Below are 72,089 nucleotides of genomic sequence, written 5' to 3'. Positions count from 1 at the left end.
TTTTTTCTGAACAGCAGCTGAAATAATGTGTTGTTCAGTTGTTAGCCATTATGTTTTGCCGAATAGGAGTCGAAGATTATTTACTATTAAAGCACGGGAAGTTCATGTTTTAATTTTAGTGCAACAAATCATTATCTCTAGGATGACGCAGATAGGAATTTCTATCTGCGTCATCCTAGAGCTAATGAATTGAAGCACTAAAATCAAAACATGAACTTCCCGTGCTTTCATAATAACCAAACTCGACGCCTTAAGGCATGCTGCTTCCTGCATAAATTCTCTTTGACGTATTTTAAGAATTTTCTCCAAACATTCATTGAGAAAATTCCTAAAAATTCTTCTTTTTCTGAAATCTTCCAAACATTCCTCCGAAAATTTCTCCAAGGGATTCTTTCAGAAAATTCCCATAAAGAATTTCCTTCAGCATTTACCCAGAGTTTTTTAATCCAACGTTGCTTTTGGAAGTTCTCCAAGAATTTTCCTAGTGATTCATTTGGAGAATCCCACAGGGATTCCCTCAAGAGTTCTTCAGAGGAATTTTCAGAAATCCTTATAAAAAATTCTTTCTCAAATTCATCCAATTTATTCTTTGGAAATTTCGCCAACCATTTTTTTCAAAACTTCCAGGACTTTATGGATTTTTTCCAAAAAAAAAACATCATCAAGGATTTATTTGGGCTTTTTTCTATCGACTGATAGAAATTCATTCGAAAATGTCACTAGGGATTCTTTCAGAAAATAAAAAAAAAGTTCTCTTAGAAAATCTTGAAATTCGGCCAGGGTTTCCTTCAGACATTCTTGTGGATATTTATTTAGTGAGAATCCTTTAAAATGTTCTTCAGAGATTTCTGCAGAAATTCTTCCAAGTTTTTGAGGGAAATGTTTAAAAAACATCCGCTGAAAATGCCTGCTTGGTCTCTTTTGGATTATTTTTCAAAAAATCCACCAGAGATGTCGAGAATAATTTCTTCACGGGTTATTTCAAAACATCCTTCAACAATTGGTTCAAAAATTGTCTTCATTCATTCATTCATTTTATGGAAAAAATTTAGAGCCTTTCTCATTCTCTAAGGATTCCACCAAAAATTCACAAAATCTTTCATGCATTTCTTTAGGAGCTCCTCTATATTTTTCAGAATTTCTCCAGTGATTTCTTCGTTAGCTTAACTTTTTTCAGGTATTCTCTCAGAAAATCCTTTATGGATAAGTTCAGAAATTCCTCCAGGTGTGTTAAATAAATAAACCCAAAAAATATTTAGAAATTCATGCACTAATTCTTATATAAAATATTCGGAAAACTTCTTTTAAAGTGAATTAAGAAATTCCTCCAAAGATTTACTTTGAAGATTGTCCAAGCATTCCTTTTCAATGAATTCTTTTAGGAATATTTCCACAGATTGCTTCGGAAGTTACACTAAGAAGCCTTTTTTTTTTTTCAATGTATGAACTGTATCAGTAAATCTTTCATGAATTTGTTCACCATTTCTTTGAGAAATTCACAAGTTCTTTGAGAAATTGTTTTTTTTTGCAAAAAAAAAATCCTCCAGGACTCTCCTAGCATTACTCTACGGATGGTTTCAAAAAATGATGCAAGAATATATTTTTCTTAGAAATTCCTCAAGTGTTTCTTTAAGAAATTTTACAAGTGATTTCTCTAGAATTTTCCCTACAGTTTTACAAAAAAAAAATCAAATATTCAGAATATTCACCATGGAGCAATTTATTCTAAGAGGCTACATCTCGTCAGAAGTATGGATTCCTTAAGAACTCTTCCCAGGGATTTTTACCTCTGGAATGTTTTTCAAAAAAAAAGAACTCCTTCGGAAAATATTCGAGCTATTGTTTTGGAAATTCCTCCAATTATTTCTCTTAAAGATCCTACATCAATTCATTCAAGGGTTTCCTCGCTCAGCTATTCATAGATTTCCTCTGTAATTTCTCCATGAATTCGTTCTGAAATCTCTCCTGTGATTCATTTGAAAAATCTTCAACGGATTCCTCAAAAACAACCTATAGGAATTCTTATAGAACTTTCCCCAGGGACTGCTTCATACATTTCTCTTTGATTTCCTTCAACAAAAATTCTTAGGAAATCCATCCGGAGATTATTATACAAAATCGTTTGAGAATTCCTTTGCAAGTTCATCCAGGGATAACTCCAGTAGTCCAGAATCTAGAGTTTTCTCTTATATCTCCAAGAATTCCTCCAGAAAATTTTCCATGGATTGCTTCTGAAATTATTGCATGGTTAACTTGCAGGTAATTTCCACTGTTCCTTCAAAAATGCAGCCAAGAATTCTTTAAGTAAATCTTGTATGTATTGCTCCAGATATATAAATTTCTCAAAAGATATCTCAGATGCCTTAAAAACATCCTATAGAGATTCAGCCAGTTTTTTTTTCAAGTATTTTTCTAAAAAAAAACTTTGTATGAACTGCAGGGATTCTTGCAGAAGATCAGAAATCCCTAATTCCTTTCAATAATATCTTCAAGATTTTTTTTCAGAAATTCGTCCAAGGGTTTGAAGGGTAATTTCACTAATTTCTCTAGAAAGTCTTTCAAAAACTTCTTCAAAAATCCACTTAGAATACCGATAATTAGTTTTTGTAAAACAAAATACTGGATTTCTTAACAGATTCCTTCTGGAATTCTTTCCGGAAATCATTCATGGATTCCTTCAGAAGTTACTCACGGAATTCCTTCCGAAATTCAAATATTCCCCAAGCGATATCTTCAGAAACTCTCCATCTTGGAAATTTCTCAAGGGATTCCTTCAAGATAATCTCTAGAGATTCCTACGGAGATCAAAGAGATTTTTCGAGTATTCCGTTGGATATTCCTGTATGTTTTTTACAACATTACATCAGAATGCAAATGCACGAATCTAAAGAAGTGAATTTCTAACAAAAGTTTAATTTTTATTTTGTTCTTGCTCCCTTGTAATATGGGACCGTCCATAAATGACTTAGCTTTCAGGGGAGAGGAGGGAGAGTCTGGTAATACTGCGAACCATGTGTTGAGTAAATGGGAAAATCGGCTACGATGGGAGAGGGGTGTTAAAAATTGGTCAAAAAAGCTACATCATTTGTGGATACTCCCTAAGCCTAAAATAAGAACATCCCATGTGCTGCTTTAGTTCGTTTTGAGATTTGTAAGCTGCGAAACTGGAAGCATTTCTTAATTTATTTGGTTTTTGATTTTTTATTAAATAACGAAGCAATATTTTCAAAATCGGTTTTCGTACACAAGTAGAGTATGGATCAAGGTATCTTCTGATTTTTTTTGTGGTGGAAAATGTTTTCCATTTTTTCAGAAACCATTTTTTTGTGAAATTTTATTCAAAAATGGTTTCCGCAAAAATGAAAAACATTTTCCACCACAAAAAAAATCAGAAGATACCATGATCCATACTCTACCTGTATACGAAAACCGATTTTGAAAATATTTCTTCGTTATTTACTAAAAAATCAAAAACCAAAAAGTGAGCTTCCCTTGAAGTTTCTTCTGGTATTCCTTCAGGAATTTGCTCAAAAAATCCTCCTTTGTCTTGATTTGTCTTTATTATAGAGACTTTTAGCCCTTGGCTGGTTCGTCTACCAAAAATCCTCCTTTGAGTTCATCAGAAATTTTGCTTGTATTTCTTCAAATATTCTTGCGGGAATTCTTTCAGAGATTTCAAAAGTAACTTGATAAAATATTTCTTCAAAAACTCTTTCGGAATTCGTTTATAAATTGCTTTATAAATGAAATTTTTATAGTAATTCCGCTAGCGATTTGTTCAGAAATCTAAGCTGGAATTTCTTAAAAAATGTGTCATGGTCGTAGATGAAGCAGCCCTGGCTGAAAATCTCGATAAAAAAGATAATAATAATAATGTTTCATGGATACTCTCCTCCAGGAAGTTTTCTCATGTTGCTTGCTGTCACCGATGTTTAAGTACTAGGGGAAGGACACGCTAGGGGAATGTCACTAATCATTATTCACACACAACACATTTAATTTTGGACTCGCGATACGAAGACTCTCCGTAATGTGTCGAATTTCTTGTAGAACATTCCTGTTTCTTGAATACGACATGATTGTTCCAATGCCTCGTACCCCGTTTCTTCCAGATGCAATTTTATATCCTGTAAGAGGCGATTCTGCTGCTTTCGCTTCTAATAAAATTGTTCCACGTTCTGCTGCATTCCACGTGCAGCACCAACACATGTGGTTTTCCTAAATAGGCCTCATAAATGGAAACCTACAGGGGGTGGTCAAAACGTTTGGGATAGGCAACTTTTTTTCTCTCACAAAAATATTCAACATGTTGTAACTTTTCATAGAGTGCATCAAATAATCGCAAATTTTGACTGTTTGTCAACCTATTACATGTGCATCATTGGTACGAATTTGGACTCGATTGATTAATTTTTCGCGAAGTTAGAACCGTTTGGGTAAAACACTATTATTTAGGCAACTAGTTTTTGAACTGTCATATCTCTGAAACCTGTGAACCGAATTAAATGAATGTTTTAACGTTTATCAACAATATATTAATATTTAATACGACGTTATAAAATGTGGAATTTTCTCACGGGTTGAATTTTTTAGCCATATAGAAGAAAATAAGTAAAATTTACAATACCACACAAAAATTACTAAATGTGTTCTTCCTTTAAACTCAAAAGGCTTCAATATATATGATTAGAAATATCTTAAGAACAGAAGTGGAAAATCTTTGAATATAAACACTAAAACTTATTTACATTGATGTAAAAATTCAGATTTTTTAGAGAAAAATCCAAAAAGTGTCAATCCATGATAACTTTTTTCGACGTTTAAAAAATACATGAGTGCAAACTTTTTAAGGGGTGATAGAGGACCATAAATGATGATAAAAATTGTTATACGCATATGGTCAAATCTCAACCGTTATGCAGTCATTGAACTTCCCATGTTTTCGACTGTTATTGCCTTAACTGGCTATAACTTGAAAATGGCTTCCTTATCCTTTTCTTACCCTTATTCGAAAGATTATTGAATTTTCTATCAAATGACATCGTTGAATCGATTGGTTTAGTTAATTAACTAAGTTTTCTAGAGCAAATATCTCAAAATAGAGTGTTTTAATTTGTTTTTGCCAATTATCGTTGGAAAATGTGTAATAAATTAAAATTCTTTCTTAGGCAAAGTTGTAACCCCTGTTTTACTCTACAATTCGTTCTTTGACATCAAACTTCTATCTCTTATCGTTTTCTTGTGATTTAGATTTAAATATCGCATTTCAGATCATAAATTTATAGCTGTCAAGGTAGGCACTTTTTTGCGCACTGTGCTGCACATTTAAACCGAAATTGCAAGAAAACGATAAGAGGCAGAAGTTTGGTATCATAGAACAAATTGTAGAGTGAAACAGGGGCCACAACTTTGCTAAAGAAATAATTTTAATTTATTACGCATGTTTCAGAGATAATTGACAAAAATAAATTAAAACACACAATTTTGAGATATTTTCTCTAGAAAACTTAGTTATTTAACCAAACCAATCAATTCATAGATGCCATTTGATAGAAAATTTGATAATCTTTCGAATAAGGGTAAAAAAACTGCGAATAGTTTGACCAGTTTAAAGTTATAGCCAGTTAAGGCAATAATAATCAAAAACATGGAAAGTTCAATAACTACGTAACGGTTGAGATTTGACCATATGCGTAAAACAATTTTTTTCACCATTTATGGTCCTCTATCATCCTTTAAAAAGTTTGCACTCAGCAACCTAACACCCTGTATATTGTTAATGTATGTTCAAAGTTTTATTCAATTCGGTTCACTGGTCTCCGAGATATGACAGCTCAAAAACTAGTTGTCTCAGAAATATATCAATTGAGCCCAAATTTGTACCAATGTTATAGCATGTTGAACTTTTTTGTGAGAGAAAAAAAAGTTGCCTATGCCAAACATTTCGGCCACCCCCTGTATATAGCATCACTTCTTTCGCGTGCCTGCTACACTTACGGTCAACTATCGAATGGAGTGCACAAGAAGCACAAATAATTTCCTTTCTTTCGCAATCCATTCAACAGGAGAAGAATACTATCCCGGTCAACATGATTCTAACGATGGATATTGTCCCCCCTTCTTTTGTGGTGGACCATCGCCGCCGTATCGCACTGCAAGCCACCACCAGTAGTTCGGTTATGCGGGGTCAGGTCGAAGGCGCTCCATTTTTTCTCTCATTCGATTGGAACCAGGATATCAGCACGTTCCATTCTGCCGGCTGGCCACCCACAAAGCCCTCTGCCTCCGTCGAATGTCTGTGACAAATCTTTTCGCTTTGGCACATTTTTCGATCCGGAATGTTCAACTGGTCGCTCACTTCTTCCGAGCAGCGACTACGGCGGCAACGGCACGGCAGCAATGACGACGATTGTGAATTTGTGCGGTTTCGGCAGTTATGATGATTTTGCTGTACCAGACACTTCTGCCTGGGAGCTGTTGGATATTGCAAAATTACGAGAAGAGCGGAAACAGCGCGTGAAACAGGAGGTAGGGGAAGACGGGGTAAGACGGCCACCCTAAGCCATAAAAATCATAACCTAACACTGACAATGAATTACACTAGTTTCAACACAGCATATCATTTTTCTAAATGTTGGGCATGCAAGAAAATTATTTTTCGATTTGTTCTGTTGAAACTTTTATAATTTTGAGCTATTTGAAAATTTGATTAAAAAGCACTTTATTTTTTGACGACGGGGTAAGACGGCCCACCAGCGGGGTAAGAAGGACCATCACTATTTTTTAAAATAATAGTGATTAGAAATGTTTGAACTCCATACGTTGAAATACGATATGACTCCTTCAAGTCCCTCACATGGAAAATTGGTTAACATAATTGCCCGGGGGTTACCATTTATTATTTTTATTGGGGTATCGTAAATATGGATACTCAAACACCCATTTACATCACAAAAATGATGTTTCTGGTTACGTCCAGCGCAAACAACGCAAATATGAGTTTATGTATGTGAAATGGCATATTTTCAACAAACAATTTTCGATAAATTGGGTGCAGCCATATTATTCTATGATCTGGGGGGCGGCCGTCTTACCCCGTTCGAGGTGGTCGCTTTTACCCCGCTTGGGCAGATTTTACTCATGAGGCTAGTTTATAAGGATTTTTGTTTTCAATCTCAATCCCGTTCCTCTTATGTTTTGTTAACATTCCTGGTTAGTTATGAACGGGTTACTTTTTTGGTTTGAAAACGTTATTCCGAATCAAAATCCTTAAGGTTATATGCGACAAAATTAGATCAAATACATCATCATGGAGCAAAATCTTTGTTTTGTTTATTTGTTTTGAAAATTTCAATATAAACATTGCGCAAAATGGCTCAAAATGACAAATATTTCTTACTTGAACAGAGTACTAGGTGAAAGTTTATAGAAAACGGCATTTTCATGGTGAACTGTAGGTGGTCCGTCTTACCCCGGCGGGCCTTCTTACCCCGTCTTCCCCTACCTTAGGTATAAGTGAAGTGGAACAACGGATGAGCGGGAGCGGGAGGAAGCAGTGAACACGCTTTTATTAATCTTCTAATGTAATTCCACCGCTTTGTGGTGCCTCTGGGAATTTGAACAAACGATTATGATAAAAGCTTATTGTTCGCTTGTTCGGGCGAACTGCTCGGCGTTTGGTATAAGTGCTGCTGCTGCTGCTGCTGGTCAAAGTGCCCAAATGGACCGAAGTAAAAGCGTGCTGTGCACCAATTGACGCTTGCAGTGGTTGGAGGCTATGAGATGGAGATGGAGAACTCATATTTGCAGTTGTGAAATAGCATTAAGAAAAAAAATCGATTGGGTCAGAATAAACATTTCAGCTGGGATTAATTCCGGTGTTCAAGGTTTGTGTGCTGTTCCCCTGTCTGTAACTTCTGGGGATGAGTTGTTTCCTTCTATGTATCGTTTTTGGTGCTGCAATTCAGAAGGTTTCAAATGGTGGTTCAGTACTTCAGTATTGCAGTTGAAAAGCATTATCTCTGTCTTTCTCAATCCATGACAGATAATGGAGTAAAATCTATCAGTTTCTTTTCGATAACAGAATAGTAGTAGTTGTGATGAAATGGCAGTTCAAAAAATGACAGTTCTGCCGGCTTTTCGGGCCCGTATGAAGTTGATCACCAATATTAACTTTTTTTTCTGTATTAACGAGATTTTTAGCCCTAGGCTAGTTCATCTCGGGACCCACGCTTTTCTTCCCTTCCGAAGGAAGAACTCACATTTTTGCGAGTTTGTCGGGAGACCAATATTAACTTCTTTTCCCGATCAGCCTAGATAGCTGTGTAGTGTCGGTAGCGGTTAGTTCAACTGGCTAAGAATAGCACTACGGACCGCCTGTTCCAGTGGTAGGAACCCACTAATCAGGTGACCCCTAATTCATGGTGTTATGCGGCTTTACGCTTACCGTGCCTAGGAATGAATGGTTAGGAAAGTCTTATAAAAACCTAATCGCAAACGGAGCCTGTGGAGTACCAGGGCAACCTCCACAGTATTTGCCCTTACTGTGCTAACCGGAGCAATAGCACGGTGGACCTTGTGTTTCTCCGAGACAATCAGCTGCCCTTCTTCAATCTCATAATTGAGGCTGAATAAGGGCGGGTTTATGAAGATGTTATTAATTAGTTTAAATTTTCACCTATATGGTTTCGCATTATGCGTTTTACACAGTGTATTCTGTGCATCCTCGCCTTTGGCGCACTCAAATCGATACCGATCTGGCTTCATTGTTGCTGTTCTTTTTTGTGCTGTTATTGTTAAGAGTTTAATCTTGCCTAGTTTGGGTAGTGGCTACGGTTAGGAGAGCTCAGTTCAATCTTCAGCACAAAAGAACAGCAACGATCAATCTTTGTAGACTTATGCAAAATAGTACAGCCCAAGTGGCGTTAGTCCAAGAACCTTACTTTCGTAAGGGGAATTTCTATCTAGGAAACCTTGTGAATTCGGTGTTTGCTACTTGCAGTGAAAATGAAATGGCAAACTCACGTGTCATGCCTCGAGCATGTGTGCTTGTCAATAACGTAATCGTTGCTACACTCATCTCTGAACTAAAGGGCGATCACGATGAAATTGCCACACAGTAAATATTGTATAACTTTTGATTGCGTTCGCCAAAATAGCTAATTTTTTTACCATGAATAGTATATTATGTGTAGCTAATACCATAAAATTTTCATTAAAATCGGTTGAGTATTGGCGGAGATATCGTTGAAACAAGGAAATTGCCACTTGAGAATCTTGTGCAACCAAACATTTTGGAAAATATCACTTTTTTGCCGTTTCAACGCTGGCGCCAAAAATACTGAACCGATTTCAATGAAAATTTTTATGTTCGTAAAGTATGTATGTAGAAGTAGTTTGTCAAAATTTCATTCAATTTGATCATACCGTTAAAAAGTTATAGCCATATATGTCGCACTATGTCACAATAAGCAGATGTAGTTTTGGTATAGGGGCCGTCCATATACCACGTGGACAGAAAATTCATGGTTTTTGATCCCCTCCCCCCTCCCTGTGGACAAGCGTGGACTTTTCATTGACTCCCCTATTGACCACGTGGACATAAGAAAAAAAGTTTTTTTTTTCATTTTTCTAAATTAAATGAAAAAAGTGATTTTGAAAAGTTTTTTTTTTTGTGAACCGTGTCTTAAATATAATTGAAAACTTTACACAATACAAATACTCTATAGCTTTACATAGAATACACACAAGTAGCACATTAGGCGCTGTCCATAAACTACGTAGACTCATTTTTGGCCATTCTAGAACCCCCCCTCCCCCCACGTAGACTTTCGTTCATACAAAAAATTTGAAATTTGTATGGAGCGTAGACTTTGGCCAGACCCCCCGTCCGCCCTTAGAGTCTACGTAGTTTATGGACAGGCCCTTATAGGTACCTAAAAGTTTTCAAGATTGTATTTAATTTAGCTAAATGTTTGTGGGAGTGTGGGTTCGATTCTTGCTCCAGTTGGTGAACAAAATTCGTCAAACGGAAATTCTTCATTGGGTGTTTTTCATGCAATGTCTATCGCCTAATGTTAGTGATTGTTCAATGTTTAGTCTGTACAGCCTCTGGTTGAAGACGGTGTTTTTTAGAATGTTCGTTCAATCTATGGATTGAATAATTGTTTTGTTGAGAAAAGGTAATTTTAAATCTTAGATTTTTGTTGAGATATGATTATATTTCTTAGATTCTTACAAAAAAACAAGATTTACAGCAACTAAATTGTATTGGTGAGGTTTAGACTTTAATATCCATTAGAAACATCTTAAATTTTAAAGGAACCTACAAAAAAAAGTTTTTGAGATATTGCAGGCTTATCTCAAAAACTACATGTACATCCCTACATGTATTTTGAAACTTTTAAGTAGTTTAACAATTTGATATGAAACTTAGAAAAAATCATACGAAACTTCAATGAAAATGTTCTGACTGAAACACCAACATTTGCATGGTCCACATTCCATTTTAAATCTCCAGAATATTCCTCGATGAAGAAAACTAAGTATGTAATTAGAAATTCTGATAATTTAAAACAAATTAGCCTGTGAATCAATACCATGATTTTTTTCCTTGAAGAAGTAACTTACAACTAAAAGACAATGTATAATAAAATAAAATGTATGAAAGAACTGTTGAAGAGAATCTCATCAATAATGCGACATAATTTGTTTCGTTTGTAGATTCTTGTTTCCTAATTTATATATCAATATTGTCCACGTGGACAATTGACGAACCCCCACCCCCCTCTCCGTGGACAAGCGTGGAGTTTTCGCTAACCCCCTCCCCCCTCCAAGCTGTCCACGTGGTATATGGACGGCCCCATAGTGAAATTCAAAGTGCTCTTACTTTGAAAGTACTCAACAAAAATGGCTGAAATTTTCACTGTAGACAGTTTAACACAACAATTTAACACTGTCAAAGTTTTATAAAAATAGGGACAGTGTCACCAGTTCTACAGTCAAAATAGTGCACGCGGATCTAAAAATGGTCAAAAAGTACCTAAAATTTACCTTGAAGCGATTTGAGCTTTGAATATTTACTAGAAAAAGTACTGAACCGATTTCGATCAAATTTTTACCACTTAATTGATACTATGTTAAGAATGTCGAGTGAAATTTTCAAACGTTTTGATTAGGTAACAAAAAAGTTATAGCCTAAGTAATTTTTTAAAATGGGTGCACAAATTTTCTTAAATCTCATTTTATGATATCGACAATATATGCGCCAATACTCAACCGATTTTAATGAAAATTTTATGGTATTAGCTACACATAGTATACTATTCATGGCCAAAAAATGAGCTATTTTGACGAACGCAATCAAAAGTTATACAATATTTTCTGTGTGGCAATTTCATCGTGTTCGCCCTTTAACCACCAGAGATGTATGTGCTATCACAATCGATGTATCTGTTGGAAACCTCAACAGCCCAAGTAACACACTTGTCACCGAAGATTCACGGCGGCGCAGGTTTATGTTGCGCAAAAGTCACTATGACTTACTTCTAGCAAGTGAGTGTTTATTTGTTAGAAGTAAGTCACAGTGACTTCTGCGCAACAAAAACCTGCGCCGCCGTGACTCTTCGGTGACAAGTGTGTTACTTGGGAGGAAATACGTCTATTGTTCGGTTAATTTACCGCATGATGAACCATCCCCTACGGATGCTTTCAAACAAGTCATCGCATACTGTACTTCAAAAGGCCTTCCGCTAATTGTTGGCAGTGATGCTAATGCTCACCATATCATCTGGAGCAGTTCAGACATTCAGGCTTATTCTGCGCGGCGTGTGAGGTGAGACGGACGGTTTCGTCTCACGTGACGTGAGACGACTAATGTAAATCAAATGGGGCGAGTCGACTTTTGTTATCTCATTCGACTCGTGTCACCTCACACGCCGCGCAGAATAAGCCTGATTAACTTGAAAGGCTCCAGTTTGATGGAATACTTAAGTAGTACAGATCTTGGATTACTTAACATAGGCAACCGGCCAACCTTCATGGTATCTAGAGAGAAAGTGTTAGACATAACGCTTTGCTCTAGTAGAATTAGTCACGAGCTGACCAATTGGCATGTGTCAGATGAAGAATCTTTATCTGACCATCGCTACATCTTTTTTGAACATTTAAATATTACTTCGCAAACATTGCGTTTTATGAATCCCCGGTCAACAAACTGGGATCTTTTTACTGATTTGGTTGCGGCCAAATTTCATGTATACTCACCATCCATTGACACTCCAAGTGATTTAGATGATGCCGTTGATACTACAATGACCTTCATCATGGAAGCTTTTGAAGAAGCATGCCCTCTACGGTCTGTGAAGATCACGAGAGAAACCCCTTGGTGGAACTCTGATCTGGTGAAACTCAGGAAACAATGTAGAAAGAGTTGGAACAGACGACGTTGGGCTGGTTCGGTGGCTTTCAGGTCTGCTCACAAGGCCTACAGGAAAGCTCTCCGGTCTGCTGAACGATCCTGCTGGAAAAATCTCTGTACAAATGTTTCCAGTTTGAGTGAAGTCAGTCGGTTAAACAAAATCTTTGCAAAATTTAAGGATTTCTGAGTGAACGAACATCGTTGGCCTAATGACTTCCTCTGATGAGGAAGTTCTGGAATGTTTATTTAGCACCTATTTCCCTGGGTGTGTGGATATTACATTTTCGGATGAATCTGATGTCTTTTCTTATAGTAATGATTCCCTGGCCTCGGCTCGGAGTATTGTAACTAACTATAGAATCGATTGAGTGGGCACTTAATTTGCTCCTTCAAAATCTCCTGGACAGATGGGATTTATCCTATTTTGATTCAGAAGGGATTTGATTATTTCAAACATGTTTAAAAAAAAACTACTTGTTTGCAGTTTTGCTACAGGGTATATTCCCAAATCCTGGAGGGATATTACTGTAAAGTTTATTCCGAAAGTGGGTCGTGCGTCGTATGAAGAAGCAAAGAGTTTCAGACCTATCAGTTTGACCTCTTTCCTTCTGAAACCCGCTTAGAACGCATTGTGGATTATCACATCCGTGATGTTCATCTGGCCAGCGTGCCTCTTCATGTGAACCAACATGCCTACCAATCTGGTAAGTCCACTGTGACTCTTCTACACAAGGTTGTTTACGATATCGAGAAAGCATTCTCTCAAAAGCAGGCTTGTCTGGGTGTTTTCTTAGATATCGGGGGTGCCTTTGACAACGTGCCATTCGATGCCATATTGAAAGCCGCACGGAGTCATGGTATATCTCCAATGATTTCCAATTGGATTCATCAAATGCTCAAAAACCGATATCTCTTCTCGACATTGCGTCTAGCAGGGATTGGGAAATTGAGTGTTTGTGAATGCTTCCAAGGGGGAGTCTTGTCCCCGCTTTTGTGGAATCTCGTAGGGGCCTGTCCATAAACTACGTAGACTCTTAGGGGGGGACGGGGCGTCTGACCAATGTCTACGCTCCATACAAATTTCGAAAATTTTGTATGAACAAAAGTCTACGAGGGGGAGGGGGGGGGGGGTCTGAGATGGCCGAAAAAAAGTCTACGTAGTTTATGGACAGGCCCTAGTAGATACGCTATTGAGACAACTCAATAATAGCGGTTTTCCTACTTATGATTTTGCCGACGATTACCTAGCATCGTTAGTTGGTATGTGTATCACTACCCTTTTCGACCTGATGCAAAACGCCCTACAGGTAGTTGAGGGTTGGTGTCGCCAATTAGGCCTATCGGTTAATCCGAGTAAAACATCTATTGTTCTTTTCACGGAAAGGCGAAACCGTAATGGCGTTCGACCTTTGCGTCTCTTTGATTCTGAAATCGATGTGACTGAACAGGTGAAGTACGTTGGAGTTATTCTTGATTCCAAGCTTGATTCCAAGAGTTCAGAATCAAGAAAGCTTGTATGCCCTTCGGGCAATGCCGGCGAACCTTTGGTACAACTTGGGGTCTAAACCCAAGTATATCAAATGGATTTACACAACTGTTGTTCGGCCAATATTGGCCTATGGATGTCTTGTGTGGTGGCAAAAGGGCGAAATGAGAACGATCCAATCAAAGTTTGGCCATATCCAAAGGATGTGCTTAATGCCGATGTCAGGAGCGTTCTCTTCAACTCCTACGGCAGCGCTCGAAGTTCTTTTCTACGTTGCTCCACTACACATTCATCTCAAATAAGAAGCACTTTCTTGCACTTACCGTCTACGGGTACTCGATCTACTAGAGGAAACTCCTGTGAACCGCACATCAACACACACCTCGTTGTTTCCACTTTTGGTGAATTGGGACAAAATTGTCCTTGCTCCAAGTGATCTTACAATTGCTTGTAATTTCCCATATAGGACATTTTCCACGAAATTCCCTTCCTGGGAAGAGTGGACATCTGGATATCTGGAAATAAGTATTTCAGACGGCATCGTATGTTACACTGATGGCTCCCTTCTCGAAAGTCGAGCAGGTGTTGGTGTTTATTCTCGTGAGCTAAGGCTATATCAGTCTTACTCACTTGGTAGACACTGCACCGTTTTTCAGGCCGAAATCTTTGCTCTTTTGTGCGGAGTGCAATCAGCACTACAGCAGCACGTAATGGGCAAAGTAATATACTTCTGTTCAGATAGCCAGGCTACTATTAAAGCACTTGCTTCGGCCAACTCCAGGTCGAAGATAGTTATCGCTTGTCGAACTCAAATCGAGGAGCTGAATTCAGCAAACGCTGTTCACCTTGTATGGGTACCTGGCCATTCTTCCATCGCTGGAAATAAATTGACTGATGAGTTAGCTCGCACTGGAGCATCACATGACTTCATTGGCCCTGAGCTAGCTATTCCGATATCGAAGTGTTGGGTAATGCTTCAGATTCACACCTGGGCTGCCTCTCAACACAGACAATACTGGAATTGTTTGGAGTCATACCGTTAAACCAAATTGTATTGTACTGAGCCATCTCCAAGGGTGGCGAAGTATCTTACAAATCTGTCAAAGCAGAGTTGCAGCATTCTGGTCAAAGCTTTGACTGGCCACTGCCAACTCAGCTATCACATGGCGAATATTCAGCAAGGTGATTCATTTGCATGTGATAGCTGTGAATCCGATTATGGAACTTCGTATCATTTGATATGTAACTCAGGGGCGTTTCATGGGTTCTCACGGTATTTTATGGTGGTTTCAGGGGCTTTCAAGGGATCTCAAGGGCGTCTCAGCAGGTCTCAGACGTATTTTGGGCATAAGGGGACGGTTGTAAAAAGTACGTCACAGTATCTTCTATACAACAAAAAATTGCGCTGCCGCTAGACTGACATGGGTGTTGCTTGGGTCGGAGGTTTCATAACATTCAGAGGAGTTTCAATTTAATTCTTGAGTGACTTGCGGTTCACGGTTTTTTTTTAAAGATCAATTTCGGACTGCAATGATAGTTAGGATAAGAATCACTGCTGTGCTTAGAAAAAGTAAAAACAATCCTGTTACTTATGCCTTTGTCCAATTTAATTACCACGAAATGCTTCAAAGTTCTCAATCAGTATTAATTAACTTTAAATTTGAATGTAGGCGGAATAGTTTCATGTTTTATGAAACGAGTTACCTATTGCGTTACGAAAGTTTTTATTTCATGGAACAGAATGTAAAAACATACCTACATTTATTGACGAGTATAGATTCAAAAATAGAATCGAAAGCCCGTGTTGCTGTGAAATATTGAACTTCAAAGTATGAACTTTTCCCAACGCAACCAAAAACAGTCTTGTTATCAATCAACCAATATTCATTTTAATAACCTACTATGACAACCAATCGAATATCGATACCAGTCCAGGCAAACCGGCGGCATTGCCATTACCATAATTCAATTTCAACAATTCATAAATTAAACAACTCTACCGGAGGCACTATGTTTCAATTAGCGCCGCATTTTAATTAGCAATATTGACTACCACCAGTGTACCTACTAACCAGTAGTGACCGGCTGGTGTGGCAGTAATTTCCTAATCGCATTGACACACGCAGCCCCCATAATTCATAGCACGCTCGCACGCTGTTTTAAAGTATCCTCTTGGTTGTCATCTCCACCCCCTGGAACACCATCCCACCCACCTGCCACCAGATTGTTGGTCACTCATCTTCCTAATGCAGTGCGTACCGTACCCCCATCCATTGGCCACTACCACGAAGTCGAAATTTAATTATGTCTTTCTTGGAAAGATGCGTCGTAAAAATCTCCACCGGAACACGAGCTGGGATGCTTGCTGGCGCCTTGGCAATCGCACAGTGGTCGTGGATTATACAAACATTTAACAAAATTATATACATAACTGGGGAGGTGGGTTGCTTCTGCAAACCTTAGCGTCTGTTCTCCAAGAGGAGCGATTCACAACAGCGTCTGATCCCCATGGTAGGGACGGTTGATTGACGTCCGAGTGTCAGAGAAGGACTCTTAGCTCAACCATGCACTATGGTCCTCCGGAAAGTAGGGAGTTGGTGTCCGGCCCTACGAGCCAGCCATTAAAAAAACATTGTAACGGAAAATCAGCAACAGAATAAAACGAACCAAAACCAACGGCACCGACCCCAGCGAACAAAAACGACTTGCGATTGGAAACTCGGTTCGCGGAACTGCCGATCTCTCATCTTCATTGGGAGCACCCGCATACTCGCCGTTCTACTGGAGGTTCACGGGTTAGGCATCGTAGCGCTGCAGGAGGTGTGATGGACAGGATCCATGGTGCGAACCTTTAGAGTTAATCATACCATCAGTTGGTGGCCGATCGACGAAAGAATGTGCAGATTGAGGATTAAGGGCCGACTCATCGACTTCAGCATAATAAACATGCACAGCCCACCCTCCGGAAGCATTGATGATGACAAGGACGCATTTAACGCGCAGCTCGAACGCGAGTACGAATACTCCCCAAGTCACGACATCAAGATCATTATAGGAGATCTAAACGCTCAGGTAGACCAGGAAAAGGAATTCAGACCGACGATTGGAAAGTTCAGCGCCCACCAGCTGTCGAACGAAAACAACCTACGACCCATCGATTTCGCCGCCTCCAAAAACATGGCTATACGTTGTACCCTTTTAAAATACAACCTCCTTTGCCGTTAAACCTGGAGATCACCACAGCAGACGGAATCTCAAATCGACCACGTTCTGATTGACGGACGACACTTCTCCGACATTATCGACGTCAGGACCTATCGTGGTGCCAACATCGACTCCGACCACTCCCAAGCAACACGACTTGTTGCTAATCCAGTAACAGCAACCTTAGTGCAATTTATTCACTGTCCGTATTACGGACGACAGAACACGATTGCTTCTTCATTGAAACCCAAAAAGCGCAGATTCTGAATTCTTTTGCAACATAAACGAGGAGGAATGATAAAAAAGTTGGGAAAAGATTTTGTCCAGACTCGAACCATGGACACCAGGAGTATTATCTACTCACCTTACATACTACACCAAAAGCTCTGTGAGAGAATCGATGCTCAACATACCATAAAAGCTACTGAAGTTACTTGTTACTTTATTGCACCTTCTATGTCACAAGTTAGAGAACTGTCAAAATGAAAAGACGTTCAAGTTTTCTGTAACGCATATGGAACCTAATGTGAACAAACAAACCAGAGTTAGATGTTTCGTGCATGTTACATAACACATTTAATGTAAGCTGACTGTATTATCACTTGCGAGCAATATGTAAGCTCCGCCTCCACAGATCGATGTCAAACACGTGGTAATTTGTGATTTCTATGAAACAAAGCCGCAACTTTACGGATTTCGGAGTTTAAATGCAACTCAACTGACAAGATGGAAGTTTCGTGTGCTTCTAGTGCAACTCATTTAGACCAAAGCATAGAAAGCCACAATCTGCATGATGTTGCAGGTGCTGCTTGGGCTATCTGGTGATGGTCAAACTGCGCCCAAAACTCTCCGTCATCAACAATGTACGGTACCGGCGACCACCACGGTACAACCTAGAGCGACTGAAGCAATCGGATGTCGCCTCAGCATACGCGCAGAATCTCGAAGCCGCGTTGCCAGACGAGGGCGAGCTCGATGAGACCCCTCTAGAGGACTGCTGGAGTACAGTGAAGGCAGCCATCAACGACGCAGCAGAGAGTACCATCGGATACGTGGAACGGAATCAACGGAACGAATGGTTCGACGAAGAGGGCAGAACGGTTTTGGAGGAGAAGAACGCTGTGCGGGCGGTAATGCTGCAGCAAGGGACCCGACAGAACGTTGAACGTTACAAACAGAAGTGGAAACAGCAGACCCGCCTCTTTCGCAAAGCAAGCAAAGCAAAGATAACCGTACACATCGTAGTTGCTACTCCGTGATTGACCAGAACAATCGAAGTTGCACAGAGAGCCAATGAATGTGATAGCTTGGGACTAGCTAACCATTCTCAATGTGCACAATTCGAGAGTTCAGCTATTTAAAGTCAATAACGGCGCTGGCCACGTCCTTACGGTCATCAGGAAAGGGAAGGAATGTTAGTTCGACAACCGTTGCTACTAGAAACCGTGGAATCCACAGCATCCCCACAGTTGTCACGGGAAGGAATGGTGGTTAGTAGGGTAGGGTAAGGTGTGGATCTATGAGCCACCTCTGTTAGGTGATATGATCCACTAGTTATATGGAAATACACGTCGCGGTCTTCATCACGATTATGATTTATTTGATCACGATGACCACTGATCCCGGATTTCGTGCTCGCGTTTCCATCGCCCTACCGTGGAAACCGACTGATCAACGATTATTGTAGCGCGATTCTGAACCCGGATTTTTCACTCGCACTTCCATCGCCCTACCGAGAAAACCGACTGACCAACGAATATTGTAGCGCGATTCTGATCCCGGATTTTTCATTCGCACTTCCATCGCCCTACCGTGGAAACCGACTGACCAACGAATATTGTAGCGCGATTCTGATCCCGGATTTTTCACTCGCACTTCCATCGCCCTATCGAGAAAACCGACTGACCAACGAATATTGTAGCGCGATTCTGAACCCGGATTTTTCACTCGCACTTCCATCGCCCTACCGAGAAAACCGACTGACCAACGAATATTGTAGCGCGATTCTGAACCCGGATTTTTCACTCGCACTTCCATCGCCCTATCGAGAAAACCGACTCAGAAGTGGAAACAGCAGACCCGCCTCTTTCGGAAGAAAAATCGCCGCCTGGAAGAAGCGGAGTGCGAAGAAATGGAACTGCTGTGCCGTTCCCAAGATCCACGGAAGTTCTACCAGAACTTCAACGTATCCCGCAACGGCTTCGTGCCGCGAGCCGAAATATGCAGGGATAAAGACGGAGGCCTCTCGAAGGACGGACATGAGGTGATCGAAAGGTGGAAGCAGCACTTCGATCAGCACCTGAATGGCGTGGAGAACGTAGGCACGGGAGACCACGGTAACGGAGGAAACGACGACGCTAGTGCATCGGAGGACCGAAATGAATCAACTCCCGCGCTGAGGGAAGTTAAGGATGCCATTCACCAGCTCAAAATCAACTAAGCAGCTGGTAAGGATGATATCGCAGCTGAACTCATCAAGATGGGCCCAGAAAAGTTGGCCTCCTGTCTGCATCGGCTGATAGTCAGGATCTGGGAAACCGAACAGCTACCGGAGGAGTAGAAGTAAAGGGTAATGTGCCCCATTCACAATAAAGACGACCATTTAGAATGTGAGAACTTCACTATTTTGAATGCTGCCCACAAAGTGCTATCCCAGATCATCTTCCGTCGCCTGTCACCTAAAACTAATGCCGGCTTCATCGACAGCCGGTTGACAACGGACCAGATCTTTACCGTACGGCAAATCCTCCAGAAATGCCGTAAATACCAGGTCCCAACGCATCACCTGTTCATCGACTTCAAGGCGGCATACGACAGTATCGACCGCGCAGAGCTTTCCTGGGAAGCTGAGCCGGGCTCAACAGCCGAGGAACAATTTTCACAAAATCCGGTCAATTTGTGTGCTTTGCGGACGACATGGACATTATCGCCAGAACATTTGGAACGGTGGCAGAGCTGTAAACCCGCCTGAAACGCGAAGCAGCAAAGGTGGTGAATGCTGCAAAAACAAAGTACATGCTGGTAGGCGGAACCGAACACCACCGGATCCGTCTGGGTAGTAATGTTACGATAGACGGGGATACCTTCGGTGGTGGAGGAATTCGTCTACCTCGAATCCTTAATGAAGGCTGACAACAACGTGAGCCATGAAATTCGAAGGCGCATCATCAGCGGAAGTCGGGCCTACTACGGGCTCAAGAAGAAACTGCGGTCGAAAAAGATTCACCCACGCACCAAATGCACTATGTACAAAACGCTAATAAGACCGGTGGTCCTCTATGGCCACGAGACATGGACCATGCTCGAGGAGGACCTGTAAGCACTCGGAGTTTTTGATCGACGCGTGCTAAGAACGATCTTCGGCGGTATGCAGAAGAACGGTGTGTGGCGGAAAAGGATGAACCACGAGCTCGCTGCACTTTACGGCGAACCCAGCATCCAGAAGATGGCAAAATCCGGAAGGATACGATGGGCAGGGCATGTTGCAAGATTGCCAGACAACAACCCTGCAAAGTTGGTGTTGTCGACAGATCCGGTTGGCACAAGAAGGCGTGAAACTCAGAGAGCAAGATGGGCGGACCAGATGGAGCGTGACATGGTGAGCATCGGGCGTGACCGAGGTTGGAGAGCGACAGCCACAAACCATGTATTGTGACGTTGAGAAGCAGGCATTGTCCCAGTGAGGCGCCAAGAAGAGGAGAGGGGAGGAGTCGCTATGATACTTCACATTAGATAAAACTTAAATAATGTAATTCTAAAGCACATTTGTTAATTTTTTGTTCAACTACCAAAGCCACTGTGCATCTGTGTGGTGTTCCAAAGATGATAACAATAATAACCGAGTGTGGCTAGATCTTTTGTATTTTTGTCAGCCGCCTGCCAACACAGGAAGCATCCCACCACCTCACCTTCTCCTCCTCCTGCACGCACTGTGAAGGTGAACACACAGACACCGAACCGAACGAACAACCGTACGACTACGCCGCGCTACCGCCGGAGTATGCCAATGTTACGGTCCATTTACTTTATTAAATTTCACGTTTCTTGCTCGGTTTCGGTCGGTGAAAGAAGACCTCTACTAGTCCTAAGAATTTACCCGCATACCCTCCCATTCAGGCTAGTAGTGCCACCGTGCGGCTATAACTGGGTGATAAATGGCCTCCGGGGTGAAATCACATATTTTAAAATGTGGCGCTAGACAATGGCCAGGAGATAAAAACAAGTTTGAGGAAATTAAACAAGTTATTGCCGTGTCAGGCTTTTAATTTCTTTAACGAAGTAGTGTAGTAGGAGGGTGAAAGGTGTTTGTATGTCCTTCATTCGATAAGCCTGCAATCCTGCAATGTTGTGAAGTTTCAAAGCTTCTGACATTGACCTTGGCAACCTCTACTTTATCAGTCATCATGGGGCTACAAATTGTTCAATTAATTGGCTTCAGATAATTCAATTGACGCCAACGCCAGCCTCAGTCAAGGTTCACCTACGATTCCTATGAACTGGCACACATCGTTCAGTCGATCTATATTTACACAGCTGAATGAAAAAAAAAATTATTATAATTTTAATTATAATGTTGTAAGGTATCGGTATGGCTCAGTTACAAGAAAGCTTCGTTGACTTTTTTTCATTTTAGCTGCTGTCGCAGTAATTCATACGTAGGAAGATTTGCTGGTGACATTTCAAATAAATGCTGTGAGTTTTCTCAGCACTGGCATATAAGAATAGCGATTCAAGATCAATAATTTATCCAAACATGAAGTATGATTTAGAGCATATAGTAGAGTTCAATCTTGGTCGATGTTTCTCCAGTTTTCCCAAACATTCAGGATTTTCAGGTGTTTTTCCACCTTGTATCCTCCGTTCACGTGGTCGCCGACTTTTACCCAATTGGAATTACGACATTAATATTAGGTTGATCAAATTGATAACACTGCTCGACAAATTTTTACAAAATTTGGTGTTATGGGATGAGAAAGAAAGAACAGGGGTTGGGACCCTAGAAGTGTCATTGTGAAATAATTTTTACTATGACACTTCTAGGGTCCCAAACCCCTGTGTACGGTGTAATTGTGACAATGTTTTGTGAAACGCTGATACATATTTGATTGATAAAAAATATTACGACAAATCCTAATTGCATTATGGAACGACATTGAACCTTGCCCAGACAAAAAATAACTCATCCAACCTTGGATTGTGCAGCATCATTCGAAAAGACGTCTGGCAGAAATATCTATATTTATATAGTTACCTAGGATAAACTTACGTATGAGTGCGAACGAAAGCAACAGAGTTAAAGATAAAGCAGAACAAAGTTTGCCCGTCGCCATCACCTCTCACGACACACCTTCCCACACCAAACGGATAAGTTGAGTTATAGTTTTTCAATTTGTTCCAAAACCGCACCGCACTCTTCGGACAGTTGCGAGTAATGGAGGAAGCAGCGCCAGCGGGGCATTGGGAAGGGCATTCCTTTCGCAAGTTATGCCCACACCACTCAGGAACGTCGTCTCCGGTAGGGCACACAACAGAGTGAATCCAAGTGAATCTTCGTTATGACCGACTATCGCACTAACAGTTGATGAAAACTTGAAGTGAGTCGGAAATCTTCATGTATCGTCGTAGTCTGGGGCGGATCTGTAAGAGAAGTGCAATTCGAGTATGGGAGGTGTGGGATGCCGTACCCGAACAGAAAACGATAACTACTGAATAATATTTCAAGGTATGGAACCCTACTACAAAAACGAGTATCATCATGTTGTATAAAGAACACCTAAAAGTAATAGTAATGATCGCACCTACCAGGGTCACGTCGATTACGATGAGGAACAGTAGCGGTGATAGTAGGGGAGACTGAGGAGACTTGATCCCTGGGGAGACTTGTTCCCCCCATATTTTCTCGGAATCAAAAACAATTTTCTTCTAGCATATTTTTTCCAAAACAACATCTGGACAGACGACAATGTTTTGGCTACAATTGATTTTAATTGTGTATTGCATTATTATTTAATGGCTGATGGTTTGTTTTCAGTCCTTCAGAAATCTTTTTGGCGATTCCGAAAAATCTCAATAACTTTGTGAAAGTTGAACCAAATCGTGTCAAAATTTCACAGCACATAGTGTGAATAAAATACTATCAAACGTATTTATCCAAATAAGGTTGTTATATAAATACTTCAATCAATGTAGCTTAGTGTATACAACAGTGACATGGGGAGACTTGATCCCTCGCACACATTATACATGTGAAAAATAAAATTCTATTCGGAAGCCTCTTTTTACCGGAATTCTCGTATGTTCAATGATAAAACGTGTCCGATAATTATTATTTTATTACACACCATTAAAAGGGGGATCAAGTCTCCCCATTTTCAAAATACGGCATATCCTTAACAATTTAAAGAAATCTTATAATTTCAAATACACCATATTCATCAAAAATGTAAGAAAACTTGAAAAGAAAATGAACAGGAAGCTTCTGGAGTTATTTTCCCTTTAAATTAAACATGTGCTCAAAAGGGGATCAATTGTGACCCATTTTTGAAAAATACATCATAAGACATGCCTCCATAAAAACACAGACTTGAAAACTTTAAACAATAATTTAAAGTCCTTCTGTTGTGTATAAACTTGCAATAGATGTTTACCTGCCATTCTGTACGAAAAATGGATCTTGTTTTGTGTGTTTTGCCTTTCTCGTACACTAAGTGTACTGGAAAGGCTATATGTTCACTCCAAAAACGACTTTTTGATAGAAGGCCCGGAGGGTCAAGTCACATATACCAATCAACTCAGCTCGACGAATTGAGGTGATGTCTGTGTGTGTGTGTGTGTATGTGTGTATGTGTACAAAAAAACTCACATCACTTTTTGGCAGTAAACCTCAACCGATTTTAATGACCGACGGTTCATTCGACGCGGAATCTGGTCCCATTGTTTCCTATTGAAAATGGTTCGGATCGGTCCAGCCGTTCCGGAGTTATGGCCATTTACGTGTTCCGGATCAGTACCCTTGGAAGGGGCCATACATAAAAATGTAACAAACACATACATGCGACACATCAAACTGCGGCATTTTGGATAACCTGATGAACAGTTAGCAAGAAAACAGTCTCAGACCATATATAAGCCGGTAGTGTTCCGGAACCGGTTCCAGATGTCCCGCCGGAAGTGGCCAAATATAAAAGTGAACCAAATTCATGCATGTGACATATCAAACTGCGGCATTTTCGATAACCTGATGAGTAGTTAGCAAGAAAACAGTCGCAGACCATATCTGAACCGGTAGTGCTTCGGAACCGGTTAGGGGTGTTCCACCGGAAGATGCCGTATATAAAAGTTGACAAAACTTTTGCATACAGCACATCAAATCACGGCTTTTTGACAACATGATGACTGGTTATTGAGGAAGTAGGCTAAGACCACATTATGGACTGTCAGTAGTGCCGAAACTAGTTCTGGGTTTCCCTCCGAAAGCGGGAAATATAAAATTGAACCAAACCCATGGCTATTTTGATAACTTAATAAACTTCAGCAAGCAAATAGGCTGAGACTATTTAAGAGACTATCGGTAGTGTTCCGCAACCGGTTCCGGGCCGGAAGTGATACCAAACCCATGCATGCGATAGCTCAAATCACGGCTTTTTAGGTAACATGGTGAACAGTTGCAAGAAAATAGACCCAAGCCATATCAGTGTGCTACGGAACCAATTACGGGTGTCCCACCAGAAATGATCAAATGTAAAAGAGAACCAATACATGCGACATATCAATGACTTATTCAGTAAATTCAGTAACAAGATAAACGGTTAATCAACAAATAGTCTCAGACCATATTTGGGAAAACTGGAAGTGTTCTAGAACGAGTTCCAGACGTGTAACGCGTCGGAAGTGGTAAAATATAGAAGGGAACTAAACCATAGCGGCGTTTTTGATAATTTGATGAACGGTCAACAATAAAATAGTCTCAGGCCACATCTAGAACTTGTAATAATATTTCGGAATCGGTTGCGGGTGATTTAATAGAAGTGAACCAAAATCACGCATGTGATACATAAAATCGCGGCTTTTTCAAAAATTTGCCGAACGGTTAGCAAGAAAATAGCCTCAGATCACATTAAATTTCGGCTTTTCAGGTAACCCGATGAACAGTTGACAAAAACATAGTCTCAGACCATATTTGAGACAACCGGAATCGGTTGCAGGTGTCCCGCCGGAAGTGGTCAAACGCAAAATTTAACAAAACCCATGCAAGCTGCACATCAAATAGCGGAGTTATAAAGGTGAACAAAATATATTTCAAAGCGATAAATCAAACTGTGGCTTTTTTGATAGCATGTAAACTTTGGGTAAGATTATTAGACTATACAATGCAAGAGAACAAAATCGTGACCAAAGCGATCTCTCCAAATCACACCATTTCAGATTCCTGCGCTGTAAATGTATAGTAGAATGGATCAACGTTTTATGGAAAAATATAATTTAATCACATCAACACCTTATACAGTTTTTCAATCTTCAATCTCCTTATGCTAATAAAATTAATGCTCACAATTTGGGTGCGGCTAGTTGAGCCCTCACTTTTCTTATTGTGATTGAAATTTGAATGGAAATGAAATTCAAGAATTTGAATGTATTTTTTTCGTAGGAAGGTCAAATTTTACATGAATCGTGTTACCAATGCCCGTGTAGCTGCCGGCTTAGAATAGCACTACGGACCCCCTGTTCCGGGGGTAAAAGTCCACCAAACAGGGAACCCCAATCCAAGGTGTCAGGCGACCCGTGCTGATGGATGAATGATTGAGGGGGTTTCAAAGATGCTCGATCGTTAACGGAGCCCGTAACGTGGGTAGATCACCTTTTCGTGTTGCGTTACGGAGTAAAATCTACCGAAACCTAGTGTCGTCCTACTTTTCCAATTTTGGAATATGCGTTCTGGCAATTCAGGGAATCATAGTATTTAGTCCTTGTCACTGGTATCGTGGTGGCTTAAGGTCTCTGAATAAAACTAAGTTAACCAACTTTACTTTGCAGATAGTTAAAAACCTCGTTCGAGGCTAAACTTGATGCAAAGGACATCAAATCGGGTTAGGGATCCATGTATGTACTAACTCTTCAAAGACAGGTAAGTGCTGGTATGCAAGGAACATACTAGAATCCTTATTACTGAACATATGTTCCATTATTGGAATGGTATTGCTGCTAATGTTACACCCGGGTTCTACACTTCTTACTGGGGAGAATTTAGCAGTGAAACAAGGGTGATGCTAGGTTTCCGATGCATGGCCAATATCAGTACAGTCGAGTCTCCTATTAAACGCTGCCACCCACTTTACGCCCACCGAAATTTCTCAGCTGTCTTACATCCAATCCAGATGATTTTTTGAGTGCAGTTAGTGCTAACTATAGACTCATCGCGAAAAAAAATGAACGAAAATCGTTAGAGGACAGCATGGAAATCGCGGTGGGCGTAAAGTGGGTGGCAGCGTCTAATAGGAGACCCGACTGCACTCTTGTTTTGTTTTCTAAGAAAACAAAACAAAAACTGTATCAAAATCGATACTTTATTGCCCCTCAATGGCAATTGAGTAATGCGACATGCACTACACTAAGGATACGGGTAATGTCATAATAGATCTAAAAACTGGTCGCAGTGACAAACCCGAACAGGAATATACCAATGATAATAAAATGTAGCCTAAAGTGTGTTGAAATAAACATTGGCGAAGATCACAAAGTGAACTGTGATTGTGAATAATGTTAACCTTCTTCATGCATTAGCTGACGCGCACCCCGCTGTCGTAGTGGATAGAATGGGGTCATAATGACCCCAATACACGACTAGGGTTAAGGTAATCAAGCAGTCAACTGAGAGGTCTGATATTTTTCAACTCTGTTTTGCTGTTGAACATAACATCGGAATATGTATCATCAATAAGTTCCGAAAATCAATGATGGCTTTATTAAAATTGTTGCTATATGAAGTGTTTTCAGGATTCAGGAACATTTTGGCTAACGTCGACGAAAAGTTCATGAGTACATATTCGACGAGAAAGGCACTATCACCACTAGGTCGATTAATCTGGGTTTTTTTTCTTAATGTTACAGGCAAATAAAGAAAAAAGGGATCAAGTCTCCCCAGTCTCCCCTATACATCCTTGCCTCACTCCAGCAACGACCCGGATGGGAACGGACAAACACCGTTGTGCAGTACTCTGCACGAAAATGCCCTGTACTGTGCTTCAAAGAGGCCGATGATTTTCTTAAGGACACCCTTGCACCTGAGGGCTTCCCACATGTTTCCGTGATAGAGACGGTCGAAAGCTTTTTTCGTAATCAATGAACACCAGGTTGAGACACTCGGAATTCATTGATTTGCTCCAGAATGATACGGAGCGTGACAATATGGTCTGCATAGGATCGTCCGGCACGGAATCCTGCTTGCTGCCGTCGGAGAGTTGCGTCAATCTTCTCCATTATCCGGTTAAGGATCACTTTGCAGAGGACTTTGAGAACGATACACAGTAACATGATGCCCCGCCAGTTATCGCATACGCAGTTTCCCATATGTTGCACAGTAGTTGATGTAGCAGTTGTGCAGATACTACGGGGACAGCTTTGAACATCTCTGCTGATATGCGATCGACCCCCGGGGCTCTGTTCAACCTCCTGCAATGATGAAGCTTCGGTGTGGTGTGAATACGGGTAATTCGTCGAACTCTGGGCGGATCATGCTGAAATGTTTACTTATGGCGTGGCAGACACATGAAAAAGGTTTCCAAAGTGCTCGAACCAGCGTTTCAGCTGGTCAGCCGGGTCGGTCAGTAACTGTCCAGACGTGTTTTTCACGGGCATCATAGCATTCATCTTGGTCCCACTAAAGCGACGTGAGACATCGTAGAGGAGACGGATGTCGCCTGTGTTGGCGGCTTTCTCGCCTTCGTCGGTTAGGGAGTCCGCCCACGCTCTTTTGTCCCGTCTACATGAGCGTTTCACTTCCTTCTCGAGAGCCGAATAGCGCTGACGGGTAACGGCTTTGGCTCCTCGCGTTTTCGCTCGATCTTTCAGGCTTTGGCGTTCCTACGCTCCTCTATCTTCCTCCAGGTGTCATCAGTGAGCCACTTCTTACTTCGGGTGCGTAGCTCACTCAAATTATTCTCGCCGGTGGCGATGAAGGCGTTCTTGATGGCACTCCATTGATCTTCTACGCTTCCGCCTTCTGGGATATTCGCAACACGGTTCTCTAGCTCCTCGACGAAGGACCTTTTCATCGCAGCGTCTCCCAGTCGGCATGTGTTGAACCGGCGCCCGATTGTCTCTTCCTGTCGATGGATCTTAACAATGCGCAGTCGGATCTCGCCGATTGGGAGATGATGGTCGGACGCAATGTCGGCGCTACGTTTGTTCCACACATCAAGAAGGCTCCGTCTCCATTTTTGGCTGATGCAAATGTGGTTGATTTGATTTTTCGTGACGCCATCACGGGAAACCCATGTCACTTTGTGCACTGGTCGATGAGGAAAGTGCGATCCCCCAATCACAATGCCATTGTTCTAGTCTAGTCTAGTCTACACATACACAGCCATTCATTGAAAGAATCCTGGAAAATGATAGAATCGACTACTTCAATCATTTTTCTTGTCATTATTAATGTTTGCAGTGCATCAGAAATACATAACAAGCATTTGCATAGACCTAAATATTCCCACGCACTCCGATATTCAAAGTCAATTCAACTGAAACAAAAATGCATTTTCACCCCACATTCCCAACAGCTGCCCGGGGGGATTTTAGATTCAATTTTCATAGTAGGGTCTACCTACCTCACGCACGGCATATTGGAAGCAACGAAAATCGCACCATTCGTTATTGACCTAGTTTTTATAACCCATCATCGTCCGGTGGTGGCCGGGTGCGATCGTGTTGCAACGCGTTAGGTCCGGTCGGTGTGATGCAATTTCAATTACGCTTGGGACAACGATGGGTAATAAACCCGAAAGAATGATATGGAACCGCGACATCATATTGATCGCGCTGGAACAAAGATTGTTTATTTTTGTTTCGAAATCAAGGCGCCGAATTGGCCGGGTAAGGTTCTGAACTCAGGTGAACCTTAGCTGGAATATTCTGAAATTGAGACACCGTATTGGCGGCATACGGCGCCGGACTTGTTTTGCACTCGATTTGTTTTGACTTCGAGTAAACTGAAAGAAAAGCATGTGGGGGTATAATTTCAACCAACATCCGCGGACGGGGCTCGGCTAGGGTTCACTGTGCCCAAGTAAGGTACACTTCAATAACAAAGCAGGCGCTTTGTTTTGGAGAATTTGGTGCCAAATTCCAAAGACGATGAGGATGATGATGGTGACGATGATGATGATGAGGAGAATGATAATGACGTCGTTGGTGGGGTTCAATTCTTTCACACACCCAAGCCTTGTATACGCTCAAGTGAGGCGGGGCTAGAAGATGTAGGCCTTGGTGTAAAGATTCTCAGTAGGTTTTGTGCGAACACGCCCAAGTCAGGCGTGGTTAGGAGATTTAAGTTTTTCGTTGGCATTAAGATTCTTGGTAGGGCTTGGGATACGCCCAAGATAGAAGAGTCGTGATGTTTTCAAGAAGAGAAGGATTTTAATCACGATGAGGACAAGTAGGATAGGTAGAGGTCTAGGTTTTGGACTTATTAGTATTTTCATTTGGTAGGGTTTTGGATACGCCCAAGTTGGTTCGGGCATTGTTAGGATTTATCATGACATCTTCGGCAAGACGAGAATGATCGTAGGAATTTTAGACACGCCCAAGCTGGTTCGGGTATTGCTAGGAAATTTAGGCTATAAATACGGAGGCTTTGGCTTCAGTCGGGGCCAGTAGTCGGGGAGTTCGGTGACAACGTTAACGCAGGCAGCACATCGGATAAGTCTTGAGCTCCCATGTGGGACACCTCTAGATACTGTCCTAAGGCTGTAGGTAGGACTTAGTAGTCGGGTCAAGAAGAAGCTAGAAGTGTCTCTAGATTGTTAAACTTAGTAGTTCGGTGAAGAAATACAGAAAGGTGATATAAGAAAAAGTGAATCGTTGTAATATAAGTTAAGTGATGGTTTGTGATACTTCAATATAGTTTATTAAAAAGATATCGTCGGACTGTTATGAAATGAAAGATATCACATTCCGTGTTGTGTTTAATGCAGCCCCTGGACGGTACAGGGCGCTTAACATTAAAGCGGCCAGGCCTACTATGCAGCGTTTTGATTTTACCATATAACTAATGAGTGGGGACATCTCGTACCAACCGCTCAGTTTTATAAAAAGCAATATACGAGAAAATCGGTGGAGGTGACGATGCTAAGAAGGTTAATGTCACCCCTTGGTCCTGGGTCCTTGGTTTCCTGGGATGGAACACAGGTATTTGATCTGTGTCCTGGCCCTTATGCCTAGGCTTAAGCGCCTTTGCTCGCTCTCTGAAATGAAAATTAATCAAAATACCATTTCCTGGGCTCATAGAAATGTGGTGTAATCAAACATTACTAGTTTATAGGCGCCCCAACAATAGCAAGAGAGAAAACATAGCCAGAAACGATCTCACCAGTGTATCTGGAACCTGCGGTGCATCCTCAACACCATTAAACGGTTTTCTGCCAAGGCATCAAGCCTTGGAATCCCGGATTCCTGGCGTTGTGCATCTCGATCACTCCATCGACCTGAGCTTGTTTTACATCTGCTTCATGCCTTCGCACATGCGCCCAGGGAACCGGCATATTCTGCATCCAAAGCGCTCCACTAACTCCACTACCTTACAGCCGCTGCACACTTGCAAACTTTAATTCACTGTGATTTTCATTCTTCCGGTTGATATGCCACTAATCACTTTTTAGGCAACGAAAGGTAATGAAATGAAACCGACGAACTCCGTTTCGCACGTGCTGCAATCCGGTTGACGTAGTACCAATCTCACGCCTTTTTTCCGCTTCATACTTTTCATTGACTCCGCATAATAATTACGGGTCCACTCAATCACAAACACAACAAATATTTTTCACTTTTCTATTATTGGCCAAACGGTTTTTCGATGTCCAATTCGGCCGTCTGAATCAAAAATCGCGGAGAACCGAGAAAAATGTGACAGCTTGCAAAAATACACCTGCTCGCGCGCGTAGCCTGCTGCGATCTCCCCCAATCACAATGCCATTGTTGTCACAAAACTCTGCAAACAGCTCTCCGTTCGCTCATTTCTCCGAGACCATGGCGTCTCATGACCTGATCATAGTCCGAGTTGTCGGAACCAACCTTCGCGTTGAAGTCGCCCATGATAATCTTGATACTAGTCTTGATATCACCTTTCGAAATCTTGTCCACGACAGTATTCAGTTGACTGTAAAAGTTCTCTTTATCTTGCAATTCGGCAGCATCGGTTGGCGCGTAACATTGGATCATGGTTAGGTTTTGAACCCGTGTTCTGATTCTGGATACAATTATTATCTCATTAATAGGTTCCTACTTCTTGAGCGCAGCGTGAGTGTGAGCGCTGAACAGGACACTCCACGGTGACAAGAAGCGTGTTCACCTCGTAGGCCAGAGTATAGCTGAATTTGACCCGACGCCAATCTATGTTATTCAAAGTTCGGCCAACGGACTTCGCTCAGTCCTAAGATCCCAAGCTTCATACGGCATACCTCATTGGCTAGTTGAGCCAGTTTACCCTGCTGTGCTAGGGTTAAAACATTCCAAATTTCAATTCTTGTTCGTTGTTCGACGCTAAAAGTCGTTGCCGTTAAATCAGTTCTTAATCTTTCATTTTAATTTTCTGTAACGGTTTTTGAGTTTCGGAAACAGTAGTTTGTTGGCCTAAGGTCCCCTATCCACCGTGGTAGGGCTGCCACCTTAGGTATAGCTTCCGGTGGAGGAGAATTTCATACTCAGCCACTGGATGCCAGAACAGACGCTGTTTGAGCCTCACCTCCTTGGTGAACAGACCCTCGAGACGTATCACCTCAATCTAGCTGAAGTCAGAAGGACAATAGTGCCCAGACTGCACTACCAGCTAACCACACAAGTCTTAGCTGGCGGTCTTCGTCATCGCTTGACTCGTGGAAGCATGAGGTAGGAACTTGTGAGGACCAGAGCTATGTTGGACGCTCTCCTTTTTGACTCACCGTTTTGCAGCCCATCCACAAGAAAGGCAACCAAATGAAAATGTGAGAACATCAGAGAACATCTACGGCCGGTTGACAACGTACCAGATCTACACCGTACGGCAAATCCTCCAGAAATACCTTGAACACCAGTCCCCAACGCATCACCTGGTCATCCTCTTCAAGATAGCATACGCACGGGGCTATGGAAGCTGACCAGACTGATCAAAGCAACGATAAACGGTCTGCCTAAGTGTTCCGAGTGAACTATACAGTTCTTTCGAATCTCACCGGGGACTGCGACAAGGTGATGATCTCATGTCTGCTTTTTAACAACGTACTGGAAAGTATGATGTGACGACCCGGGCTCAACAGCATTGCCTACGATTTTCACGGAACGATGCTGATGGCAGACCTGTACACCGATCTACAACGCAAAGAAAATATAACAAAAAATCAAAATTTGATATCATGTGAATATGTTTCTCTACTCACGGAACGGTCTCTTCTCTTCACTTCTACCCATATCGTCTTCAGCAAACTACTCCATATTTCCTCTAATGGAGGGCCCTCTCTCTGTCGCAGTTATCCATAGTTCCGGGCGAAGAGTTGCCGAGCGTATGTCATATCTTCCGTTTATGGATAAGCCTGGCTGATGGTTGGGTTCCTCTCGAATAGAAATGGAAAAGTTTTATTTATTATTGCTTGCCGAAGGGGGGATTGGGATTCTCAGACAGAGGCGGCTGCTTGCTGGCTGGCTTGCTCGGAACACCACTGTCTTCCAAGCCAACCATTTCTTTGGGATGCAAAATACAAACAAGTGGGTGCTTATTGAAGCGGAAAGGAAGCTGTTGATGGAGTGATGGAAGTTGTTGCGTCTTTCTGGGTGAGGACTGAGCGCGCCGTATTGTTATTACGAGTCTATAGGTCTAGTGGAACCAGGGGTGGGGAATATGGATGTGACACGTAGATGAGAAAGGATCGTAGAAGTTATGAGCCTTGTGTATTTGTTACTGATGGTTATGAGGTACAGACCGGGTTGTTTGCCGAGACTTAGAGGGAAATTGGAAAATTTCAAGTTCAAAAGGAAACACTTACTTCAATGTGTAGGAAATGACAGTAAAATTATAACGAGAATAGTCGTAGATGGTATATTTAGAAGCAATTTGAACTTGAACTGATATATTCCAAGCAATTTTACATTCAATGCTCTCCAGCCCGACGATAGCTAACCAAAAGTTTGATCACAAAAAGTTGTTTGTGGTCTTAAGCGTCTCTTATTTATTGGTTGAAGTTGATTGAAAAAAATCATTATGTTTCATTAGATACGCTCAATAACTTGCAATCGATTTACAATTTATTCAACTGGGGACCATCAATCAAATTAGTCAACTGCACAGCTCATTGCTGATATGGTTCACAACAACTGAATAAGATCGAGTACCCTCAGAGCAATCAAATTTCCATTATACATCATTCATCAATCTAGAGCGTGGTTAACCACACCAATTGCAACCAGAAACTACAATCGCTTCCACCTGGTCCCAATGCAGGCAGTGCTTGGCCATGGCTGCGTTAAAAAGAGCATTGCCATTTTTTGACAAATTTCAATCGGGTTCGAACGGGAGCGTCGGGGCTCATTTGTTATACCTACCTCCACTACACAAACACCACCGTTCCATCAATTGTGTCCCAACAACCCTTGGCCATTGGGCGACTGACTGACTGGCTGGCTGGGCTGTAAAATGACAAACCGCAGCCGAAAGGTTGCCAAAATTTCATTCTGTTTGTCCCCGAAGCGGTCATCACTTTTCAACCCCAAATCGATGGAACGTGACTGGTTGGATGGGTCTGTTTTGTGCTTTTATATTATGCCTTTTCTACGTCTCAGAAAGGTGAAGCTGTCGCGTTGGAGAAAAGCCATTACCATTTTTTTTATTTTTTAAAGGCACTACACCGTCTTCATCCAGAGGTTGCACAGTCTGAACAATCATTAATATGAGACAACGGACATCACACGAAACACCCTATGATCCAATGGAGAATTTTCTGTTTGACGAAAATCAAACCCACACTCCGAGGATTACGAAACGGCAAGACGACTGACGCCCCAAACTGCACGACCAGGAAGCCCACAAATCTAGCAGAATTTTTTTTTTACACAACGATTAAATCAAGCTTTCAGCTTCTAAGAACAATACACCCCAAATATTTCTTACTGAAATTTGCCGAGTTCAAAGTTTTAGCAAAATATTTGTGAAAATTCAGCAAGGTTTGCTGATTTGTTCAGTCAAATCTACTGATCACCATTAACGTTTTGCTGTAACTCAGCAAATTTTACCGAAAGTTCAGCAAAAAAGCTTAATCTTTCAGCTCATCAAAATTTGGCTGAAAGCGTCTTGGTGTGTTGATCACATCATGAAAACTCTTAGTCTTCTGAGTAACTTTGTCGAAGACAGTATCCTTCTAAGTGGTCGAGAGTGCGAGATAAACGACGTTCAGACTGAACTGGAAGCTCCTAAGAACACTAGCACCACGCAGTGAGTAATTTTTGAACAATTTTTTTCCTATGTAAAAGCTCTTAGTCTTCTGGGCAACTTTGCCGAAGACAGTATCCTTCCAAGTGGTCCAGATCACGAATTATATGGCATGCAGACTGCATTGGAAACTCCTAAGAACAATAGCGCCACGCAGTGAGTGATTCTCGAACTAAATTGTTTTCTATGTGGAAGCTCTTAGTCTTCTGAGCAACTTTGCCGAAGACAGTATCCTTCTAAGTGGTCCACAATGCGAGATATTCCACAACTACTGGCAAAATGTAGTGCTATCCCACATATCCGACATGGTACCCTGTGTAGCAGATTCTCGGTGGCCAATGTTCCTGGAACCACTATTTCAACATATCAACACATTCTTGACGAAATTATCTATCAAATAAGACTTTGGTCATTTGAATTGATGAAAAAATCATCATTCTATAAGAGTTTGATTTTCTGGGTCATATTGACCCCAATGCATTATTCGTAACTTTTTTTGTGGCGCCATTTTGGTTTCACCTTAAGAAATTTTTTTTTTTAAGACTCGTTTCTGCAAAATATTAAAAGTCAAGAAGTTTCATTACGATAAGTTAACTAACAAAAAGATATTAATGCTTGAAATCGCGTTTTGGGTCTTAATGACCCTAATGCACGACGAAGGTTAAGTAATATGTTATCAGCTCTACAGCATTGAATAATGATGGAGCCATGCTGTCACATGCCTTAGAAATGGCCCATTTTACCCCATTTCACCCTATCTTAGTTATTTCGCGAACAGATCTCTATAAATTAGTTCTATAGAATTTTTACAAAGTAATCGACAAATTTGATGTTATCTGAATTGGTTGGCAGTGATGAAAAGGGGAGTTAATGGGGCTAGAAATAGTACATTTTACCCTACTTTACTCTATATTTATAATTTTAATGAAAATATCCCCCTAAATCCCTTGCTGATGGTTTTTTGTATAGTAATGTACAAACTGGATGTTTTTATCTTTTTATCTGTGGGAATGCTGACAGGAATTCCGAAGGAAACCTGACAATAATCCTGACAGGAATTCCAGGATAAATCCTGACAGGAGTTCCAAGGAAGTCAAGACAGGCATTTCAGTGGAATTCTGACAGGAATTCCACGGGATTCTTGACAATAATCCCAGCAGAATCCAGTGGAAATCATGATCAGCGGAAATCCTAACAAGGATTCCAGTTGGAATCCTGACAGGGATTTCAGTGGGAATCCATTCTGGATTTCCCAGAAATCCCTGTCAAGAATCCCTGTAGGATTCACCTGGAATCCCTGTCAATTCCTTCGAAATTTCTTTTCGTTTTTCCCTGTGATTCCTGTTTGGGTTCTCTAGCAATACCTATCAAGATTATTTTGCAATTTCAGCCGAGATTTCCCCTGGCAGGGTTTTCCCGATCTGCTTGTCAGTGTCCCCCCTGTCAGGATTCCTCCTAAATCCCTGTCAGGATTCCTCCGGAATACCTCTCAGAGTTTCTCGTTGTCCTTCTTAGTATTTTTCCGGAATTCCAGGGGATACTTGACAGGGATTCCAGGTGAATCCTACTGGGATTTCTTGACAAAGATTTCTGAAAAACCCAGATGGATTCCCACTGATCCTTGTCAGGATTTCCACTGATCATAACTTCCACTGGAATCCTTGCCAGCCTCGGAACTCCTGTCAGAATTTTCCCTGGTATTCCTGTCAGGATTATTGTCAGGTTTCCTTCGGAATTCCTGTTAGCATTCCCACGGATAAAAAGATAAAAACATCCAATTTGTACATTACTATACAAAAAAAGATCAGCATGGGATTTTGGGGGATATTTTCATTAAAATTATAAATATAGAGTAAAGTAGGGTAAAATGTACTATTTCTAGCCCTACTAGCTCCCCATTTCATCACTGTCATCCATTAAAACAAAAAAATAAGGTGAAATAGGGCAAAATGGATAACTTATAAGGCTCAGCACTACATGAACTCTTCATCAGTCAATTCTGTAAACATATTAATATTAAGATTCCCTGGAATTCTTTACAAAATTTCCCTGGAAGCAATTCTGTAGAGCATTACGCCAAATAAAACTATATAAAAAGTATCAGAATCTGATTTAGAGACGATATTTTCACTAAATATGTTAATGTAGGGTGGCATAGGATAAAATGGGACATTTTTTGAACTCAGCATCGCATTCCATCACCACCATCCAATTCAGTAAAAATAAAATTATCAATTTTGTACTTCACTTTACAAAAAAGTCATCAGAATCGAATTTAGGGGAATATTTTCATTTTAATTACAAATATAGGGTAAAGTAGGGTAAAATGGACTATTTCTTGAACTCAGCACCACATGCCATCACTATCATTAAATTCAAAATAGATGATAATATAAAATTTGTCGATTACTTAAAATATTCTGCAGCTAACTAAATTATAGAGATCTGTTTGCGATATAACTTATATAGGGTGAAATGGGGTGGAATGGACCATTACTCAGACTTGTCACAGCCTGACCCCAATACTGTAGAGCTGGTTACATCTTAATTGTCCAATTATAAGCTTAAATTATTGCAGCAATTGAAGATGAAGATGTATTCATCAATATTACTAATATAGGGTGAAATGGGGTAAAATACGCCACTTTTTGGACTGAGCATAGCATGATGTCATCGTCATTCAATTTTGTAGATATATTAGCATGAAATTTCTTCATTCTTGTACAAAAAATCTGAATTAATTCAAGTAACAGGCATATATTCATTAAAACAATAAATATAGGGTGAAATAGGGCAAAATGGGTCACTTATAATGCTCAGCACTGCATGAACTCTTCATCAGTCTGTTCTGTAAACATAATAATATCATATTCGTCAATTTATATACAAAAAATCAGCGGTGTGTAGAGTTATGGAAGTATACCCATTGAAAATGGCTGATTTAGGGTAAAATGAGACAAAATGAACCCCTTCCCGAGGTCTGCACAGGATGAAACCATCACCATTCGATTTATCGGCCCATTTTCCATGAAAAATGCATCAGTTGGAGTTTCAAAACCAGCGGCTTCTAAATAAGTCCGATTACGGGCCCGTTTCTGCCCACTATGGCGATGCCTGCAGCGTGTCCTCGCAGCAAATCTCACGCAGTAAGATGGAGGAATGGCAGCAAAAGCATAACGAGTGCTCAATTCAACGATTGTAATAACCGCAGGGATCGTCACGGAAGCCAGTCTTCAGAAGGGGTTTACGATGACATCCAGGATAGTGCGGCTAATCAGGGCGGCGAACAGCAGTCGACCGGCGATATGCTAGGCAGTGCGTTGAAAGGTGTATTTCCCTTGAAGATGTAGCTATAGTGAGGTAACGTTGGGAGGCATGATCGGACGAACGTCAGAGGCCGTTTTTCAAAAAGGTTTTACCGATACGTTAGGAGTCACAGCGGTACGCCCTTCCATCGCCGTATCATCCAGAGCGGGTATCAATCGATGCTCACTTGGGCCGGTGCATACGTCTTCTAATCTAAATCGCTTTTTCCATGATTCCCACATTCCGGTTTCCATTGCCCCCAGTCTCCCCGGTCAGTCACAAACCAGCACCGTAGTAAGTAGTCAAGTTTCGCGGGTGAAAGTGAAAGTGAAGGTGAAAGAAGCGACCCAACATTCAGTGTACGGAGGGCAGTGCAGTGTTCCACCAGAATCATCAGGACGGGAACAGTTGTGGCGAATCCCTCGGGAGCGACCGTCGAGTAGCAGGAGTCAACCGAGCGAGGATCCCGCGCTCTAGAGAATGGCAAACCAAGAAAACCCCGTGCAATATTCGAGACGAGATTTCACTCCATGTGTTCCTGCCCCCCAAGCTAGGCCGAGCCCACAGCAGATTGCCGCCCCACAAGCGATATCGAAGAAGTTGCCACCGGAAACCGGAAGGTCAGAGGATAGGCCACTGTTCATCAGCTCGTATACCAACACAACACAAGGGTGTGGGTATTCTGAAGTGGCAAACTTGGCTGGGCTGCACGATGTTTAAAGAGGAATGCAGTAGCAGTACACAGTCGTCTGCTTTTGCCGACAGCAGTCTCTCACGTCATTGCCACCCTCGAAACGTTATACGGTAGACCGGAGCTGCTAATTCACACGTTGCTGTAGAAGGTACGGAGAGCACCGTCACCGAAGCAAGATCGGCTTGACACATTGATCGGATACACAATTGCTGTACAAAACCTCAGCGATGACCTAGAAGCGGGAGGACATCAAGCTCATCTTAATATGTAATAATCCAATGCTGATTTTCGAGGTGGGCAAGCTGCCTGCTAACATGAAGCTGGACTGGTCGCTGTACAAGCAACCCTGGTTCGAGCGGTGGCGGATCTAGTTCTACACTACGATCTGAAGCCACAACAGCAGCTGTAGAGAAGTGTGGAAGACGGCAAGGATAAAGGTTTCTGTGGGACACGCTCGACGGAGAAAGTGCTGAGGATACCAGTGACGGAGAAGACCATTTCCGCAGACAAAGTAGAGTCACCGAATTCAACGTGTTTGGTCTGCATGAACCCAGTACATTGTGTGAAGAATTGCTCCGTGTTTGCAAAGAAGCTGCTGTAAGAACGCTAGAAGTTAACGGGACCGCTTGGATTGTGCCGTAACTGCTTGGGTCTACATGACAAACGCACTTGTAGGATTCGGGACAAGTGTGAAATCGACGGGTGTCAGCTCCGCCACCACTCTCTGCTACATTCAAAGCTAGAAACTAGCGATTCCAGGGGAAGGAGCGGCGCAAAATCGGCTGCTGTAAATGTGATTACCCACCAGGGCGACACAGTATCGTATCATCCCAGTAAAACTATACGGCAACAATCGGTCCATAGCAGCTTGCGCCTTCTTGGACAATGGATCTGCGAAGACGTTGGTGGACGAGGAGATCATGAAGCAGCTGGGAGTCAAACTAGAAACCCTACCGCTTTGGACAGCTAACGTGAAGCAGATTGAAGCAAAGTCTCAGCTAGTAGCTCTCTGCGATACGCGGCGCAAGGATAAAGGACCACAAAAAAGCTCTTATTAGGATTTTAATCGAGAATGATACGACCACGTCACGACTATGTTGAAGGTGCGAGAAGGGCAGTTTATTGAGAACCTATTGCAGCTTAGTCACGGCTCGGGTGGACAGTGTATGGAATACGAGCATAAGGACCCTGCACACAGCTTTCACATCTGCGAGTGCCAGAATGACCAGAAACCGCAACATCTAGTGCAGGAGTTCTTTGCCGTGGAAAGTCTAGGGGTCGAGGCTATGCCCAGAGTTGTCAGATCTCGAGATACAGCGAGCGAAGCAGATTCTGCAGAACACCACGATTCGAGGCGGGACTTCTTTGGAGATATGACCGCTTTTCAGGTGTTTCAATGAGTGTCCAGCCATTTGGCCGAATGCTGTTTGACCAAATGTCGTTTGGCCGAACGCCATTTGGCCGAATACCATCTGGCCAAATGGGTAATTTGCCCGAATGCCGTTTGGCCGAATTAAAATGAAGCGAATATAGGAAAACTTTTTGACATGGTACTTACCAATATGATCATCAGAAATATTTCCTTTTTTTATCCATACGCTATTCTTTCTAGTTTTACCGTTCAGAGATTAGTCAGCGAATGAACTGCCATTATTTTCACTTCAGTTCATAATTCATTTTCGGTCAAACGGCATTTGTCCAAACGACGTTCGGCCAAATAACCCTTTAAGTAAAATAGCATTCGGTCAAATGACATTCGGCCAAATTGCGCCACGGCCCCTAATGGTTTACCTTTTATTACTACCAAAATAAAATAGCAGATCTTTGTTCCCCTGATCGGGCAATTCCTCTTCGTAGGTGAATAGACTGCCTCATCGCCCATACATAACCCTTTGACACATTCCACGCGTTACGTTTTGCGCGAGAATCAATCTTTTGCTTCCAAAATTTGTTATGTTGTTAAATACATGCTAACCAGCACATCAAAAGATCAGATTTGAATAGACGATTCATTTTATGCTTTCTGATTGGGAATTGGACCTTTATACTTCGGAAGAAATCAAGAAATACAGCGTAACGGGACACCATCGCAAAAAATGACGAATTTTGACCGAACGACAAGAATTTTGCTACTTTCTAGAAGCAGTTTTCAAAGTTTCAAGTACTATTCGTAGAATATATGTAATTATCTTCACTTTGGTGCAAAAAGAATCAAAATCGATAGCAAGAGCCCGGAAATATCGTTCATGAAGTTCAAAAACCGCGGTGTAGAAGTGCGTGGAATGTGTCCTTTGGATAAACATTCGCAACCTCCCCACAAAAAGAGTTCATTTTCGAGGGAACACACGGCATCCCAAGGTGTGATACTCCCAAATTCACACACGCCAGTGGGAAACAAAAAATGAATTTTTAAACACATTAATTTATTTATCGGCTCATGGAATCGGAATTGGTTTAACGGACCGGATCGGATGGGGTGGCTGGGCTGTGCTCGTGCTCTCGATGAGGTCAGAAGAGCTGCATCGGAAATGGAACCAACCACGTGGGAAAATTGATACGATAATGATCCCGGTCCCGTTACGTGGTGGAGTGGGGCGAATGCGACGGCGTCATCGTGCCGTGAAAAGTTGCGCGTTAATCTTCGATGACAGTTTCCGGCCATAAAGTGTGAAAAAAAACTGCGGGTAATAGCGGAGGTGACAACACCGACGTCCGGTCAGAACCGATCAGCAAATTGATATTGGATGAGCATTGCGAAAAGAAATGTTCCTGTGGGGTTGATTAAAAGTGTATTAACCTAAAATGGTGTTCTAAAGTTGTACCATCAATAATGTCGCAAGATGGTCATCGTTGGCCCTCCTTGAAAGTCTAGCAGGAACGATGATTCCCCTCTTCTAGTGCACAGGATGAAGAAGAATAAATAACCGAAATCGCAGTTTAATTAAATTAAATAATGTCTCAAATTTATTAAATGCTCAGCGTTCGCTCGGTTCCTTCGTTTTTTTTTTCTTCATGAGAAATTACGATCGTTAGGCCAGAGGGCAACACTCTGGACATCGGACAAGAGGGGGAGGAGATGGAAATTAAATCGTTTATTTTCAATGTCCCTTGTGTCTAGTACCACTAAGCTTCCTCTTAGAATAGGATCAACAATGTTCGAAAGATATTATTTATTCAGAGACTAGAAAACATAGTTAGCTGGTAAAGGTTTTCCAATGGATGGCTTCAAATTATAACGTGACAATAATATGAATTACATATCAAAACATTATGATAAACAACAGTCACGTTCCCAGTGCATACACACAAAAGGTGAATTTGAAATAATCTATAGTTTTTTTGAACTGCAAAACGGTGAGTCGATAGGGAGAGCGTCCAATATAGCTCTGGTGCTCACAAGTTCCTACCTTATGCTTCCACGGGTCAAGCGATGGCAAAGACCGCCAGCTAAGAGTTGTGTGCTTACCTAGTAGTGCAGCGTGTGCATTGTTGTCCTTCTGACTTCCGTTATATAGAGGAGATACATTCCAAAAGTCTGTTCACTAAGAAGGTGCGGCTCAAACAGCGTTGGTTGTTGCATCCAGCGACTGTGTATTAAATGCTCCTCCACCGGAAGCTATACCTAAGGTGGCAGCCCCAGCACGATGGATAAGGGACCTTAGGCCAACAATCTACTGTTCCCGAGACTCAAAAACAGTACAGAAACCGAAAATGAAAGATTACGAGCTGATTCTTCGGTAACGACTTTTAAAGCGAAACAATGGACAAGAATTGGAACGTGGAATGTATCAACCCTAACCCAACAGGGTATATAGCCAATGAGGCATGCCGTACGAAGCTTGAGATCCAAGGACTGAGCGAAGTCTGTTGGCCGAACAGATTGACGTCGGGTCAAATTCTGCTATACTTTGGTTTACGAGGTGAACACGCTCCTCGTCATCGTGTAGTTGGTTTTCTGATCAGCGCTCACGCCTACGATGTACTCATGAAGTGGGAACCTATTCATGAGAGGATCATTGTAGCCCAATTCAGAACACGGGTTCGAAACCATATCATAATCCAATGTTACACGCCAACTGACGCTAAAAAAAGGAAGACAAAGAAAACTTTTACGGCCAACTGAATGCTGTCGTAGATAAGATTTCAAAATACAGAGGGTGGTCAAAATGATTGGGATAGGCAACTTTTTTTTCGCCCACAAAAAAGTTCAACATGCTTTAACTTCTCATAGAGTGCATCAAAAAATCTCTAATTTTGACTGTTTGTCAACCTATTATATGTGCGTCATTGGCAGGGCACAACATTTTCGAGCAGACGAGCTGAATCATCGTAGTGGGCAGGCCAGCTTCCTTTCTTTGGTCGTTCACGAACTTCCAGAAAGATTTCGGGTTTGATTTCAATTTCAACTGCATATTCTTAGCAGGATTGGCTCATGCGTTGATATGCATTGTTTAGTCGAACATAGTAGTTTCTTAAGGACAGACTTGTTAGAATCCCAAAATGGCCGCCACAATGGCCGACTTTAGGACCTACTCACGATTTCGAGGGCACAAATCTCTTCATTAACAAAACCAGCGCACCTGATCTTCTTATTTAAAGCTTATTACAAGTGAGCAAGAACAGAATAATGAAATTCACTGTTGTTTGAAGCTCGCTTCTTGAGATTTGTGCGTCTGAAGTTCTGATGCACTGTTGAAGCGGGATTTCAAGACGTTTGTCCTTAACGACAAAGTCCGGTGCTTGGAATAATGTCGCAATGCTGCCCTTTTTGCAGATTTCATTGATCGTAGTTTCGTTGTTTGCCAAGGAGCATGATTGTGCTCAGAACTAACTCGCTTCGGCACATGACGATCAATTACATAATTCATAATGTTGGAGAATGTTTGCACTGCAGCATAAACGTCGTCAATATTTAAAACATCTACCCAATCTATGGTCGATAGGACGTCAGAAATGGTATTAAAGTCCGCTTGTTTAGAATCGTAGTACACTGCTGCGGCAACCTGACGGAAACCCGGAAACTCCACTTCGCCCGGTCTTCGAGGACAAGGTGGAGAGGAGGGTGGTGACGAGCTAGTTTGACAAGTGGAGCAGCAGCCTCAGAGATCACAGGAGCACGATCGACGCTACTAACGAAACAAAGGTCTAACATCCTTCCGTTGGCGTTCTCGACGTGGTTGATTTGCTGCAACAAACTGATGTTATACGAAAAAAGGAAATGAATAGCACTTGATGAAAGCGTAGAGTGAACGGAGTCCGGGTACAATAAACCATGACGAGAGGGCTGCCATTTAATACCGGGAAGATTGAAGTAGCCAAGTACATACATATCACGATTTCGTCTACGGGTTTGATTCAATGTGTGCTGCTATCAAGGATGAATCAATAACGCGGTCGGGGAGTAAATAGACCACGCTTAAGAAAAGTGAACGATCTACTAGACGAACTTGCTCCACAAATTATCAAAACATAGGTACTTTTTGAACGTTGAAAAAAGTTATCATGGATTGACACATTTTGGATCATTCTCGAAAAAAATGCATTTTTTACATCAATGTCATTAAATTTTAGTTTTGATATCCAAAGACCTTCTACTTTTATTCTCAAGATATCTCCAATAACATATATTAGAGCCTATTTGGGTTGAAGGAAGAACACATTTTGTATTTTTTGTGTGGTATTGAAAATTTGATTTATTTTCCTCTATATGGGTGAAAATGTTAAACCGGTATAACTTTATTCGTCGTAAGAAAATATTACGTTTAATATCGTCGTATTAAGTATCAATGCATTGTTTTTTTTTGTAAAATCTTTATTTAGTTCAGTTTATTTTTACATATTAATTATTACAAATTATGTTTAGTTTTACTATACAGTTAAAATGCCTACACTTCGCTTTCCAAATGGAATTTCAATGCACTCAGATCTATATTATTATTACACGGTGTAATAAATATGACATTGTTTATAAAGTGTTTCATTATGCGAGTTTTTAAACTTGACTGTATTTTCATTGAAGGAAATAACAATTCATTAACAGTAAATGTTTTGATTGGATAGATTGTTCTCAGCTTTTGCTTCAACACATTCCAAGCAGAAGCCACTCTAGGACAACTAGCTAATTTATGCTGTAAGTTTTAAACACTCTGATTACAGTGTAGGCACAATGATGAGTCTACTCTCTGCATTCTAAACAATAATTCTTGATGTTCTATTTTACCATTAACTAATAGATAATAGAAATGTTTTTCTTTTGGCGTAAGATATTTTGAATTCACATTACGCCATGTTGCGGCCCAATCAACGTTCGGGAAAGTACTGACAATCTTAGGTTTATCTAACTTATTAACAAAATAACTGGTAATAGTATTACTCGATTGGTTTTCTCTAATTTGCTCTGGAAAATATACAATCTTCAGACATACCGTTTGAAGACACGGTGCGTTTGAAGGAATCGTTGATAGATTTGGAGGATTTTGTGATTGCTGGATGAAAGTCTTGTAGTAAGGAGTGCTATGCATTTCTTGCAAATGACAACCTATCAATAAAGATTTTGATTTCAAGGATGGCAGATGTAAATTCAGTCCACCTTTCGCACGTGGCAAGGCTAATTGTAGAATTGGAATTCGTATTGATTGACCTGCTGTAAATGCTTTGTTTATGACCACTATTGACGAAAGATACCAAATTTTGGAAGATATGTATGTATTTAAAAAAACAACTTTCTGAGAAAGTGTCAATTCCCTCATTTTGTGCAGCCATAGCCGTTAAATTTCTTCTCACACACCACGGAAAGATATTCCTAGATATCGCTAACACAGTGTCGAACCGATGTCCAGAATCTGGTGCACATGAGTACAATGGACCATTGTAGATCAAACAATGCTCGAGTGTGGTTCACCAAGTGAAGCCCCGAAGAACCTTACCTTAGTGCATGCAACGAAGATTGTGCAAAATTGTGCCTAAAAGGAAGCCTGAAAGTGAAAAACGCACGAAATTGCAATTAAGTGGGTAAATGTTATGTTTGGTGCCATAGAACAGGCTTTAATGTATCTCCTCACAACAGGTACAAGGCTAAATACGCCCACGTGGCGAAAACGTGTAGCCAACCACTAGCAAGTCCCGTTAGCCCCTTCCAACCAGGTAATTACTACCGATATTGGGCTCTTTCGTGCACTAATCAATTAATTACAGTTCTTGCATGCACGGTGGACGACTCTGTAAGTGCCAGAGGAATCTGTGCGACAGACATTCCCTGTTTGGGATCACACTCACACGACAGGTAACTCCACGCAACTGCTAAATGAGCTTATATGAACCTGTACTCAAGTGCATATTGTCCCCAGCTATCCATACAACAACGTAGGCAGCGCGTAAGTTCGGGATTGAACGAACGATTCGACCATTCGATCCAGAAGGCCTTCGAAAGGTGAAATGACTGTCCATAATCCCCAGGAAGAGGGAACTAACCAAGCCCAACCTCATTAGAGGGCCTTTTATTTCTAGCCCCAAACGCTCCAACCGGTGCGGTATCACTGAAGCTTCGCCTCAAGAGCTCGCCATTCAAGCGTCAAAGAGCTACAAGAACGTCCTTCACTCGGCTGGTGGGTTCCTGGAATTCCGTCTCGACCGATCGTCTGGTTGCGAGAAACGTCTCCAAGAAGGACATCATCTGAAGCCTGGGCACGATTCGTAGCGGTTTATCCCCGAATCGCTGTGGCACCCCACCGTACAATAGTGCGACGATCGAGGCAACCAACGTGCGACAATCTACTTCGCATCGGTGTGACACGAGCGATAAAATGCATCTAAGTGCGACAGACGAGGCAGCACAGTGCGACATCCAGAGCCTGCAACAAGTGCTACGTGACACAGGCGGTGTTGCGTCGCAGTTCGAAGGCGACACGACAGGTCGAATTGCATCGAGTGTTGCGACCTGGTGCATTGTATCGCGCAACAGACATCAGCTGCAGTTCAACAACGAGACCAACGGGGCCCCCACCGAAGAAGAACATGTGAGAGAAAGTTAATGTATGTATCACCTTAGCTTTAAGCAAAGTTGGCCAGTATGAGTCATTATATTTTTATAAGCAGCAAAGATTAGCCTTTTCACACTAGTTTATTTTTGAGTCACGATATTTTGCCTTTTGAGTCCATCGGCTGCTAGCACACCTCCAACAACCAAGAAAGTGGCTAGCCGGCTTGAAAAGTTTGAATTAAGAGGTGTGATGCCACTCGATAGACATCTTCCTGTTTAGTTGGCTCCTCTTAGCATCAAAAGCATTCCCCGTAAAATCATAGCGTTTCATGTTTCCTTTGACGGATTCCTGTAAGCAAAAGGAATTCGGTCACAATTTCACGATGATTGTTTCCCAGTTTAGCTTGGTCATTAATCTGATTGAATTAGTGAATATAATGCCCAATATTTTAATTTTATCTAGGGATCGTATCCATGGAATGTGGTAATGATCATGTGCTCTATAATAGCCAACGTCAATTGAAACTGTTTTGTTAAGATTGAGAACTGCGCCTGCGTGTTTTCCAAAGCGATCAAAGAGAGCCTTTATTCTCTCAAGTTTTTCAAAATTAGTAGTAATAACCGAAATGTCGTCTGCATATACGACAACAATATCATCTTGATCATTGCAAATAAGATTTAATCTATGAATAAGCAGCTGTAAGTATTTCACAAAAAGATGCATTGAGATGGGATCTCCTTGCCGCACAGAGCATCCTATCTCAAATGTAGCGGACAAATGTCCATTCAAAAGCAGTCGTGATCGTGAACGAGAATGTATTGTTGCGATAAGATCTATTAATCATGAATGTATTCCAATAGATCTCATAGTACGGTAAAGAAAGCTATGACTCACACGATCAAAGGTGTGGTCTAAATCAAAGCACACCAACTTTCCTTCACGTTTTCCGTCTCGAAGCTGCAGTATGCGATCTTTAATCGTAAGAGTGGCTTGATAAATGTTTATGTCAAGTCTATGCTTCAAAATCCTCGAAAGCAGTTTGTAATCGAAGTTTAACAACGATATTGGTCTATATGATTTCATTGAGTCGTCCGAACACTTTTTCTTCGTTAAGACAATGATACCGTCCAGAAACTCGGTTGGAATGTCGCCTTGTATAGCTTCATTCAAGATTAGATTTAGATGTCTATGAATTATGTCAAAGCATTGCACATAAAATTCCTTAGGGATGCCGTTTGGGCCGGGAGATTTCCTGGATGCACTCATTTTAAGTGCACCAAAAATCTCTCCTGTAAAGATTTCATCCATGCAGCTCACATTTTCCTCACTATCTACAGGCACAGTTAACTCACAGTCAAAATCATTACTCACTTCAAGATCCTTCTCACTATACAGCTCACGAAAATAGTCAAATGCATAAGCTTCAATATCAGCAGAACCCTCAATGTACTGGTTGTCATCAATTCTCAGTTTTTCGATCAAAGTTCTCTTTTTGCTGCGCTCACCGATCTGAAACGTAGAGAGAGGCTCTCCGGGTAGTACCCGTTCATTAATACGTACAAATATTTCGTTAAACTTTCGCTGTAGACGTAACATTTTGGATTTAATTCGGTTGATATCTGATAGTACTGATTGGTTCCCTAGATAGTTCTCATGAGCTTCGCGTAATTGCTGATATAACGTCTGAAATTGTCGATGATACTCGGCGTATTTTTTATTTGTTTTCCATCTAAAAAATGACTTAATCTTCGCTTTTGCAAATAAAACCCACCACTGAATCCAAGAGTTATAATTCCGTTTTTGACGTGTCCAATAATCCCATTTTAGCTGAAGTTCTTCCAGGTTTTCGGGAGAGAGAATATGAGGCCGTATTGACCAAAATCCTCTCCCTTGTTCTCTTCCGAGATTTGGCAAAACAAGTCGACATACGAGAGCCTTGTGATTCGTGAAACAACTGAGATGAGTCTCTGCACTCCGGAGATTTGCCAACATCCCAGAACTGACATACAGTCTATCTATTCTCGACGCCGAATTGTGAGTAACGTATGTATATAGGGCACTTGCTGGCTTTGTTTAGTGTGCCCAACAGACCCATTTGATTTTGCTGTGAAACGTTTCGTAAACGCGATTCCCATTACAAAGCGTTACCAGCAAAATCAGAGGGTCTGTTGGGCACACTAAACAAAGCCAGCAAGTGCCCTATTGAACGTTTCCCCGGTTCAACACATCCCAAACGTCCTGTAACTGTAGTTGTTGGACAGAGTTGGACAACGCGCGACTAAAATTACTTTCTCCAGTCGCATCTCTCGGATGGACCACAGCATTGAAATCTCCCCCGATTATTATATGCTCAGCTCGATTTCTGAGGTAGTATGGTAGTGTAGTTTTAAAGAGTTCCTCTCTTAGCGCTCGGTGCTGAGAACCAGAGTGTGCATAGATATTAACAACTGTTACGGAGTCGTGTACGCGGAGCGAAATAATTCTAGAGTTCAAACTACGTTCTACATTTGCGAATCGAATATGATCTTTTAAAGCTATCGCGGTTCCTCTGTGAGTGTGGTCAACGTTAAAAACAATATTAAATCCTGACAATACAAGTTTATCGTTGCAAGCGTAGAAAACTTTGCAAAGCACTTATCTTGGTCTGGTTCGTAATGTTGTTGAGATTAATTGTGGCAACTTTGTAACTGCACAGATCCATAAATTTAAATCTGCGGTTTCTTTTGTTTGGAACGTCCACGAGTACGTTTTACCTCACTGTAGCCGTTTGAATCATCACTAGCAGTAGTGAGCTCTAACTTATGCTTACCACTGAGTTCATCATTGTTATCTGGCTTAACCAGACTATTGCCAACAGCCCTGTCTCGCTTCGAAGCTGACTGCGCCGCCTGCTTCCGCCCTGAAGGATGTTCAGTCTGTCCCATGTCGTCCTCTTGGATGTCATCTGACACGCTTGACACGGTCTCCATGCCAATTTCTTCTTCAGAGATGACCACCCTATCATCAGGGCGGCCATCAGTGACCTGCTCGACGTCGTGATTACTAGCTCCACTCGTAGTTGGATCACTGCTTACATGTAGAGGTTGCGGAAGTGCTTCCGGTGCTTCCGAAGAAGTAGATTCCAATGCTGGGAAAGATTGCATTGATGAAGAGGAATTAAACCCCGCAGCCCCGGAGATGACGGCCCCTGCGTACGAACTCCTTTTGAGTCGGTCGTTCACTCCAAGCTTCTGAGCAAGAAGCTTTTTGTTATTGACACAGGAGATTCCTGTGTGCATGTACTCGCCGCAATGTTTACAGGTCTGCCGCTGTTTCGGGTATGTCACGAATGTTGTTTCCCCTTGAATCGTAATGTACGACTTAATCGGCTCCCGTAGAATCATCTTGACCTGTTTTATCCCCGATGGACATCCAGCGAAGACGTGTTTCTCACTCCAGCACAGGTCTTGTACAGAGAGGACCTCTCCATACGAAGCCATATGCCGGCTGATCTGCTCATCAGTGATGTTCTCGGAGAGATCATACAATCTCACTTCGACTCCTCCGTCCGCTATTCGAATTCGCAGTTTGTATTTGACACCCTTCACTTCGTAGTCATGTTTATTGTCGTTTGCGTCCACAATCCTTTGTGCAATGGCATGATCTGTGACCTTGACAAAGACACAGTCGTCCGTATAACTGATTTGCAGTTTAACCAGCTGAGCACGAGTCTCGCCAAGATGGCGCGATACGAATGTATGTACCTCTTCGGAGGTAGGCTTTTTCGGAAGGTTCGTGAAGTCCACGTGGAACGTGTTTTCACGGTTTTTTTGGCGTTGTCATCTCAGAGGCCGGTTCCTGAGACAGTAGTTTACTTAACTTCCCAGCAAAGCTGGATTACACAGTCCGTCGCGGTAAACCGCAGGACGCGATATCACTACAAAATACACTCGATCGTAAGCAAGAGCTTCGTATCGGAACGTGTTTACTCTCCGAGAGTTGAAGAGCAACTGATTGTTGATAAACGTTCAAAATTTCATTTAATTTGGTTCACTGGTTTCCGAGATAAAAGAGTTCAAAAAGTAGTTATTTATAAGATAGCGTTTTAACAGAACGGTTCTAACTTCGCGAAAGATTAACCAATCGAGTTTAAATATGTACCAATGATGTACATATGATAGGTTGACAAACAGTCAAAATTGAGATCCTCAGCGGCAGGTCTTACCATCAACGACAACAAGACCAAATCGTTGGATGTAAACACGGTCAACCCTTCCAGCTTTACGGTAGCTGGGCAATCAGTGGAGAATGTTGAAAGCTTCCAATATTTTGGTAGCCAAATGGCGGCTGATGGCGGCACTAAGATCGACATAGGTGCACGGATCAAGAAGGCAAGGGCTGCCTTTGCGAGTTTAAGAAATGTATGGAAAAAACAACCAGATTAGTCGACGCACCAAACTCCGAATTTTCAACTCGAACGTGAAATCTGTGCTGCTATACGCCAGTGAAACCTGGTGTGTATCAGTGGAGAACACTCGCCGGCTGCAGGTCTTCATCAATAGATGCCTACGGTATATAATTCGAACATGGTGGCCTCACAATTGGATCTCCAACGTGGAGCTCCATCGTCGATGTCATCAAAAGCCGATAGCGACAGAAATGCAGGAGCGAAAGTGGAGGTGGGTTGGCCACACTCTACGCAAGGGCAGAAACGAAATCTGCAAACAAGTGTTAGACTGGAACCCAGCAGGGAATCGCAGCAGAGGCAGACCCAGATGATCATAGCGGCGCAGCCTCAATAACGAAATCAAGCAAGTCGACAGACATGGAAATCTTTATATTCGGCCCTCTGCACCACCGTGGGTGCCCAGGACTGGAACCTACATGCTAGTTCTAGTGATGGTAATGCCCGGAGTAGTCTGAAGAGAAAACCGATGAAGAAAAATCGATCCTTAAGACCCCAGTAGACATTTGTTCTAAAGTTGTTTGACTCCATCGAATTTTCATTAGTGTCAAACAGATGGTGTTTCTTGAGTTCTTCCTTGTGAAATATTTGATACTATGTACTTATAACCTTACAGGCACGGCACGCGAGAATTGTACTAATCAAACCCTTTGTTCCAGTTCCAAAGAATTCTTGACATGTGATTAACAAATTCATTATCTACCTCGCTTCGAGATTCAAACACTTTTATGTACCATCAAGTAGATATCTATCCTATCCTAACACTCACCAAGCAGAGGCCACAGGTGGCTGTTTTCCACCAGTCGGTAAAACCGCGCCACTCGAAACAAAAAAAAAACTGCCATTCACATAACGTGGAAATAATTCCCCAAACGAGCATTAATGTTTTATAACTCACCCGGCACACGATGATGATGGTCACCGAGCACGATTCGTTAAGGACAGTTTTGATGATCGCTGGCGCTGGCGGCGACAATGCAATGCAATAAAGGTGGCGACGCGACTGTGGTGCAGTAGGATGGGGGCTCTCGACAGGACGAATGAATTCATTCGATGGCAATGTTCTTTATTACACCGAAGGTTATGGCACATGAGAGCACCAAAAAGTCATAAATGTAATACTGTTACAGACGTTGTTTTTTGGGCTATTGCTCAGTTCGCGTGTTTTTGAGCTAGCATCGAAAATAATAAAGACATCTCATGTTTGTAACGAAATATGGTATGTGATGTAACGGCATATTCTTGTTTCATGAGATACTATGCTTTCAAAAAAAAAAGAGTTAAAAACAAATATTATTTGAAATTAATATTCAATATGTCGCACATGTGTATTATAGTTACAAACATATTAGATAAGAACAGAGAAAGTACCATGACTCATCCCATATGAAATACAGAACATATTTTCCATCGAGCGGCGAATCCCTTATTCTGAGAACCCTTAGGTACACCCAAACACTAAAGCTCACCCAATTGCTCAATGGAGCATTTCCGGATTACCGCGCTAGACTCGTTACGCTACCCTGAAAGTACGTGCGTGTGCATTGGACAATACTGCTCCTGACAGCAGCAGCAGCCTCGGGAGGGAAGCTTTCTCCCGTTTCACATTTATCCCTTTCGCTTAATTTAAAATTGCCTTTGATATCCATTATTACGGGTGCTCGTGACCGGTCGGTTGGTCACGAAGCCCTATTTCAAACCCTTTGGCGGTGAATGGTGACGACAACATCCTAGCCGGTATTGGGGCCCCGGCTGCTGGCGCTGTGTAGTAGGAATGCACTACATAGGGAAAGGTTGAAATCAACAGCGAGGGCAACTGTAGTGAACGCAGAATCACGTACGTACAACCAAGTAGTGTAATGAGTGTGGAGCAAAAAGAGGGTGTCTAGAAGGGTGACCCAGAACTACGAAAAATAAATAGAACATTACATATAGATCCAGTTCCATCCTGTGCACCATATTACGGAAACATATAAATAGAACACTACAAATCCACGCTAAAATAGAACATTACAAATTTACAAAATTCGACACCAAGCACCACCAAGGGCTGCAAAACGGTGAGTTGATAAGAAGAGCGTCCAACATAGCTCTGGTCTTCACAAGTTCCTACCTCATGCTTCCACAGGTCAAGCGATGACAATGACCGCTAGCTAAGAGTTGTGTGCTTAGCTGGTAGTGCAGCCTGGGCACTGTTGTCCTTCTGACTTCAGCTAGATTGAGGAGGTACGACCCGAGCGTCTGTTCACCACGGAAGTGCGGCTCAAACAGCGTCTGTTCTGGCATCCAGCGGCTGAGTAAGAAACGCTGCACCACGCCCAGCTAGATCCAAGGTGGTAGCCCCATCAGCGTGGTCGTCCCAGTGTTGGTTGGGACGTTAAACAGAACTGGCACGATGGCCCTCCGGCGAGACAGGAGTGTTGGCGTCGGCCCAATAAGCCACCCGTAAAAATCTCCATTTCGGAGAAAATACGACTCGATACAATCGGCAAAGACCCACGCGACGAAATAAGGACTACGATTGGAAACTTGGAACATGGAATTGCAAGTCACTATGTTTCGCAGGATGTAACAGGATAATTTGCAGGAACTTTGTTGGACTGGACAGAAAGTGTGGAAAAGCGAGCATCGAGCGGCTACCATCTACCAAAGCTGTGGCACCATCAATGAACTGGGAACAGGATGCGGATGCGGATGCGGAAACAAGATGCGACAACGTGCGATGGGGTGGCAGCCGATCAACGCAAGGATGTGCATGTTAAGAGTTAAGGGCCGTTTCTTCAACTACAGCATCATCAACGACCACTGCCCACACGAAGGGACACCTGATGACGAGAAAGAAGCGTTCTACGCACACTTAGAGCAAACATACGATGGTTGCTCGCCGCGTGACGTGAAAATCATTTTCGGCGACATGAACGCGCAGGTAGGAAGGGAGGAAATGTACAGACCGGTAATTGGGCGAAACAGCCTGCACGCCGTATGATAACGGCCAGCGTTGCGTTAACTTTGCAGCTTGCCGTGGTATGGTCGTCCGAAGCACCTTCTTCCCCCGCAAAGATATCCACAAAGCCACCTGGAGATCACCCGACCATCAAACAGAAAACCAAATCGACCACGTTCTAATCGACGGTAAATTCTTCTAAGATATTACCAATGTCCGCACATACCACAGTGCGAATATAGATTCGGACCACTACTTAGTCGCTGTATGCATGCGTTCAAAGCTTTCGACAGCTATCACCACGCGTCGAAGTGGAACGCCGCGACTTAACATCGAGCAGCTGCGTAACGTAGACGTGGCTCAAGACTACGCGCAGCAGTTAGCAGTGGCCCTACCAACGGAAGAGCAGCTTGGCGCAGCTACACTTGAAGATGGCTGGAGGTACATCCGATCCGCCATAGGCAGTACCTCGGCCACATCACTAGGCTTCGCGACTCTGAATCACAGAAACGACTGGTACGACGGCGAATGTAAACAGTTGAAAAACGAGAAGAATGCAGCATGAGCGAGAATGCTGCAACACCGTACGAGAGCGAACGAGGCACGTTACATACAGGCGCGGAACAGACAGTCTTCCGGATGAAGAAGCGCCAGCAGGGGGAACGAGATCGCGAAGCGATGGAAGAGCTGTACCGCTATAAGGACACACGAAAATTCTACGAGAAGCTGAACCGCTCGCGCAGAGGCTTTGTGCCACAAGCCGACATGTGCCGAGATAATCACAGGAATATTCTCACGAGCGAGCGTGAGGTGGTCGAGAGGTGGCGGCAGCATTACGATGAGCACCTCAATGGCGATGTTGCAAGTACAGAAGGTGGCGTGGTAACAGATTCAGGAGTATGTGCACAGGACAAAAGACTTCCGGCCCCTGACCTCCAAGAGATTCAGGAGGAGGTTGGCCGGTTGAAAAACAACAAAGCCACTGGGGCAGATCAATTACCAAGCGAGCTTCTAAAATACGGTGGAGAAGCAGTGGTGAGAGCACTACACTGGGTCATTACCAAGATTTGAGAGGAGGAAGTATTACCGGAAGAATGGATGGAAAGTATCGTGTGTCCCATCCATAAAAAGGGCGACAAGCTGGATTGCGGGAACTACCGCGCGATCACACTGCTGAGCGCTGCCTACAAGATACTCTTTCAAATTTAATGCCGCCGTCTATAACCGATTGCAAGAGAGTTCGTGAGGCAATATCAGGCTGAATTCATTAAAGAACGCGCTACAACGGACCAGATGTTCGAGTGCCTTCGAATCTCGCAGAGGGTTATGGCAAGGTTTTCCGTGCTTGCTGTTCAACATTACTTTAGAGGGTGTAATTAGGAGAGCGGGGACAAACACGGGTGGAACGATTTTCACGAAGTCCGTTCAGCTGCTTGGTTTCGCCGATGATATTGATATTATTGCTCGTGATTTTGAAACGATGGCGGAAACGTACATCCGGCTAAATAGTGAAGCCAGGCGAATCGGATTAGTCATTAATGTGTCGAAGACAAAGTACATGATGGCAAAGGGCTCCAAGGAGGAATCACCGCGCCTGCCAACCCGAATTTCTATCGACGGTGATGAAATCGAGGCGATTGCAGAATTCGTGTACTTGGGCTCACTGGTGACCGCCGACAACGACACCAGCAGAGAAATTCCGAGGCGCATTGTGGCAGGAAAACGTGCTTACTTTGGACTACGCAGAACTCTACGATCGAATAAAGTTCGCCGTAACACGAAGTTAACTATCTACAAAACGCTGATTAGACCGGTCGTCCTCTATGGGCACGAAACATGGACCCTACGTGCAGAGGACCAACGCGCCCTTGGAGTTTTCGAACGGAAGGTGTTGCGTACCATGTACGACGGAGTGCAGATGGAAGACGAGACTTGGAGAAGGCGAATGAACCACGAGTTGCATCAGCTGCTGAGAGAACCAATCATCGTCCACATCGCGAAAATCGGGAGGCTGCGGTGGGTGGGTCACGTCATCAGGATGTCGGATAGCAATCCGACTAAAATGGTTCTCGAGAGTTATCCGACCGGTACAAGCAGACGTGGTGCGCAGCGAGCTAGGTGGGTCGACCAAGTGGAGGACGATCTGCGGAACCTACGCAGAATGCGGAACTGGAGACAAACAGCCATGGACCGAGTGGAATGGAGACGGCTACTATGTACAGCAGAGGCCACCCAGGCCTTAGCCTGATCGGTAACGTAAGTAAGACACCAAGGCAGTTCACCATTTTATCTGCAGCATCTGTTGCCTGCAAAACTAGAATTTTGTCTATGTTTTTGACTCCCTGTCTCGAGTTGTGATTTAAGATCTCAACGTTTTCATGTTCATGTTAGGGAACCGCTTACATGTCTTGTAGGTACTCGCTGCCTAAATTGGCTTGAAGGTCGCATTTCATTAGCTTTTCTTCCACATGAGGACTCTACAAATATTAAGACAACGATTAGGGCACATTGACAAGTGTTTCACATAGCACTTAAAACTTCTCGTACGTTTTTCTTCTTGATAGCAAAACAATTAATAAATAAATTGAATAAATTGAAACTAGTAATAACTAAAAAAAATACTTGTCAAATCTAAATAAATTACAATAATGATTTTGTACAGTATCCAAAGCTTGGAATTCCGAGAAAATTGATAACATTTATTTAGTTTCAGAATTTTGCCATAATAGCCTGCAAAGCATACATCGCATAATTCACACCTTTGAATGAAGAGTAATAATTCTGTCATTCAAGCCCACCCTAACGGCTGGAAGAAAACTTCCAGTCGTCGGAATTGAATCGGCACTGGGCGCCACGTGTGGTAAATGGATGATTTGTGCGAAAGGAGTTTTCCCTGGAAAACGAATTTTACAATACTCGAGCGGAAAGCTTATCAACGGGAACTAATCAACAATGGTAGGTAATGACACCGAAGTGGAATAATTTCCACATTTCAATTGCATCACAACAGTATAGGTAGGTACGGGAGCGGAATTATTGTTTCCCGGTTTGAGGTGAATGAAATAAAATCGACGGTCGCCTCGGAAGGGCCATTAGGACAGGGGCTTTAACCAGCCATAATCATCCGCTGGACAGCCGCAGCACCTTAGACATTCCAAAGTGAATGCAAAATTTAAACGAAAGTTAACTTTAACCGATCGTTATCCTCCACCTAATTGTGGTCGTATCCTCTATAACGACTTCTTTACGGTGTAAGTTATATCGTATTGGCATCTAAAACAAAGTCGGAGGGAATTCCAACGGTAGTTCTCGACAGGGACCTGATTATTACCGTCATGATTATGATGGTCAATTGTAGAACCCTGTCTGTCGTCTGCTATTGTGGGTTATTATTGTAGCGTAATTTTGCAAGTGGTACTTTCGGTATTCAAATTTTATTGAGTTGCTTTATCGGATGCATAAAATTTGTTTAAATTTGTTGCACCTTATCGTGTTCATACTGGATAACCGAAACATTTTTTGAACCTCAGATAGTAAAAAGTTCTTATACGATGCCTAATAGGCCATAACTGTTCCATCAAACCAATACCGTATAGAGTAGGGAATAGGGGCACAATGACCGAACAGTTAGAACAGACATAAACAACGCAGCCGAGAGCACGGGGGGAGGTTTTAGAACGGAATCTGGTTTGGAGAGAAATGATGCAGCGCGATCGGTAATGCTGCAGCATGGAACCCGACAAAATATTGAGCGATAGATACAAACAAAAGATTAGCAATTACAGGCGCGTTTTCGGTCATCGGGTTACTTATAAAACAACGCACATTGGGCAAAGTCTAGCCCAAAGGTGGAAAAAATTAATAACTTTCTTAATACAAGACACTATGTGACCATCAATGGCTTATTCGAAAGCAAATTTTCTCAAGAATTGGTTGGTGGATGATTCATGTACGGGCAACTTCTCTGAAGCGAGTTATAGAGCCCGTTTTACCCCAGTTCCCCCTAAAATTTGTAAATTTCTGTTATTTCACGGCACTTGTTTGGATTTTAATAATTATTTTGCTTGGATATCATCGCCCCACTACCATTGAGTAACGTTACATACAAAAAGTTATTAAAAAGTTGAAATTTTAGGGTGTTGTGGGGTCAATTAGGCAATGGTATATTTTCAAGGTAGAAATACATTTTTTATTTTTATTTATGATTTTTTACGTGACAATAACTAAATAAATGATCGAATACACATGGTTTATCCCTAAAGAAACCATTTTTGGCGAGTTTGATCTCAAATTATTGGTTATATTTAAGTTTTCCCGCATACAAATATCAGTAGTTCCCATCCTTATACCACCGATTCCAAACATTTCCAAACGATGAGCCATTAATCCAAAAATATCCTAAACGTTGTTTGCGCATAGCCCCATAGACGGGAGGTGACGGCGGCATATAGTTTTAGAGCTTAGTTTACCCAAACTCCCCTATAAACTAATTTTATATTGTTTTTAAATTAAAACAACTTTAACTTGAAACTTCTACGCATGATATGAGTTAATATTGATGAAGAGCTAACCAGTAATATCTCTGCATCCTATGAAATTTGGAAATTTAGGGTACAATTGGGTTAAATGAGAAAAAAAATCAAAAAGCCTGAATGACCATATAAGTTGACAAATAGCTTGTTTGCCAGATAATTTCTATACGAATTTTTCTTGTACTGACGACATTGCTTCAGCGGGGTGTAAAGCCTGTTTCACCCCAATTTCCCTAAAAGTATAATCAAATTGTTCCATTGCATATCATTAATATTATAACATTCTGATTCCAATGAGTAGACATGAAAGATGTTATAAATATGACGTTTGGGGGATTATGGGGCAAAATATGCTGCAGCTTATTTCTCGGAATTTTGGTATTGAAGATGAAGAAATTTATAATCAATACGTGAAATAGTATTTAAAATCCATGTCGCACACTTCCATTATTAACCATTCCAAGCATTTCATGATGAAGAGCTGTAGCGTCAATTTGAGAATATCCAAACTGCTGCTTGCCGATAGACTTTATGGGGGTTGTAGTAACACAATGTAGTAAAAAGTCTCCAAAATGCATTCGTTATATTTTTGTTAACGAAATAGCAACTTAAACATCAAATAGGTATTTATTTTGTTTTGCTATACACTAACAATATGACAGTCTTATTCCACTTAGCCAAGTACACTACTCGTCATAAGTATATATTCAAAAAATGTATCGCAACAATATTGTATCGTATTTACTCACCTTGATATCTCCAATACCTTACAAAGATGCTGTCTTCATCAAAGTTATTCAGAAGCCAAAAAGCAACAACTTTTCTGAAAGCGGAATTTTTGTAGGTGTTCTGGTTTTAGAGATATCGAGGTGAGTTAGGGTGATTCAATATTATTGCAATACTTTTTGTGAGTCTCTACTTATGACGGATAGTGTATGTCTTTTAGTAATAGATACTAGATTTCCTAAGCACATCTCTTTGCACATCTGATCATAATCGAAGTCATCTTCATCTGGCGTTGCGTTCATTGAAGCAGAATCTTCCCGTTTGTGGCGGTAGTACAATTTCATCGTTTTTATAAAGACATACTGCCATTATATTTGACAAATTTTGCTCTGGGATGATTTCCTTGCCAGATGTTCTCGAACAAACTTATGTCGTATGTATATGCAGTTTTTCGCCTGCTTGTTCGCTAACGAAGATCAGTGGTGGATGTGGTCAATGCAAAAGAAAAGTTCAGTAATTAATCAAGTTCAATTGCACAAAAAAACAAAACTCTGCAGGTTAGATATAAATTCCTCAAGATGTTGGTATTGACTTGATTTTTTTGTATTCGGCTAGATACTTTGCTGTACGTACTGTGCAAAATCGGACACCCTGTCCAAAAAATCTTGCACCCTACATTACATACACTCAATTCTTTCTTTGCACGGGTTGTTTTTCGACATGACTCAATCAATTTTTTATCAATCCACAATAAAATTGACGACCAGTTCTATCCGTATACGAAAAATCAAGTCAATATGTTGATACACACATCAATTCTGAGGAAATGCTGTCGTTCATTTGACATTATGTCAAGGGAATTCCAATAATGCCAAACCCTGGACCGACAAAAAATCGAACACAACACTCTCAGCATGGTTTTGCTGAATACTCGCGCGTTTAGCGCTTCGGCTATATGTGTTCTACCTGTGCATGAATCAGTCATTAATGAACTCGTATGGATATTATCTTTCAAACAAGTTATTTGTCAACTTATATGGTCATTCAAGCCTTTTGATTGCTTTTTTTTGTATTTAACCCCATTGTACCCTAAATTTCCAAATTTCATAGGATGCAGTGATTTTACTGATTAGCTCTTCATCAATATTAACTAAAATCATGCATAGAAGTTTCAAGTTAAAGTTGTTTTAATTTAAAAACAATAAAAATACGTTTATAGGGGAGTTTGGGTAAACTAAGGTATGCGCACAGCAAAATCTAGCCAAAGAAAATCAAGCAGTAATAATGAATTCTAACTTATTCCCAAACCAAAAGCAATTCATCGTAAAAAAGCATTAATTTACTTTAAATCAACATCGAAACATTGTTGGTTTGACTCATTATATCCGTCATCTCGAGCTTTGCGCTTGAGTCCTGCCGTAAAGTTTTGCACAGTACCTTCGATTGCTTGCCAAGAAATTTTTACCACCTTTGTGCCAAAATCAATCTTATTTTTTGATTAAAGCTACTTTTCTTGACATTTTTGAAGGTTCCAATTCACGGTTACTCAATATTTTTCAAATTGGTTGAGTTTTGAGGTGCATGAGATTTCACGTTTTTTGGAAAAAATGCGGTCAATTTCCACATAGTTTTCTGCATACCAACGCAAGGATTCTCCGCCATAAGCAGGGCACAAAAATCAATCCAAATCAATGCACAATATCTAAGCTTTTGAATAAGGGCTGCCAGACATTTTTCCCGACATTTTCCGTAGTGAAAAAGAGGATTTGTTGTACAAATATTTTTGAAAGTTCGGTTTTTCAAACCACAAATTCATATTGATGATCAAATTATGTATTTCTCGCCAAACTTCGATTATTTCTTAGTCTTATGTTAATCTGCAACCTTTTCACGTTGTAATGATGCATAAAACCGAATACTTAAAAGCAAACTTAAGTCTTTGGGGACGGTCGTTTAAATGTACATTGTCAGATTTTCAACACGTTTGTGCAAAAACTTTTCGAGGACTTCTTGTTCCCTTGACTCTATTTTAAACATCATGTCAAAATATCTCCCGAAGTAAATATTTTTTGATTCCTTACACAATAAGCTTTCATTTGCGCCATAGGTTGCCAAGATTCGTTGAAAATTGTAAAATTTCCATCCAAAATGCGGTGGCTAGATTTTGCTGTGTGCATACCTTAATCTCTTAAACTGTATGCTGCCGTCACCTCCCGTCTATGTGGCTATGCGGAAACAACATTGAGGATATTTTTGGAGTATATAAGCAATGGCTCATCGTTTGGAAATGTTTGGAATCGGTGGTATAAGGATGGGAACTACTTATATTTGTATGCGGGAAAATTTAAATATAACCAATAATTTGAGATCAAACTCGCCAAAAATGGTTTCTTTAGGGATAAACCATGTGTATTCGATCATTTATTTAGTTATTGTCACGTAAAAAATCATAAATAAAAATAAAAAATGAATTTCTACCTTGAAAATATACCATTGCCTAATTGACCCCACAACACCCTAAAATTCCAACATTTTAATAACTTTTTGTATGTAACGTTACTCAATGGTAGTGGGGCGATGGTATCCCAGAGGAATTCCACGGAGTCATGTCAGTCGATCCTGAGCGACCATTTCAAAAATATCTGAAACTTTGCACAGTTTTTCAATATCATCTAAATCGCCATTTTTTGATATCAAACCTTCATATTCACTCACGACTAACTTTTCAAAAGGGTGTATGCGAAAATAGTTCAAAAATATTCTAAAAGCTGTACAGCAAAAACGGATTGTTCGATTGTTATGAATTTTTCAGCAAAGTTAGATAACTAAATGATGATTCCTTAGAAAATATACACTGTAAAAAAATTCTTTTTTTACTTTAAAAAAATATGATCTTTGTCACAAAAACTCAAATATCTCAAAACCCTATCTTTTTACCAACGTCAATTTTTTAGGAAAAATGGTCCATTATATCAGCTATCTTCCATAAAATTTTGGTGATGGTAAACTGATAAATAAAAAAGTTATGACATTTCAAACATTTCACAATTTTTACATTTAGTAACAAAAAAAAAATTTTTTCTGTGTTACTTATTTCGACAATTATATTTTGATGCTGATTTTATTGCAAAGGCTACCGCCTGAATTAAACAAGTTGTTTTCATGATATTTTTGTTTGATAATTCATAATTACTATAGTATCTATTTGAAACTTAGACGCGATCCAGTGTTGTGATCAAAAATATTGAGAGTGTCATACTTTTTATTGTACGTGACTGGTGAAAAAATCCCTTCATAGTGTTGAAAAGCTGTTGATCATAAGAAAAATAAAATTAAACTTATTTTTAAGACGAAAGCTGCATAATAAAAGTTTTATATATACGCGTATACGTCTAGTTGATCTGCAAAAAAAAATACCTCTTAGAGAACAGACTTTATGATCGGAAGAATGCGAGTAACTTCAACAACAACAAATGCATGAGAGATACATACCACAGACAAACAGATGAAACGCCTAGAACAATTTTCGTGAAAATCCATCGCCCAGTTCACACTACCACTACCTGGTGGAAATGTTTCACGAAACACTGCGTTGTGCAATATCGTCATCAGAAGGCGCTAGTGTGAAACGTCAACCGCAAAGAAAACGATGGGCACTCTTCTGGTTATGAAAGCCACAACCAAGATTCAAAATGATCGTTAAAGGCGTGGTCAATGAAAATTTCGTCAGTGTTACGTTTGTTTGTCTGTATACATACCATGACACTGCTCACGTAAAAGCAAAAAAATACTACCGCTATGGATATTAAAAATTTTATAGCAAATTTTTTCTTCAGCCAAGCAAACATTACCAAACTAGTCAGTTAAAACTAATAAGTGATTTTGTTTATTATAATCTAACGAACAACATGAACAGTCGCTTTCTCAAAGGTCTTCAACTCAACGCTCTCTTGTAGACCGTTTGATGAAAAAAAAATGTTCAAAAGAGTTACGAAATCTCACCGAAAGCACCATAGATAAACTGAAAGAGACTGGTTATGCCCAAATTGAATACAAATTTACGCATTTGCACGTCCTGTCGTCTAGACTTTGACAAACGAGCCATCTGTATATCATCGGTAAAGCAGGGCGCAGGAAGTTCGAAACGACAACAACTGAGAAATTGCCAGAAGTGCAGAGAGTCATGCCACCGTACCATTAGCGACATCTGTTTAAACAATTTAATCACGCCCCTTTTCAAAAATGCTTCGAAATATACTTCAACATCTATACCCATTTCAATATGTTTAACGTTGCAAAGCACGCTTTCAACATTCATCTTGAAGAAGATGGAAAACACTTGTCCTCAAATGTAACAGCAAATTAATGACTAAACGACTAATGCGCGGAGGGCGTGATATAATCGGAACATTACTGTACATATAATATACATAATACATAATAAAAACAGCTTGTTTAACTCACGCAAGGCCATTAACAATAAAATCAGCATCAAACTGCGATTTCCGGCCGAAATAATTTACACTAAAAAAAATATTACTAAATGAGAAAATTGTGAAATGTTTGAATTGTCATAACTTTTTTGTTAATTAGTTCATCATCACCAAATTTTTATGGTAGATTGCTAATACAATGGACCGTTTTCCCTAAAAAATTACGTTGGTAAAAAGATAGGGTTTTGAGATATTTGAGTTTTTGTGACAAAAATGATATTTTTTAATGTTAAAAAAACGATTTTTTTCACAGTGTATATTTTCTTAGGAATCACCATTTAGTTACCTAACTTTGCTGAACAATAAAATCAGCATCAAACTGCGATTTCTGACCGAAATTATTTACACAGAAAAAAAATATTTACCAAATGTGAAAATTGTGAAATGTTTGAAATGTTATAACTTTTTTGTTTATTAGTTTACCATCACCAAATTTTTATGGTAGATTGCTAATACAATGGACCGTCTTCCCTAAAAAAATTACGTTGGTAAAAAGATAGGGTTTTGAGATATTTGAGTTTTTGTGACAAAAATGATATTTTTTAATGTTGAAAAAGATTTTTTTTACAGTGTATATTTTCTTAGGAATCACCATTTAGCTATCTAACTTTGCTGAAAAATTCATAGCAATCGAACGAACCATTTTGGCTGTGCAGATTTTTGAATATTTTTGAACCATTTTCACATACACCCTTTTGAAAAGTTAGTCGTGATTCAAAATAAAAATTTGATATCGGAAGATGGCGATTTAGATGGAACTGAAAAACTGTGCAAAGTTTCAGTTCAATAGAAAATCATGAATTATAAGTAACCCGATGACCGAAAACGCGCCTGTAATTGCTAATTACCATCCAAACGGTCGTTATTCCATCAATACAAACAAAAGCAGACGCGCCAACTTGGTCAAATTATTGGAGGGGGGCAAAGCCTGTATTTTCTGATATTTTGTATGGGAAAATTAAAAAATCGTCAAATATTGGGGGGCAAACCTATGCTTGCCCCCCCCCCCCCCCCCCCCCCACTCCCCTAAGTTGGCGCCTATGAACAAAAGAGAAAGCGGCAGACCCTCCTCTTCCGGGAGAAAAAGCGCCGCCTGGAAGAAGTGGAGTGCGAGGAAATGGAGCTGCTGTGCCGTTCACAAGAAACACAAAAGTTCTAACAGAAGCTCAACGCATCACGCAAAAGCTTCGTGTCGCAAACCAGGGCTAAGGACGGGCAAACGTGAGGTTATCGATAGGTTGAAGCAGCACTTCGACGAACTCCTGAATGGTGAAGAGAATGTAGGCACGGAGGATCAAGGCAGAAGGAAATGACTACTATCTTGGTGCAGCAGAGGACGGGAAAGAACCAATTACAACGCTGAAGGAAGTTAAGAATGCCATCCACCAGCTCAAAAACAACAAAATCGCAACAGAACTCATCAAGATGGGCCCGGAAAAGTTGATCACCTGTCTGCACCGGTTAGTAGTCAAGATCTGGGAAACCAAACAGCTGCTGGAGGAGTGGAAAGAAACGATAATGTGTCCCATCCAAAAAGGCGACAAGTTAATTTGAAAGAACTTTCGAGCAATCGATTTTGAATGCCACCTACAAAGTGCTATCCTAGATTATCTTCCGTCGCCTGTCACCTAAAGTAAATGAGTTCGTGGGAAGTTACCAAGCCGGTTTCATCGACAGCCGGTCAACAACGGACCAGGTCTTCACCGTACGGCAAATCCTCCAGAAATGCCGTGAATACGAGGTCACAACGAGGTCGACTTCAAAGCGGCATACGACAGTATCGACCGCACAGAGCTGTGGAAAATCATGAACGAGAACAGCTTTCGCGGGAAGCTTACCAGACTGATAAAAGCAACGATGGGCGGTGTGAAAAACAGCGTAAGGATATCGAGTGAACTATCCAATTCATTCGAATCTCGACGGGGACTGCGACCAGGTGATGGACTCTCCTGTTTACTATTCAACATTGCCCTGGAAGGTGTTATACGACGAGCCGGGCTCAACAGTCGGGGTACGATTTTCACAAAATCCGGTCAATTTGTTTGCTTTGCGGACGACATGGACATTATCGCCTGACCATTTGTAACGGTGGCAGAGCTGTACACCCGCCTGAAACGCGAAGCAGCAAAGGATGGACTGATGGTGAATGCCTGAAAAACAAAGTACATGCTGGTAGGTGGAACCGAACACGACCGGATCCGCCTGGGTAGTAATGTTACGATAGACGGGGATACCTTCTAGGTCAGGGGTTCCCAACCTTTTTGAGGTGGCGACCCCCTTTAAGAATTGTCAAAACATCTGCGGCCCAATGAAAAGTTTTAGAGAAAAAATATGAGTAAAGTGATTTCGTTCATTTCGTGACGTAGCCAGAAATTTACTGTGGGAGGGAATTTCGACGATCAATAAGAGGTTTTTTTATTCGACAATCACATTTTGTAAACAATTATGTCATGTTCATTCAATTTGTAAGACGGGCTTGGTGGTCTAGTGGCTACCGCTTCTGATTTATATGCAGAAGGTCCTGGGTTCAATCCCTGGCCCGTCCCTTTCCTCCAACTTTGTATCTTTCTATATACTTTCTCTCTGCTCTCTACATATACAACTCATGTATATAAATATGTTCATAGCCGTCGCTAGAACAGAAACGAGTTGAAAAAGCCGTTTCCCTTCCTTCCAAACTTTCACAGCACAGTGTCACAATCCTATTAGAAAACGCCTACAAGTTATGCAATCAAGCGAACTGTGCCGCACATCTTTAAAATAATAAAATCACACAATTCTATCACCTTCCCCTGGTATCCACACACCAATGTGTGAATCTTCTGCCAACCAATTCCCACCAACACTCCAACATCCGCATGAATTTGTGCTGGCGCAGAGGTATATTCGGCCAGATGTGGATACAAACGATTGCAATCATCACTTCCTTACCCCTTCCCCACATTGACCTGCAACCTGACGTGGCAGGCGCCATTGTCGCCTAAAAATATAAGATCACCAACGCTCACACACTGAAGATGCCTGCTAGTCCCCGGCAGTTATCTCATTGGTCCTTGTGTGAGTGTAGCTGGTCTGGCGATACTGGAGTAGCATCCACGGGCGGTCAATCAAGCTCAAGCTCAAGCTCAAGCTCAATTATGTCATGTTCATTCAATTTGAGCCGTAGCTAAAAAAATAACCGCAGCCGAAAATTTTTTTCTTCTGTAGGTGTTTTATACTGAAAACTTGTTCCTCAAATTGTGGCTTTTGGGGTGGCGGTATACAAAATTGAAAATTTTTATAATTTGCACAAAATAGTACAATTTTTTTTCGGTAACATCGCGGCCCCCAGGACTGGCTTCACGGCCCCCCAGGGGGCCACGGACCACCAGTTGTGAACCCGTGTTCTAGGTGATGCAGGAATTCGTCTACCTCGGATCCTTACTGACGGCTTACAACAACGTGAGTCATGAAATTTGAAGAAGGCGATTCATCAGTGAAAGTCGGGCCAACTATGGGCTCCAGAAGAAGCTGCGGTCTAAAAAGATTCCCTGCTGCACCAAATGTACCATGTACAAGACGATAATAAGGTCGGTTGTCCTCTACGAACACAAGACATCGACGATGCTCGAGGAGAATTTGCAAGAAATTGGAATTTCGAGCGAAGCGTGCTAAGGACGATCTTTGGTGGCATCGATTTTACGCATTTTTAATTCAAGCTCGTTTTTTATGCCCTGCATGAGAAAAGGGAATGCTGCTCAGAACCAATATTGTGCATAAGTTTTGGAGGTTTTGGTTTTCTCAGTCTAGGGAATCCAAACGATTAAATTGACATTACCCGACGTTTCGGCCTAATTTATTTGGCCTTTTTCAAGGGTAAAGCTGCATAAGATTATTTAATAATGACGGGAACTATTGCAACGGCGGCCAGAAGGTGTTTATAGGGGAAAGCAAAGACAGGTTACAGGGGTGTTTCAAGGGGTCCCAGGGAGTTAGGTTAGGATATCTCAAGAGGGGGAGGCTTCGAGAGTTTTCGAAAGCATTTATGAGAGTTTCAGAGGATTTTCCACGGGTCACAGGCAGAGTTGATGTACACGTGCTGTAGTCCCATGTACGGGAGCCACATGGCAAGCGAGCTCCCAGGAGCTCTGTACATTTTGAGTGCGCATCATTTTTCTCAAGATGTGTCTCATGAGCTTCGTCTCATGCGCTGATTAAATTTGAAAATTTCATAACAAAAACTTCCTAAACGAACGAAATTGAAACTTTAACCTTTGCATTGAGGGTGCCTAGTTTTATCGTATAGACCAACCAGACACTTGAGTTGTGAACGGAAAAAAGTTGTTGAGGTTCTTCGTTACCAAGAAGTTGTTTTTCACCTTAGATACCAACAGCTCACGCAGCGCATGAGACGGGCTCCCCGGGAGCTATGCGCCTAGCTCGCACCCACCAGATTTTCATAAGCCTCCTAGCAGCGCAGCACACTGCGATTTTGAAGAGCTTTGAGACAATTTGGATGGAGGCTCGCTGTCACATTTATGTACACATGAGCAATGGGAAACTCTAGTCACAGGTACATTTTCGGGGGTTTTCGAAAGTCTCACGTGCGTTACATGGGGTTCAAGTGGGTCTTAAGGGGTTTCGAAGGTATTTCAGGAAGTCTCAGAGCATTTAGGCTGGTGTCAGAGGCGTTTTGGGGGTTTCACAGAATGTCAGATGCGTTACATCCGAGAGGGTTTAAGGACAAACTTGTTAGAATCCCAAAATGACCGCTAAAATGGCCAACTTTGGCACCTACACTCACGATTTTGAGCACAAAAACCTAATCGTAAGCAAAGCTAACGCATCTGATCTTCTTATTTGAAGCTCATTAACCCTCTAATACCCAAATTTTTTATTTTGATCCAAATATCATTTTTCGTCATCTAAAATCGATTTAAACATGTTTTGGAAGATGATTCTTTTCAATTCTCGATTTCGTGAATTTCAGTTTTTGATTTTTCTAATTTTTATTTTTGAACATCCCCACACTTTTATATTTTTCCTGAAAGCCAATTTGAGGAACGGATTTTTTGAGATGAAAACATTTTGAGATTTTATGATTATTGTTGAAATATTATTATTTTAAATTTTTTTTCACAGAAATTTTTATTTTCCGTGTAATTTTAAAGAAAATAATTTTAGAGTGTATTCGATTCCCTTAAACTATTAAACAAGGATAGAACGATTTGGGAAAAATTTAAAATATGTTAATTGTAGCGATTTAATACAAAATAAACAATGACATCTAAAAGGTAACTAAAACATCAATTTTTCAATGATTTAAAAAAAATGTTAATACGCTTTAAAATACACCAAAAACCATTTTGAGATATACAGAACAGTCCTCAATATCAGCCAAAAATATGAAAAAAAAGATTTTCCACGAAACAAAAAATACAAAAAAGCTCAAACTATACCCCGTCTAAAGGCGGGATTGGGTATTAGAGGGTTAAAAATGAGCAAGAACAAAACAAAAAATGCACTGTTGTTTGAAGCATGCTCCTTCACATTTGTGCACCTGCAGCTCTGATGCACTGTTGAAGCAGGATTTCAAGATTTTGTCCTTAACCTTCCAGGACGCGCGCCATCAAGCAGCTGAAACTGCACCGCGCTAGCCCTGTATACAACGAGCGAGGTTTTTTTGGCAGTGTTGTATTTTTTACAACGGCGCGCGCGCTGAAGGGTTAAGGGAGCCTTTGGAGGCATTTCAGGAAGTTTCAGAGCATTTGCGGCGGAGGAGTTTTCGGCGGTTTCGGAGCGCCTCAAGTGCGTTACATGGGGTTCTACTTCTTCTTCTTCTTTTTCTTCTTTTTCTTCTTCTCCTTCTTCTTCTTCTATTTCTTCTTCTTTTTTTTATGGCGCGACGTTCACATGTGGAGTTGGCCTGCCTCTCTTTAATTTAGTGTTCTTAGAGCACTTCCATAGTTGATAATTCAGGCCAAACATTTTGATAGGTCTTATCTGCATTTGAGAGGCTCTCTTCGTTCACTTTTTCTTTCCATTGGGTTTTTAAATTAAGAAAATTTCAATGATTTTTTTTTTATTTTTAAACAAAAGAGATCCTTTTTCTGAGCCGCTATGATTTTTTTCAGATTTTTAGATCTTTATTTTGGTATCTAAAATCAATTTGAAAGAGATTTTTTCGAAATCACCTTATGACAGCTGGGCAACTGCTTGACAGCTCCGCTCAGTACAAAATGCGACGAGGGGTGATTCGACAAATCACTCCCATACAAATTTCAAATTGATTTTTAAATAGGTTCCCGGGCACCAAAACTGATGAAAATTTGGATTTCGGCTCAGTTTGGCATGCAGATTAAGAATATGAAATTATCTCAACACCACTAAAAAGCCAATTATTGCAATTCAATGGCACACTTTTCGATTATTTTTGCAGTACAAATCAAAGGACGATTGTTTTGACCATCGTTCAATGCATAATGCAAAGAGGCAATCATAATACAAATAAACAGCAGAGATATTAATGAAAGAGAGCGAAACCAAATCTGCAAATAGGACCTTTAGACATGTTTGGCCTGAATTGAAGGACTTTCTTTGCCTGCAATTGCATGAATTTGTACATTGTGTGGCAAGTACAACGATAAACTATTCCCAGGGAGTCGAGAATATTTTCTCGACCGAAACGGGAATCGAACCCGCCGTCTCCGGATTGACGATCCATAGCCCTAACCACTAGGCTAACTGGAGACCCCTGGAGCGTTACATGGGATCCGAGGGGGCTTAAGGGGAATTTTCAAGGAATTTCAAGATGTTTCAAGGCGTTTTCGGTGGGATTCAGAGGAGTTTCGGTGCCTCTTAAGTGCGTTACATGAGGTCCGAGGAGGCTTAAAGCGGATTTTGGATGTTTCAGAGCGTCTTAGGTGAGATTCAGAGGCGTTACGTAGGAGGATTTTTGGAGACCCATAACAATATCTTTTGAAACGCCCCTGATACTCTTTGATTTAAAGGTACTTCTTGAAACCTTCTGATACGACCCTGACCTAAAATGCCTCGAGACGCCCCTGAAACCTCCGTAATCCCATTGAAACGCTCTTGAACTCATCATAATTAATTTGAATTGCCTCTGAAACCCCTTTGGACGCCTTTAATAGGCTCCATATGTCCCTGAAACGCATCTGAAAACCCCTTGAAACGTCCCTGAAACCCCCTTAATACTATTGAAGTGCCCTTGAATTCTAAGAAATTCCATTAAATCGCCAACAAATCTTGGCAGAACGCCCATGAAAGGCTCCTCAAATCCCTTGGAACAGCCTCTTAAAACGCTCCTGAACTTGGAATCCCCTTTTTGGGGCTTTCTGGGAACTTCCTTAAAACTCCTTTAGCGCCACCTCAAATGCCCAGGAGAAACAACTATTCTCGCGAACTAGCTTCCCTCATTAGAGTCCAAACTTAGTTTGTGCAAATATCTCCCTCTTTTTATGCCTTTTTGATTTATGCACTTTTTTATTTATGCTGTACCAGCCATGTGCATGAAAAGAGGTTCCAGTGCAGTGTATCATGGCGGCAAATTGTAGATTCAGTGTTACCGTGAATTTGATGTTATCCATTTATCCTTTCAGTTTTTTTTACTGTTTTCTTGCATTTTATGTTTTTGATGAAAAAAAAGTTATACATATTTTCAGTTTGTAAAAATTTATTTCAGAATTTAGGCATTGGCGTAGCTAGGAAGGAAGCCTTAGGGCAGACTTTTCTGAAATATTTGACCCCTGAATATTTTTTTGAAAAGATCCCGAGAGGAATTTCTTACGGAATTACTTCAGAAATTGCTGGTGGTATCCCTAAAAGGGCTCCCAAAGCAATCCTTGAAGGAATTCCTGGAGAAATCTCTAGATAAATTTCTGGAAGTAATCTGGAGCAATCTTTGGATAAATTCCTGGAGGAATCCTTGAAGCAATTGTGGAAGGAATTCCTTGGGATATTTCTGGAGAATTCTCTTGAGAAATTCCTGGAGGAATTCGCAGACAAATTTCTGGAGGTATCCCTGGAGGAATTCCTGGGCGAATTCCTGGAAGAATCTCCAGAGCAATTCTTAGAGAAATTCCTGGAGAAATCCCTGAAGCAATTCGTAGTGGAATCTCTGGAGGAAATCCTGAAGGAACTTTTTGACAAATTCCCGGCGGAATCTCCGGAGAAATTGTTCTAGGGATTTCTTAAAG

Source organism: Aedes albopictus, chromosome 3, assembly GCF_035046485.1.
Source record: "Aedes albopictus strain Foshan chromosome 3, AalbF5, whole genome shotgun sequence".
Taxonomy (NCBI): domain Eukaryota; kingdom Metazoa; phylum Arthropoda; class Insecta; order Diptera; family Culicidae; genus Aedes; species Aedes albopictus.
This window is presented reverse-complemented; position numbering follows the sequence as displayed.